The 72,089-nt window shown below is 41.1% G+C and overlaps 4 protein-coding genes across 4 annotated transcripts in view; 2 read left to right on the forward strand and 2 right to left on the reverse strand.

The window, feature by feature from the left end:
- Positions 1–18,605: 18,605 nt before the first annotated feature.
- On the forward strand, positions 18,606–24,499 carry LOC149290180 (D-amino-acid oxidase-like). Its single transcript, XM_089489639.1, has 10 exons — positions 18,606–18,799; positions 19,277–19,391; positions 19,756–19,832; positions 20,185–20,250; positions 20,404–20,458; positions 20,558–20,662; positions 21,874–21,956; positions 22,103–22,220; positions 23,741–23,839; positions 24,371–24,499. Exons 1-10 carry the CDS (start codon positions 18,606–18,608, stop codon positions 24,497–24,499), a joined length of 1,041 nt encoding a protein of 346 aa, XP_089345765.1.
- A 4,714-nt stretch (positions 24,500–29,213) lies between these two features.
- Positions 29,214–57,561, reverse strand: LOC149290181 (synaptic vesicle 2-related protein). Its single transcript, XM_089489564.1, has 16 exons — positions 57,527–57,561; positions 50,492–50,652; positions 49,613–49,698; positions 48,744–48,842; positions 47,778–47,849; positions 47,153–47,277; positions 38,286–38,349; positions 37,716–37,841; positions 37,148–37,276; positions 35,680–35,753; positions 34,320–34,396; positions 33,804–33,911; positions 33,420–33,531; positions 32,511–32,592; positions 32,122–32,211; positions 29,214–29,420 (listed from the first exon to the last, which is right to left on the reverse strand). Exons 1-16 carry the CDS (start codon positions 57,559–57,561, stop codon positions 29,214–29,216), a joined length of 1,647 nt encoding a protein of 548 aa, XP_089345690.1.
- Positions 57,562–62,010: 4,449 nt separating this feature from the next.
- Positions 62,011–69,757, forward strand: LOC149290182 (ubiquitin carboxyl-terminal hydrolase 30-like). Its single transcript, XM_089489432.1, has 12 exons — positions 62,011–62,113; positions 62,926–63,105; positions 63,679–63,782; positions 64,522–64,620; positions 64,926–64,968; positions 65,068–65,162; positions 65,471–65,530; positions 66,260–66,346; positions 67,253–67,333; positions 67,501–67,719; positions 68,315–68,400; positions 69,502–69,757. The coding sequence occupies exons 1-12, from the start codon at positions 62,014–62,016 to the stop codon at positions 69,755–69,757; spliced, it is 1,410 nt and encodes a 469-aa protein (XP_089345558.1). The 5' UTR covers positions 62,011–62,013.
- Positions 69,758–71,519: 1,762 nt separating this feature from the next.
- Positions 71,520–72,089, reverse strand: part of LOC149290183 (DNA oxidative demethylase ALKBH2-like) — a 2,986-nt gene continuing 2,416 nt past the window's right edge. Inside the window, exon 4 of the mRNA XM_089489433.1 lies at positions 71,520–71,829. Within this exon, the coding sequence (XP_089345559.1) occupies positions 71,520–71,829 (310 nt within the window). The remainder of the gene's footprint in view (positions 71,830–72,089) is intronic.

Genomic DNA, 72,089 nt, shown 5'->3' on the forward strand with positions numbered 1-72,089 from the left:
CCCATCTACTCTGCTGAATTTAACATCATCCAGAGGACTGTAGAGTGTCCTTCCCAGAAATTCATTTATCAAGTAATACTTGGCCTCATTGATCATATCTCCTGGAAACACTGGGCACATGACACACAATCAGGCAATACGTTGTTATTATAGAAACTCTATAAAAAAAATCTTCTTTAACAGTTCAGTGCTTTTTTTTTTAAAGTCATTTAACCTCACAAGGAATAAAATGACAGATCTTTTAAGCTTTATTTGTTTCGTATACTAGTGCAATTAATGTTCTTTGTGCACCTTTACATTGTGATTTATAGGGCCCCATAAAACCTAGAGCCACTACAGGAGCCACTTGGGTTGCTTAGCTATAGAAGAATTATGGCAATAACAGTAAAAACCCATGACTTTTTTATTTTATTTCCACATATCTAATGGTTTTATTCCGCACTAAAGTACAAACAATCTCATAATGCCGTAACTCTATAAAGTTGCAGCCTAAGCAAGTTAATTTAATACATAAGCCTTGCAACACCCAATATAGCTGACAAAGTAAGATCCATCTAGTCAAGTACCACTGTAATGTATAAATATTAGACACAGTCACGTGAGCAGGAAAACCTTTGCCCATTGTGATACTTCAACCTTTGATAAAGGGAGCCGGGTTGTAGCTGCACACAACCTTCTGCAGCTGCCCTTCTATTACCACTTCCAGTTTCACTGTGTACAGGTGAGCTCTTATCCTCCTTTTTGTGTATCACATAAAAAATGAGTAATGACTACATATATTCTGTGGGCTTTTAGTAAAAAAAAATCAGCAAAAAAAAATTATTATATTTGTCATAGCCTTAATGACTGAGACATACAATAGATGTTTCCTACTGTAGAGGAAGGCAGCTGAGCCTTCTGTATGTAGGTTGTAGTTAGAGTATGTATTTTTTGTCTCAGTCATTAAGGCTGTGACAAATATAAAATTCTATAATATATAATATGTAGTGATCGGCCCTCTGACCTTGTTAAGTCATGTTGCACGTATTTTTTAAACATGAGAAAAGAGAGCAGAGAACACATACCATGCTCATTCCATTGTACAAAATTCAGCTAAATGTATGTTTTATGTAAACTGATGGTGAACGTGTTGGTAGCTGTAATGTTTTCAACTAAAACAATTTAAAGGTCAGAATTCCGATGATTGTGATATGTTTCCAGCAAGTTTTTTTTCTTTTTCATACATTGTACAGCGCTGCAGAATATGATGGTGCTATGTAAATCAATTAATAAAAACTCCCAAAAGAAGTACCTGTTAATGTTTTCAATTATACCGCTACTGGTTCCCCCTGGATAGATCCTTCCTCCTCCATAATTCATTTACAATCGGTGATATCAAAGGTTGTGAAAATTGCAATTTTTTTATTTTTTTTTAAATTTAATGACATTTGAAACTAAGTTTGAATACAGTTTGTATTGTAGTCAGTGCCTGGCCATAAATTACAGAGATAAAAGTAAATGAAAAACACTCCTTTCAGCTCTGAAATGCAGATTCCCTAGAAAAAAAAAAGAAAACGTTTTTGTATTTTGGCTTAAAAACGTAAAATTCTTCCAAAGCGGATAAGTCACTGAAGACACCGATTCCCCGAGATGAGTCCCACTGTGGACACAGCAAACCACTACGTGTGTGGCAAACCAATTGCATAAATGCTAGCCGATCGCTGACTTCAGTGTGAGCAAAGAACACGTGTGAAGCATGCTTAAGAAGCAGGGAGGAAATGAGCCGGAAGTTTTTCCAACCCCAATAACAGAAGAACACATGCGGCAAATTCCATGCAGCATAATGAATTAGATTCTATGCAAAATTAACTTGCATGTTAAATTTAGTATAAGGCTAGGGTGTTCCTTTCAGTTATCTCTAATATTACGTGGCTATTAATATTTGGTGTTTGTGGTATGATCATTTTGCCAGAAAATATTTCACCATCTGATCCGTTCCATGATTTGGTATGAGCTCAGGCCAAAATGGGTGGCTAGGGTTGACTGGACAGATCAGTTCCTAAAACATATAATTATTAGTAGTAGTATTTATTGTTTTATAGAGCCCCATCAGAGACTGTAAGATCATTTGGGCAGGGCCTTCCTCACCTGTTGTCTCTGTTAGTCAAATTGTTATGTTACATACTACTTGTTTTGTCCTGTCCACCCATTGTACAGCGCTACGGAATTTGATGGCGCTATATAAAACAATAAATAATAATAATAGGACATACCAATTAGTATATAACATAACAAGATGACATCCAACAGCAGTTGAGGAGGGCCCTGCTCCAATAAGCTTACAATCTATAACATAGAAACAATATACATCAACAGAAAATGAAAGACTAAAGTAAATCTAGAGTTGCGTAAAACCAATTTAACATTTTAGAATTTATGGCAATGCAATTAGCACCAATTTATAGCAGCTGTGGCACCCATTCAAGTGGAACGAGTAAATAACGTGCAATCTGGATTGCTTAATATCATTGCTGTAAAAAACCTTTATGACATGTAGCCTTTGATTGCTCTTTCACTTTGATTCTGCCCTCTGTTTGCACCTGACCTTGGTATTCTTTTTTTAATAATGTCCTTTTGATTTTTACTGTTCCTATCCTACCTTTGTTAAATGCGTTTGCACTGTGCTACCTACGTATATCAAGTGTCTCTCAGTGAGCGGTCAGACTATGATTACATTCACAGAAAACCTTAACAATCCAAATCGTATTAGAAAACAGACAGATAAATACGAGCTTCGTGCATATTTATAATAAACAGTGCAGTGTTATCCAGGAACTGTAGGAGCAATGTTTACAGACTGGAGGAGTGCAGACATCCACATCATGCTTTCTAAACAAAGGCATTTGTTAGCTTTTGCTTTTCCACTCACATGGGCAAAGTTGGGAAGTCTGGTTTTTCAACTTTGTCCATCATAAAAAGAGGGAGAAAGTAATTTCACATTTTTATAGCAAAATTTAATACACAAAAACAGGATGACTGAACGATAGTACAAAGTCAATGTAAAGGAAATGGGCAAAAAAATATGTTAAGAAAAATTATGGGTGGTAAAAAGAACTATAGAGAAGAATTTAAGTTATCTACTACCTTCTTAATGAAGTAAAACTTCCTCGCATTATATCTCTGCCTCTTGTTCTAACATTTCTCCTCCTTTTAAAGTAAACTTCATTCATTTACTTTGTTAAATCCCTTTATTTAACCCCTCTCTTTCTCTCTCTCTCTCTCTCTCTCTCTCCTTCCCTCTTTACTCTACTGGGATACCATAACTTCCATCATTGTATACTGAGCCAGACATTGACAGTGATACACCACTCCCATCACTATATACTGAGCCAGACTCAGATGGTGGTACAATATAACTCCTATCTGCATGTTTCAGATACAGTTGCACTGAGCTGCGGAGGCTAAGTAAAGCTTATCAGCCCTCCCACAAGCTGTACTGAGTCTTCGCAGCTCAGTGAAGAGAGAGACACATATACCGGTACACCTGCCGGGACAGTGCCTCCAAGTATCACACACTGGGTAAGCAGGTTTGCGAGGCGCCTCGGTGCAGGGATAGTGTTGTCTGTTTGTACACTGCGATTTATGGTGCAAGGTAGACAGGCACACAGCAGAAAGAAGAGCAGGGCTAGGACTGGCAAGGATGATGCTGAAATAGAAGCCCACAGGAAGGGCACACGACTGGAAGCCCACAGGCAGGGCACACGACTGGACACGCTACTGTAAGCCCACTGGCAGGGCACACGACTGTAAGCCCACTGGCAGGGCACACTGCAGGGAGCCCACTGGCAGGGCACACCGCAGGAAGCCCACTGGCAGGACACAAGGCAGGGAGCCCACTGGCAGGGCAGACGTAATCAGGCAGGCTGGGTCAGAATCAGAAGGACGGTATCAAAGCCAAATCGGTAAACAGGAGGAGAGTCAGAAGCAAGCCAGTTCATAACGGATAATCCAAAACAGAATGCTGCTAGCATGAGAACAAGAACCAAAGCCAAACAATGCAAAGGCCCAGTTTGCAGGAAGCTACAGGCCTTTATACTGCGGGGCTGCAGGTAACAAGGCCAGGTGGCAACAATAGGAGGAGAGCAGAAACAGAGGCAAGGCGGCCACTAGAGGCTGAACTAGGAACAGCCCAAAAACCTGAATGCACAATACAGGTGCCAGGAATCCAGGGCAGAATGTCACAGCAAGTTTACTGGCAGGCTTGTGTTTATTGACAAGCGTGTGTAAGGGCAGTGTATATGTGTACCAAGACTGGGCATCTGAATATATACATAAAAGAGATCTGTGCTGACTGAGACACAGACCTCCCATCCACTGCACATCTGCCAGTCAGCGCAGCATTGGACATGACATCATATCACGGACCTGCAGGCAGACTGACAGGCTCAGAGGCCGGGGACAGGGAGGTAAGTGGATTAACACACATACAAAAATATGAATCGGGGTATGCTGGTGGAGGGTAAGAAGGGAAAATAATGCTGGGTAAAAAGGTGAAGGGAAGTTATTTTGGTGCATTATAGGGTGATAGGGGTGGAAATCATCGTGGTGAGAAATATTACGATGATGATGGTGGGAGATATAAATATGGTGGTTAGGGACATAACGTGCATAACATATTTTATTATTAAAATAGTAAATCTTGTTGGGATATTTATTAAAAATGCTATAGGCATTGCTTTTAATATGTGTGTTCAGTTGACCTCTGCTTCCATGTGGTTCTCATTTGATCTATACACACAATGCAGGGTTTGCATGTGATATTCAGTTGATCTCTGTTTCTATGTGGTTCTCATTTGATCTATACCTGCAGAGTTTGTGTGTAATATTCAGTTGATCTCTATAATTCCATGTGGTTATTATTTGATCTATACCTGCAATGCTGGGTTCACATGTGTTACTCAGTTGACTGGTTTGTTTATGGGTCATTCCAACTTTATGTCCCAGCATGGTCCAGGTCAGAAGGGCCCTTTCTGAGCAATTTTGAAGCAATAGAGAAAGAGAGACAGGAACAAGTGGTTGCAGGCTGCAGCTACGCCACTGGAATTATTTCTACAACTCCAGCCAAGAGCTGAGGCAATAGACTTGGGACTAAAGATAGAAAGAAAATTTGACTCATTTATTACTTAACCATTGGGAAGGAGAGGGAATAGAGTTTAATTAGCATTTGCCTTTTTAGAACTGGCATGTATTTAGCATTAAGACCAATCTGTCACTTCTCCTGTATCCTACATTATACACTAAATAAATCAATGTAATGCGTAATAAGCAACCTATGTGTAATATAATAAGCTAGTGAAAAGAGATGTGTTCAGCCAATCACAACTTTTGCACGGGAAACAATGGGGGGGGGCATTCTCCCCATGCATTTGCATGGTGGATATTATGTAAATTTGAAGGGAGCACTGAGCTATCATATACTTTAAAGTGCATATGATGGATGGCATGTCACTTTAAATTAGCTTATTCTCTAGGTCCAGGTTTCTCAGGATACATATGTTATTTATTGGGGGAATATTTTAAGGCCAACATGGGATTTTGTTACTATGCCTTTGTCCCATTTGGTGTGCTTTATTACCATGACTGCATAGCTTTGTCAAACTCACTTCCTCCCACCATCTCCCATCCCCAGGTGTTATTCCTGCTGCAAAGACCCTATTTATGCGCCCCTGGAATTGTTGTTGTTGGAAATGTGTAATTGTTTGTGTGTGTGAGCATGGATGTATGTGTGTGAGCATAGATCTGTGTGTGTGTTTGTGAGCATGGATGTGTAATTGTGTGTGTGTGAGTGAGCATGGATGTGTAATTGTGTGTGTGTGTGAGTGAGCACGGATGTGTAATTGTGTGTGAGTGAGCATGGATGTGTAATTGTGTGTGTGTGTGAGTGAGCACGGATGTGTAATTGTGTGTGTGAGCATGGATGTGTAATTGTGTGTGTGAGTGAGCATGGATGTGTAATTGTGTGTGTGAGTGAGCATGGATGTGTAATTGTGTGTGTGAGCATGGATGTGTAAGTGAGGTGAGATGGAGTGTATGTTAGAATGAATGTATATGTGTGTGTTAGTGAGTATGAGTAAGTGTGTGTAACTTGTGTAAGGGTGTTTACATATGTGTATGATGTGATTATTGTCGCTTCTGTGTATTTACCATGACTTTTTCTTTCAGGTATACTGTTGGTTTTTGACAGTATACAGATGCTATCGCTGTATGTCCTTGCTTAAGCTGCAGATGTTTGAGTTCTGTGCTGCATCACAGTTTACCTTGTATATAATGTATGCTCAGTTCTTGAATAAACTCGATCAATATCTGCACTAAGAATCTGTATTTCACCCTCTGTGTCATCAAAGACACTGCTTATGTAAAACAATTAGTTTTATTCAAGTCTAGACAGAACTTGGGATTTTACATGAGCAAAAGGAAACAGAGTGCCTTGGAAAAACCAGCCTCATACCTTGTAGTCTTGGTCAACCAGGCTTGCCCATACATATTCCACGACTTGCCCATACATATTCCACGACTACTTGCACACCTTCCTAATGAATAAATAAAAAAGCTTTTTATATAAATAGGCAAAGAGCCTCTGTAATGAAGCAATATCACATTGAGATATCTTTGTGTGAGAATATGAATTACGGTATCAAGGTGATTTAAACAATAAACAGATAATGCAATTTAATAGAAAATAATTTAATGGCAGATAAAAAACATTTGGACTGTCTAGTTTCCCAATTTTTCCAGCTATAAAGACTCAGTCCTTGGTCTCGTCTTAGATTCATGATAGCTTTATACCTATCTAATGCATGTTTAAATTTCCACACTGTATTAGCCTCTACCACTTCTGATTGGAGGCTGTTCCATTTATCCACCACCTTCTTAGTAAAGTAAAACTTCCTTACATTACATGTAAGCCTCTAGTTTTAGACTATGACCTCTTATAACATTTCTCCTTCTTTGAAACAAACGTTCCTCCCGTACTTTGTTAAAACATGTTAAGTATTTCAAAGTTTCTATCACATGTCCCCTCTTTTCTCTCCTCCAAGCTGTACACATTGAGCTCAAATAGGCTTTTTTGATAGTTTTTATCCTGCAAACCATTCCCCATTTTAATAGCCCTCCTCTGAACTCTCTCGGACATGATTTTATATTATTATAATGTATTTATAAGGCAGATATGTGCCATGACATGGTATATCAGATTGCAGCATGAACAGGGAGGAGTTGAATAACTTCCAGATGCATTTTGTAAGGACTCGCTCACGGCGTGGCAGGCCACACTTTGATCGAAAATAAATTGAGTGATTTGCTTTAGTATTTATTTAATAAACTGTTTTTTTTTTTACATTTTGGTGAGCTAAAATACTCTTAACATATTCTATATTACGAAGGGCCACCACAGACAGCTTCAACTGGAATAAGTGGTGAGTTGTTAATGTATACTTTATTATAAGTATAATGCCAGTGAGTAAAGGAAAAACTCCCCTGCGAATTAAAGAAAGTCATGGTTAACTTGTGGTTGAAAAATATTTTGCTAGTTTTATATTATAAAATATGTTTGCTGCTTCATGACTTATTATCTTTTTAATCTAGCCATGCTATTAGCGGGAATGATTTACCCTTAGTGTAAATTCTTTGCTTATTGTTTATTGCCCATGTAACGGGTTCACCAAGAGAGCTGTAGTAAGTCCCAGAGATCACGCACATGTATCCTCCTGTTGTCCCCGAAATCACTTCCAGCACCAGTCAGCATGCGCACCTTGGAACCCTGCTATGTGTACACAATAAGTAGACACAACTACCTTGAACTGAGTACAGCAGGAATGAACAGTTTATTGATGTAAAACATAGACTGATATAGCCACAGAACTTCATTAACATAAATTAACATTGATAAACATGTAGACAACCCAACCTTTAATCCCCTGGTAGCAGTGGCGTCGCTACAGGGGGCAATTGCCCCCCCTAGGTTAATCAGTGCCCCCCCTGTTGCCCCCCTGCCGAATTTGGAAAAAAGTCGCAATGCGACTTTAAATCCCGTCTTTTTTTTTTTTAATGCGGAGGAGAGAGAGGGGCGCCTAGCAACGCCCCCCATTCTCCTCCACGAGGCCTCTACCTCCGTCGCGGTGCCGGCATTTCATCCTGACCGCCGAAATATGACGTCATATGAAGCAGCGGCCACCGCAGCAGAGAACGAAGACAGAAGCCTCGTGCTTCCGTCGCTGGACCTAAAGTCCAGGTAAGTGATAAGGGAGGGAGAGAGAGGGAGTTAGAAAGTGATAAGGGAGGGAGAGGGGGTTAGAAAGTAATAAGGAAGGGGCGTCCAACATGCGCCAGCCAGTGCAACCGATCTTACGCGGGCCACACTTCGAGCATGTACTGGCTGACTTGGCATGATAGGAGTGTGATTGCTAACAGCAATCAAAGTCCCATCATGCCTAGGTTCCAGCACTTACACATCCGACCAGTAAATGCTGGAACCTAGGCATGATGGGACTGTGATTGCTGTTAGCAATCACACTCCTATCATGCCAAGTCAGCAGTGGCGTCGCTACAGGGGGGCAAGGGGGGGCAATTGCCCCCCCTAGGTTAATCCTTGCCCCCCCTGTTGCCCCCCTGCTAAATTTGGATCCCGTCTTTCTTTCTTTTTTTTAATTTATTTTTTTAACGCGGAGGAGAGAGAGGTGCGGCCCGAGTAAGATCGGCAGCCAAGGCAACCGATCTTACGCGGGCCGCACCTCGAACCCTGCTACTTACCTGTGGGAGGGTCTTCTGTACTGCAAAGAGGAAGCGGAACCTAGCAGAGTTCACGTGACATCACATGACTCTGCTCCAGTCCCGCTTCCTCTGTGCTTTACCAGAGAACGCAGAGGGAGGCCGCGCCCTCTGCTGAAGTCTGTGAGCGGCATCAAGGAGCTGCAGTGCAGGTAAGGGGGTGGGGAGGGAGTTTAAATGAGAATGTATGATTGAGGGAATGAATCTGTGAATGAATGATTATATGAATAAATGAGTGTGTGTGTGATAGCATGGATGTGTAAGTGCTGGAACCTAGGCATGATGGGACTGTGATTGCTGTTAGCAATCACACTCCTATCATGCCAAGTCAGCCAGTACATGCTGAAACCTGGCTAGCTGCCCCCCTTGTCTATGGATGCTGCCAGCAGTATGGGGTCTGCACATCACTTACAGCCATCCTGTACCAGCATGTACTGGCTGACTTGGCATGATAGGAGTGTGATTGCTAACAGCAATCACAGCAAGCACAGTCCCATCATGCCTAGGTACCAGCATTTACTGGTTGCCTGGGTATGATAGGAGTGTGATTGCTGTGTGGACGGCAGGGCCGGCTTTGTGGTGCACAACCTGTGATCTATGCATGTAATTTAGGGGGTTTTAAATATACCTTTTAATGCTGTGTTTTTATGTGAATTCCAATTGATCTTTACTTGCAAAGCTGGGTTTTTGCGTTATTCTGTAGATCCATATCTATATATTTCCATACATTATTTATGTATACCTGCAAATACAGTGTTTGTATGTCTTATTCAGTTGATTAATACCTGCAATGCTGTTTCCATGTATTTATTTGATCTATACCTGCAATGCTACGTTTCATATACTACTGTATACCTGCAAATACAGGATTTGTATGTCTGATTCTGTTTATTTGATATATATCTTCAGTGCTGAGATCACAGGTGAATTTCAGTTGATCTATCCATGCAAAGCTTGGTTTGTGTGTTAATGTGTTGATCTATACCTGCTATCGGCAACTGGGGCTAATATTAATATATATGGGCAGCAGGGGCAAAAACACTAAGGGGGTATAAACGACAATGCAGTGTGAAAAATCCATCCTGATGCAGACGTCTGTGACGTGGATTGTGTCCTGCTGTTTGTGTGTTTTTGGTTATCAGTGTGGCAGAGCCTGTCCTCGGGTGTGTGTATAGGTGTTGGTGTGGCAGAGCCTGTCCTGGTGTGTGTTCAGTTGTCAGTGGGCAGAGCCTGTCCTAGGGTGTGTGTTTGGGTGTCAGTGTGTCAGAGCCTGTCTGTGTGTGTGTGTGTTTGGATGTGGGTGTGGAAGAGCCTGTCCTGGTGTGTGTGTGTGTGTGTTTGGATGTGGCAAAGCCTGTCCTGGTGTGTGTGGGTGTCTGTGTGGCAGAGCCTGTCCTGGTGTGTGTGTGTTTGGATGTGGGTGTGGCAGAGCCTGTCCTGATGTGTGTGGGTGTCTGTGTGGCAGAGCCTGTCCTGGTGTGTTTGTGTGTATGTATGGTTATCGGTGTCGCAGAGCCTGTCCTGGTGTGTGTGTCTGAGTGTTGGTGTGACAGAGCCTGTGTTGGTGTGTGTGTCTGAGTGTTGGTGTGACAGAGCCTGTGTTGGTGTGTGTGTCTGGGTGTCAGTGTGTCAGAGCCTGTCCTGGTGTGTGTGTGTTTGGATGTGGCAGAGCCTGTCCTGATGTGTGTGTGTGTGTTTTTGGTTGTCGGTGTGGCAGAGCCTGTCCTGGTGTGTGTGTCTGAGTGTTGGTGTGACAGAGCCTGTGTTGGTGTGTGTGTCTGGGTGTCTGTGTGGCAGAGCCTGTCCTGGTGTGTTTGTGTGTATGTTTGGTTGTCGGTGTCGCAGAGCCTGTCCTGGTGTGTGTGTCTGGGTGTTGGTGTGACAGAGCCTGTGTTGGTGTGTGTGTCTTGGTGTTGGTGTGACAGAGCCTGTGTTGGTGTGTGTGTTTGGTCATCTGTTCCTGGCACTTAACTTACAGTAGGAATTATTTAATTTATATTTATCCAGAGATAAAACGCCCTCCTGAAGTTGTAGTGACTTCAGGGGACAAAACGTTCAAGGCCCTGAAATAATTTACTGGAAAAGTTATTTATTGTGTTATAATATTTATTTCAAGGATTAGTCGCACTCAGTTGTGGCTTCAGGCTTCCCATGTTGAATGATCAAGTATTATTTTAGCCCAATAACAAAAGTATAATTCCATAGCACATTACTTTTGGAAATTATGAATGCCCCCCCAGTTTGACTGTGATATCTTGTGTGCCCCCCCTATATATTGTTTCTAGAGTCGCCACTGCAAGTCAGCCAGTACATGCTGAAACCTAGCTAGCTGCCCCCCTTGTGTATTGATGCTGCCAGCAGTATGGGGTCTGCACATCACTTACAGCCACCCTGTACCAGCATGTACTGGCTGACATGGCATGATAGGAGTGTGATTGCTAACAGCAATCACAGTCCCATCATGCCTAGGTTCTAGCATTTACTGGTTGGATGTGTAAGTGCTGGAACCTAGGCATGATGGGACTGTGCTTGCTGTGGTTGCTGTTAGCAATCACACGCCTATCATGCCAAGTCAGCCAGTACATACTGAAACCTAGCTAGCTGCCCCCTTGTGTATTGATGCTGCCAGCAGGATGGGGTCTACACATCACTTACAGCCACCTTGTACCAGCATGTACTGGCTGACTTGGCATGATAGGAGTGTGATTGCTAACAGCAACCACATCAAGCACAGTCCCATCATGCCTAGGTACCAGCATTTACTGGTTGCCTGGGTATGATAGGAGTGTGATTGCAGTGTGGACGCCAGGGCTGGCTTTGGGGTATGCAACCTGTGATCTATGCGTGTAATTTTGGGGGTTTTAAATATACCTTTTAATGACGTGTTTTTTTGTGAATTCCAATTGATCTGTACCTGCAAAGCTGGGGTTGTGTGTTATTCTGTAGATCCATATCTGCTATGCTATGTTTCCATACATTATTTATGTATACCTGCAAATACAGGGTTAATATGTCTTATTCAGTTGATTAATACCTGCAATGCTGTTTCCATGTATTTATTTGATCTATACCTGCAATGCTACGTTTCATATACTATTGTATACCTGCAAATACAGGATTTGTATGTCTGATTCTGTTTATTTGAGATCACAAGTGAATTTCAGTTGACCTATACATGCAAAGCTTGGTTTGTGTGTTAATGTGTTGATCTATACCTGCTATCGGCAACTGGGGCTAATGTTAATATATATGGGCAGCAGGGACATCAATACACAAGGGGCAAAAACACTAAGGGGGGTATAAACGACAATGCAGTGTGAAAAATCCATCCTGATGTAGACGTCTGTGACGTAGATTGTGTCCTGCTGTTTGTGTGTTTTTGGTTATCAGTGTAGCAGAGCCTGTCCTCGGTGTGTGTGTATAGGTGTTGGTGTGGCAGAGCCTGTCCTGGTGTGTGTTTGGGTGTTGGTGTGGCAGAGCCTGTCCTGGTGTGTGTTTGGGTGTTGGTGTGGCAGAGCCTGTCCTGGTGTGTGTGTCTGGGTGTCGGTGTGACAGAGCCTGTCCTGTTGTGTGTGTGTGTGCTTGGATGTGGGTGTGGCAGAGCCTGTCCTGGTGTGTGTGTCTGGGTGTCGGTGTGACAGAGCCTGTCCTGTTGTGTGTGTGTGTGTCTGTGTGGCAGAGCCTGTCCTGGTGTGTGTGTGTGTGTGTGTGTGTGTGTGTTTGGTTGTCTGTGTGGCAGAGCCTGTCCTGGTGTGTGTGTGTTTGGTTGTCGGTGTGACAGAGCCTGTCCTGGTGTGTGTGTCTGTGTCACAGAGCCTGTCCTGGTGTGTGTGTCTGGGTGTCGGTGTGACAGAGCCTGTATTGGTGTGTGTGTTTTGTCATCTGTTTCCTGGCACTTAACTTACAGTAGGAATTATTTAATTTATATTTATCCAGAGATAAAATGCCCTCCTGAAGTTCTAGTGACTTCAGGGGACAAAACGTTCAAGGCCCTGAAATAATTTAGTGGAAAAGTTATTTATTGTGTTATAATATTTGTTTCAAGGATTAGTCGCACTCAATTGTGGCTTCAGGCTTCCCATGTTGAATGATTAAGTATTATTTTAGCCCAATAACAAAAGTATAATTCCATAGCACATTACTTTTGGAAATTATTAATGCCCCCCCAGTTTGACTGTGGTATCTTGTGTGCCCCCCCTATATATTGTTTCTAGAGTCGCCACTGCCTGGTAGCCATCCTGTTAATGGGATTAGTTTAACAATGGAGTTCCTGCCTGTTTGGCAGCCAGGCTGGAGCCAACTCTCAGTACCTTGGGCCCCTGTATGACAGGTCATTCTGTCACAGCCCCTGTTCCAGACATGTCTTGTGGGTGTTATGCCTACAGAAGTGCATTATATATACATGATTGCTTTCAAATGAACACTTTGGGAAGTGGCAAATCCAAATATCAATATCCATAGATCTTCCATTTATTAAACAGTCCTTCTTCTAGTTTAATTACATGTTAATTATTTGAAGCCCTTCCAGCCGAGATTACTCACATTCAGCCATTTTTCCAGGGCATGTGTACGTGTCACATGTTGGCGACCAGCTTATGTAAAGTGGTGCCATGCAGTATGTGGGAAATATAACAGTAATTGATGCCTTTTTTTGTGAGTTTACAATCCTCACATACTGTAGGGCAGCACTTTAAATGTTTTTACATTTTAGTAATCTTTAGTTTCAATAGGGCTGGTTAAGTTGACATTTTAAAAGTTGTTTTAGTTAGTATTAGGATTGGTTAGTGGTTTTGGATGGGTGGTTAGTCAGGGGCAGGGGAAGGCACCAACATTGCTTATGGTGGACATTTACTGGGATCTGTGGTAGACAATTTAATGATGTTCTATGGGCTTCACAAACCTTGCCACTGACACTTTGCCTAGCCCTGATCAGTGGGGAATTCCAAACAAGGTATTTAGTGTTAGAATGTATTAATTTTAACCAAAAATTAAAATAGCGTGTGTACTCTGGAGGAGGCATAAGGCATCATTGTCACCGGTGAACTCCAGTCAGTGGTATACTTAATTTGGATGCTACACTAGGCCTGACTCAGGACAGCTACTTCAGGTGGGGCCATACTCTTCACTGCTGAGCATCAGAACATGACATCATATCCAAGCACTCTGTCTCTTAAAGTTGCATGGTGCCAGGTACTGCATACTATATAGTGGATGGCTGACTTGGCACATTCCCTCATAGTATAAACTGGTAGACTAGGTAGTTCTTATCTGTTGTCAGATGTTTTTATGGCCAGTTGGGAGATCAGAGATCTTACACGTATATATATGTATTCAAAACCGGAGAAATATCCCATAGACTTACTAGTCAAGGCAAAAAAATCACTTGCTACTCCTTAGTGATGTATCATTCAAGCAAAGCATTCCGGAGCACACTACATCAAGCTATTTCAAGCACCATAACTCTGCTGCCACACTCACTACTACAACCACATCCACTCAAAATCCTCACCGTTTCAGCCAAACTGATGCACAAACCCATAGACCACTGTCAACCAAAATGATGCACATACACTCCATTTCTAAGTTAACTGATTATTAGTTGAATTTATACGTTGATTATCGTTACTATGGTATTTATAATGTATGTTATTTTTGCATTTATATTTATTAAAGTTACCCTACCAGTCACTTGCTATTGATCCCTTCCCCCCAAGATCGTAAACAATGCCATTATTAATATATAATTAAAACAGTAGAGTTCTGTATTACCCTAATAAAGGATTTCTGTATATATGAATCCACATAGGAGTTCTTTGTTATTGTCAACGGCAGCAGGTACTAATAACTCTAAAATGCAACATTTACCATAAAATAACAGTTTAATTACAAACGATCAGCTCCCCAGGTGCTCAGCCTTCTTGTCTTGAAATCTGCAACAGTAACAATTACTTGCTAGGCAAAGCTGCTACTTTACAAATGATTAAAAAGCTCAGGGAGGGATTTTTTCCCTGTATGTACTTGGAATGTTATAAAGAATCTGCAGAATACATACCAAAACAAATTCAATAAACCTTTGACATATACCAATTTATTTTGTAAGCCACTTTGGTACATCGGATCTAATTTACTTTTGTGGGACTAATTCTGGATTCTGAGTTAAAATACATTACCGTGACTTTGGGGTATTTGGGGCAAATTGGGGTATGCCTGGATTACTACGTGACTAACGGTCTCACCAAAACGTGCTAATGTGTATAATATTGCAATGCTCAATGTATATAATGTTGCTTAACACAAGTCAGCCATTTATCCTGCGGTTAAATCTCAAGTGAGAATTCAGGGCAACATTGCAACATGAGAAAATGCATGTTTTGTTTTTTTTCTTAAAAACCACCAACCTTGGAAAACGTTGGCGTGCAAACGGTTGTATGACACATGCCACTGTGCCTACTAAAATACCCTGGGTTGCCCAATTTTCAAAAATCTATAGTTTTGTAGAGTTAAAACTAAATAAAGGTCCACCAATGCATGTGAGACTTGAGGGATGTTGAATACAAATCAGGGATTTCCCAGTACTTCACATCCAGTCAGGAATTGCAAAATATTTATGAAAAGTACATTCTTTTTCTAAACCACATGTTGGTGCAGAGACGGTTGCATGAAATATGCCACAGTGCCCCTAGGTAAATACACTGGGTTAGTGTGTGTTACTAGGGGGTGTCTGTGGCTGGGGGCCACTGCTGGACAGGAAAGTACCAGCCTCTCCAGTAGCTGCCTCACTGCCTACATCTTCCAAGACCAAGCCGGGGAGGTGAAAAAACAATGAAGGTCTGCCCGGACCACTCCTGGGTCTATCTCACCCACTACCTCTCGTCACACTACCCATCGCAGGTGTCCTGATTAGGACAGCTGAATGCTGGAGGGTATGACATAGTCACAGCCGAAAATAACCAATTGTTCTTAATAATCTGCCCCTTTTGAATAGCTTGAAGTTTATTCCAGGTATCTACTACCCTTTCTGTAAAATAGACTTCTTTTCATGTTAGTGTTCAATGAGTTAAACTCAGATGGATCAGCAATCCATAAAACAGGAAATCTCCGAAACGCTGGCAGGCGTCCATCCCAGCAGCTTCCCAGCACACACACGTTTACCATAGAGTATTAGAAACAGAAAATGAAACTGCGTGCGCTCACTTCCTAGTGTGATGCCTTCTTAAGTGTGCGTTCTGAGAGAAATGCTTACTTCCTCGAACCCATGTTCTTCAGAAGAGCCCAGTCATGTGTGACTTACACTAAAAGGTAAAGATTTTTGCATTTTAATTCCCTCTCACCCGCCAGATCCTTCTGTTCCCTTTCCTGGATATGAATATTTCTCTTTCATGCCTGAAACTGTTTATGATGGATTCCGTAATGACATGTACAGGTGAAAGAGCTGTTGCATTATCATCGATTACACCTAAGAATGGAAGTCCTTACATTCTCAAAACATATACTGGCAAATGTGTTCTATGGAAATAAAATACCGCTTGAGTAATAGAGCGCAGAAACCAGATGAACCCATTTTTCACATCAGGCACCATATGGAGGTTTTTTTTCCGGTACAATAATGTTTTTAAGTAACCGTCGCTTAACTATACAGTTGACTGTCTGAAAATGTGTCCTTCTACAGCATATCGTCATTTGAAATCAGGGGATAGCCTGACTCTGTTGGTAGTGCAGTCACCCTTTTTACCACACTGAGCTAGAATTACTCTTATTGTGTTATCCCAGATGTGCTTCACTACAAATGTAACACCCATTCACATTTGCAGCAGGTCCACGCAGCAGACACTGTGTAATGGGCACCATAGGCCACTTTCTCATATGCCACCCTAGGCTCTGTGTAAGCAAACTCACTTGCCAGCAGCTATAAAAATGATCAGGAAAGACCAAGCGGTCATAATATGTATAGATTGGAGGAAGGAAGAGGAAAATAAATTAAGTTGCAACTACATGTCTTTCCAATTTAAATGAAAAAAATGAATCGGTAATTCTCTAATTCGTTCTATAAGGAAACGTGAGATGAGTGCAACGTGGCAAACTGTCAGTACAGGTTTTTGAGTGTTACATGACTTGTAATGTAATTCACACCCTTTCACCAAGTGCTGCTTTATACAACTGCATGAAAACAGATTACAGTAAATATAAAACACAGAATAATGTAATTTGTGTTGAAAAAAGACAAAAGTCTGCTGTTGATCCAGAAGAAGGCAAAAAGAAATACCCCTCAAGATTTGTGCCTCAAAAAGGAGAAAAATTCCTGATTTCTCACTGGATCAACAAGCATTACCTGATCCTGTCCTTAAAACAAATTACATCCTGCAAACATACATACATTACTTTATGTATGTTTGCAGATATATACATTTTATCACCTTTAAAGGTGCTACTTTTATAACAGGGGAGGGTTAGCACTTTCTGGCCCTGGGGGCAGGTAAACTAAAGAGACCCTACTGGCCCCTTGCCCCCCCCCCTCAGTTACTCACATACACACTGGTACTAATATTTACACACACTCTTACACTTATACGATTTTACACACTCTAACACTAATACACATACACACTTACACTAACACACAATTTCTAATACACACTCATGGTAACACACTGCCTCCTTCACAGAATTATGCATACACACTCATGCTAACACACTCCCTTAAATATATATGTTAATGCCAACACACAAACACATCCACATTTATGCTAACATATAAACATATACAATGTATTTCATCTTATGAAATTTTGTCTGGGAACACTTAATTTCCATGTGACAGAAAATTAGGTGCTGATAGGTTGTTGCTTCTTAAATGCCTCTTAAACATTTCTGTGTTGTTTTTATGTGATCAAGCTTTCAAATGGACAAATTAAATGAAAGATGGATTCAAGTTTATTAACGTTCTGAAGAGTGCCTTTACTGTTTTGTCTATGTGGAACTATACGGTTAGCCATTAAAATGTTATTGAAATGCACCATGCAAGACAGAGAATGTTAGTGAAGTCCTGTGATATAAATGTTTCATGAGCATTCCTGATTTAAGGGGCAATCTGGTCATGGTACTATCCTATGGATATCATATCATATAGGACCAAGAATGAATGGAGCAAGGGTGTGTTGAGGTTTGGGAAAGAGCAAACTGTTGTCCCCTAGTATTTTACTTAAGCCATACGAGCCACTCCGCTGACTTTAAGTCAATGCTGCTATTGTCGTCGGTACCTTTGATGGGCCCATTCTTGGTGCTTAGGGCCAGTTGTAAAATGTGTACGAGCAGCCCAAATCTGTTCATGGACTTATGCGTGTGATTTCACTTTTACTCAAACTTGCATGTCTGGGGTGATTCAGATCCATGAAGCCCTCAACTCAAGCCTTGATATCTTTATTGAACATTTAGGGAGCTCTTGTAATTTTTTTTCCCAAGGAGCTATGCAGATTATAGACTGAAGTTGAAGTCGGCAACACTATGAGTTTTTTTATTGAATTTTATAAAGATATTACTATGTTGTATATCATGATGAGCAGCTTCCCTTATATTTTATTGTTATGTTATTGTTATTAACATTATTAGATTTTGCAAGCGTCTGCATTAAAGGGGACAGTTCCTCACTGTCCTTATATGACTTCAGTTTAGGAAGGTTTATCCCTGAAATAAGTCAAACAGATTCTTACTAGGGGTATAATTCCTTAAATACTGCCAAAAGATGAATTATTTTGGTTATGGTGCAGATTTCTTTCTCCTACAGGTACATATCCTTCAGGAAAATGCATGTTGCAGTGATAGGAGCTGGAGTCATCGGACTGTCCACAGCACTCTGTATCCATGAGCGGTACCACCGTACCGTGTCACCGCTAAAAATCGAGATATATGCAGATAAATTCACCCCGCTCACTACTAGCGATGGAGCAGCAGGATTGTGGCAACCATACCTCTATGATGAGGGAAATACGCAAGAGACGTAAGCTCTATTTACTTAGTTTCTTTAATATAGGGTATGTATAGGATATATAATGATGTGCAAAAGCTGGTGTGGGCTCAGTAGGATCTGCGATGTAGATAAGTGATTTGCGATATAGTCAGCACAATGAAAAGGAAGTTTTTATATGAGTCTTTCCATGGAAAAGCATTGCTTATATAGTTTTAAATTCCTACTTTAATGTTTAATGTTTTTTAAAATGGGGGGTACAGAATCTAAAGTATATCACTATGGCAGACATACATGTACTCAGAGTAAGACAGCATAGAAAGAACATACGAGAGATGGTATAACAACTACGTATATATATATATATATATATATAAGTATATGAAATACAACAATACAGCAAGTTAATTGCATTTGTGTATATATATATATATATATATATATATATATGTTTTTGCATTTCTTATTGCTTAGTGATTACTGTAAGTTTTTACTGTGATATTTCTGCAGAAAATGGAACAAAGAGACATTTGATTACCTGCTACAATATGTCAACTCAGAGGCGGCACAGGACATGGGAATTTTCCTGCAGTCTGGCTACAATATACTGAAAGACCCAGCCCCTGTAAGCAACTGTTCTGTTCTTTTACAATTAAATATTTTCAGATTTCACTGGCCAGATATTAATATAATACTATGCCAGAAAATAGGATTTATTTGTACGTCATTCTAAGAGTAATCATACATAAACTAGGAAGCACAATATGTATCGCATTTAGTTTACATGAGTTGTAAAACAACAAAATGCTGAAATTGAGGGTCAATATGTGCTGCATTATTTAAACATTTTTAGTTTTTTGTTCACCTTATGAAAGTATGATGACTTGTATAGTTTTAATGTCATTCTTTTTTAAGTTTTCAGTGTTTAAGCCTAACTGGTGGAACCTCACTAATCCTCAGATTAAAACAAGTGTTTTTCACTTTTGCAGGAGCCCTCATGGAAAGACGTTGTGCTTGGATTTCGCCATCTAACCCCTGAAGAGCTTAAGCTATTTCCTGGATACAGGTTTGTATCTGTAGGGTACAAGGGCTAGCCTTTACATGAGAGGTTCAGATCCAATGCCTACAAAGCGTATACCATGCCCCATATGGGAAGACCAGCCAGAGACTCCACCATTAACGTTTAATTCTCATTATGACAATTTCTCATCCTGTTGTTCAAGTTTCCATAAACCTTGCTCCTCATGAGTGGGCCAGACTATCAAAGATCTTGCTAGACTGAGCGACCTTGTCACACTTTAAGCCAAAATGGATCAAGTCACAATTTAACTGTTGCATTTTGTCCTTGAAACCACTGTCAGCAACCATTAAAATTTGTCTGGCCAAACACTTGTCCTTGTTCATGTTTTCCTTTCTAGTTATGGTTGGTTTAACACTGCACTGATGATCGAGGGGAAAAGTTATCTACCATGGCTGTCCAAGAGGTGAGTGTTCACCTTTGGTGGCGTTAGAGTCAATAAGTGCACACATTGATTCATGTCTAATACAGTTATATATATATATATATATATATATATATATACTGTATATTGTCAAATTCAGCCTTACATTCCTGTGGTTCTCATTTATTCTTGCAGTCTTTTAAAACGAGGAGTCACATTTATTCAAAGGAAGATTGAAAATTTTGGAGAAGTAAGTTAGTCGGCGTGTCGATTGACACAGTGAATAAATGACGCCAACCCTGCACTAAACAAAGATTTACAAATATTGCTTTGTGTAACTACTCCACAGTTGGCTGCACTAGGAGCAGACATTATCATTAACTGCACAGGGGTGCGTTCAGGAGAACTACAGCCAGATCCTGAGTTAAAGCCAGGCCGAGGACAAATCCTAAAGGTAACAGTGATACTATCATCATTTTTCCATGGTAAAATGTAGAACCTGCGTGAAGTCACATTACCTTAAAGGTGCTGCTCCGCTTAAATAAAAAAGGTAATTGCGCTCTCTAGTACGTTAAGCAAATAAACCTTAGCAAATCTTATTCTTTCTTCTGGAGGTTAGACCACATGCAAATAACACAAAAACAGTGCCTGCTTTTGTGTCACATTACAATTAGGTATTCCCAGAAAGAGTTACATACAAAACTAAATTGACAACACTGCACCATGACGAAACACCTTTAAGACATGGTCCATGTCTGATGCTAACACTATTTGGTGGATCTCGTCCAAACTAGTCTAGTCCAAGTGGGTGTGATGCGTGTTTATAAGCTTTTTATAGCTTCTGTTCTATAGTAAGAGCTAAACACTAAATCTATGATGTTGGAAAGGAGCACGTTTATTTGTATTGATGCATAATCTGTCTCAAGGTGATTGCTATGAGGTGCTCATTATCTGCGATCGCTCTTTTGAAGTTAGCATGGTTTCTTAGTACTTAGTGAATTTAATACAAGGGAATTGAAGGCCAATGATCCAGACGTTACAAACAGCTACTTTCTGATGTTTGCCTTGCCTAAAAAGTAATTATTTTGACCTCAGAATTCCCAGACATTCACATCCTGATTGGGATTGCCCAGATAGCAGTAATGAACTCTATTACATTATATGCAGACTGCTCATGCACATACATATTTCTGTAACTGGGTTTGGCATAGAAGCCGATGTTAGCATTGGCACGGATACTCCTATCTCAGTGTGACTCCTGGTGGACATTGTGTTAACATTTCCAGATGCGGTTGTTTCTGCTGCAAACAAATACAGTCACACACATCTGCATCATGGCAGCCACATTGTACTATACATTAAGGTCTTATATATCAAGCTTCTTCTGAAAGAATTGACAGTTTGCGCTTACGTAATGTGGATCCCTTTATTACAGATGAAACTCACATGTGTTGGTTCTTCACAATGCATAAAGTCATTGAGATCAAATAGTGTATAGCGTTATCGAATATGATGTCTCTGTGTTGGCAAATAAATATTTGTCTGGCATCTTAGTGTGTAGAGTGAGTCAGTAGATGAACATTTTTTAACATGTATTGTATAGGAGAAGTAATCTACCTCGTTTACATGATGTGAAAACTGATCCTGATAATGTATCTTTTCCAGGTGCATGCCCCATGGGTAAAACATTTCATTTTAACTCATGATCTGAAGACAGGCGTTTACACTACACCATACATCATTCCAGGGTAAGTGTCTATGGAGGTGTCTCACTTATTACTAGTGTTTTATATTAAAAGAACAGTTATATAAAACGGTTGTGTGTATAGTAAACAAGCAGTGTTTACCCCCAGTGTGGTTTATTCTTGCTTCCCCCTCCTGCCCCTGTGTACAGGTCTCAGAGTGTCACCTTGGGAGGGATTTACCAGCTGGGGAACTGGAATGAAGAAAGCACCTCTGAAGATAATGGATGGATCTGGGAACAATGTTGTGAGCTTCTACCTAGTCTAAAGGTGAGGTGTAATTTTCTATAAGGTAAATTCCCGTATTTCCTGTTAAAATGTCCAAAAAATAAAAAAAATATTTCTATTACAATGCTGAAAGAGGTGCTGCTATTGGTAAGTACACTATATGGACAAAAGTATTGCGACACCTGACCATTACATATCTTAGTATGTCCCCTTCACACATTTTGGACAATGCTATGTTTCCAACTCTGGGAGCAGTTTGGGAAAGGCCCTTCTCTATTCCAGCACCACTGCGCCCCAGTGCACAAAGCAAGGTCCATAAAGACATGGTGGATAAGTTTGGCGTTGAAGAACTTGACTGGCCCCCACAGAGCCCTGACCTTAACTCCATTGAAAACATTTGGGATGATTTAAAATGGAGATTGCAAGCCAGGCATCCAACATCAGTGCCTGGCCTCACAAATGCTCTACTGAATGAAAATTCCTACAGAAACTCTCCATCTTGTGGCAAACCTTCCCAGAAGAGTGGAAAGGGGGGACCAACTACATATTAATGTCTATGTATTTAGAATGGGATGTAATAACACCATGATGTTTTTGTAATGGTCAGGTGTCCCAATACTTTTGTCTATATAGTGTATTACTAGGATTAAACCTTTTACAGTTTAAGTGATCATTCTTTTGCTAGTTGCTCTTTTGTCTTTGTATTGACTTAGTTTTGAATTGAATTGTTGCTGTAATTGAATTTCAGTTTGGCAAGTCAGTTTTAATTAATGTTTTCAAGCGAGAGGCCCATGAGACCTAGGATGCTGTGGCATATAATCTCTGAAAAAAATAACAGCTAAACCAGGGGTTCTCAAACTGCGGCCCTCCAGCTGCTGCAGGACTACATCTCCCATAATGCTCCTTCAGCTAAGGGGCTGGCTGAGGAGTATGGGAGATGTAGTCCTGCAGCAGCTGGAGGGCCGCAGTTTGAGAACCCCTGAGCTAAACTTTTTTGAGTCATTAATTTACCCCTTTAAATATCGGTGTATTTTATTGTTAAACAGTACTTTAAAAAGCAGCTCAGAGTTCCATATTGTGGAGGAACATTCTGTTTTTTTTAAGCCCCGAAGTCAGTGGCTCCGCAGTGAAAAAAAGTGCCAAGGTGCCTTTAAGGCCGTGGTGGACACCCAGCCCCCTTCTTCGTTTTCCTCTGGGGTCGCACTCCACGAGGGATATGCGGTCCCTTCCCTCCCCGGTCATAAGGCCTGCAGGAGGGCTGGATCTTCTTGCCCCCCACAAGGGTTGGGACCACTGAAACAATCAACAATCGTTTCCTCATCAGAAAACACTGACCTTTTAGGGGACCTGGCTCCACCTTGGCTTTTCAGTGTCGTTACATAATCTGTGTACTGTGTCATCCGATATTGTTTATATCAATAAAAATTCTACAGTTTTTTTTAATGTGAAGAGGATTTGCTCTTTATTAATCTGGCCCTCCCTTTCCTTATTTACTGCTAACTGAAAATCAGTCCTGCATTAAGATGGTGTGTGTATTCTATTGCCCCTTTTTTCTGGCATAGAACGCAAAGATTATCCATGACTGGACTGGACTGAGGCCTGTAAGAAGCAAAGTGAGGCTGGAGAGAGAACGTTTTGTGTCTGGAACTTTGAAGAGCGAGGTTTGCACATTTTAGATATAACTCACGTGAAGATATTTTAATCTACTCAGTGGCTTAACTACAACCTTGTTCCTGTCTCCTCATACCCATTCAAAATTGTTTAGAACGGCCCCCTCCGACCTGGACCCCATTTTGCACTGTTTTGGGCAAAAGTGGCCCTGTGGGACATGTTGATTGGTAAAGTTGGGGGGCCCTGTGGCAATTTTAGCACCAGGGTACCAGTAGAAACAGTATAGTGAATAATTATATAAATGTGATATTTGGTAAACAATCCTCTACCCCAAAAATGTAATAAATCACAATACTGCCCTTATTTCACAGCCGCTACCCTAGAACAGCATTCTCCGGATGCTGATATCACGCAATTGCAGTATGTAAAAGTTACGTGTACCCTCTAATATTTGCCAGTAAATGCCGAGGATAGATGTTTTCCTAATGCAATTTATTTTCTAAAGGTATTAGGATATTTACTAGCAACAATGATGGTGGTGATAATAATACCTATTAATACTCAAACATTTTTCTCTGCAGCTCATACACAATTATGGCCATGGTGGTTTTGGTCTCACCATTCATTGGGGTTGTGCAATGGAAGCAGCAAAGATTTTTGGGCAGATTGTGGAGGAAAAGAAATTAAGGACTCCCAAGTCTTCTCTGTAATATGGACCCAAGAAGCATTGCGCAGTATGGCTGGAGTATAGGTTCTTGCTGTATTGGGCCTCATTAAGGCTCACATTACCTGTAAAATAACCGATACATCTTCATAGTACTGTGACTCTCTAGAGACAAAAGCTAATAGACACTAATCTTCTTACTGGGATACAGCCTTGAAGCAAAATAAAGCTTTACAACTTGCCTTAAGGTTGTAAAATGGGGTCTTTCTGTTGGTTAACAATTGGCTTATTATCACATGCATATTCAGATGCAATAATTAGGTTTTTTAGAATAAATGCAATATATCATTTTTGATTTTGAACTGTTGTCTTTTAATGAGGAGCCAAACGTGCTTAAATGAGGATGAGACAATATAAGTATATATAGGTATATAATATATGTATATGTATAGGCATTTTATAGTTCATCAGTCTATTTACGTGTAATAGTAATGTTACAGTAATGTACAGTTGTAGTAATGTTACAACTAGACTTGGGCGCCGGCCAACTCTTCGTGTTCGTCTTCGTGGGGGAAAAAATCTTCGTATTCCAGGAATATTTGCCTGTTCCCGTGTTCGGTTCGGGCGAATATTAGTGTACATTCTTTGTGCGCGGTACGCACTACGCAGCAGCTTTGGCAGCAGGATTTTAAATGTCTGTACGAGCCTGCAGGGGCCTCCTCTGCCATCAACCAATGAAGTGCACCTGTACTTCATTGGTTGATGGCAAACGAGCCCCTTGCTGGCGACCAATAGAGTCGCTCGTACAGACTTTTAAAATCCTGGTGCTGCAACTTGGCTGGGACAGACCACTGGTCTCCCCGCTCCAAGAATTAAAGGTCCTTACAAACGACCAATAGAGTTGCTTGTACAGACCGTTAACTTTTGGAGCAGGCCCAGGCCAAGTTACGCCGTCAGGAGTTAAGGGGCCATGCGAGTGAGTCTATTGGCTGCCTGCCTATGTGTACAATGTATTGCTCAGCCATATGCATAAGGTTTTCCATAGACTTTGGCGCTGGCCAACTGTGTTCGGTTCGGGAGAGTATTCACTATGCAGCACCTTTGGCACCAGGATTTTAAATGTCTGTACGAGCAACTCTATTGGTCGCCTGCAGGGGCCTTCTATGCCATCAACCAATGAAGTGCACCTGTACTTAATTGGTGGATGGCAGATGAGCCATTGTTTGATGCAAGAGGAGGCCCCTGCAGGCGACCAATAGAGTCACTTGCACGGCCCTTTAACTCCTGACGGGGAACACGGCCTGTCTCCCCTCTGCAAGAGTTAAAGCTCTTTAACTCCTGACGGCGAACCTACAGATTTCCGCTCCCATTATCTTCACGGCATTGCAGGGGTTAACTGGAGTGGAAATCCGTAGGTTCGCCATCTGGAGTTAAAGGGCCATAAGAACGACTCTATTGGTCGTTGACAGGGCCCCTGCAGGCGACTAATAGAGTCGGTCGCACGGCCTTTTAACTCCTGGCACGGAACTTGGCTTGGGGAGACCATTGGTCTCCCCGCTCCACTAGTTAAAGGTCTGTACGAGCGACTCTATTGGTCGCCGGCAGGGAGCTCCTCTGCCATTGGTTGATGGCAGACAAGCCCCCTGCCAACGACCAATAGAGTCGCTTGTACAGACTATTAAAATCCTGGCTCCAAGAGTTAAAGGTCTGTACGAATGACCAATAGAGTCACTCATACGGACCTTTAATTCTAGGAGCAGGGAAACCTATCTCCCTGGCCCCTTTCCCATCTAGCCTACCTTATCTACGCAGCATCGCAGGAGTTAACGGGAGCGGAAATCCGTAAGTTCGCCGTCAGGAGTTAAAGGGCCGTGCGAGTGCTTCCTTATGACCATACCTGAGAACCTCTGGGCTCCAGCTACCCGGAGCCTTCCCTTGCAGGACGCGGCCAGGAATGCACACTGACGTCAGCGCGTGGTCCTGTGACGTTGGTGGGAGGTCCTGTTGACGTCGGTGGGCGTTCCCGCTGACATCGGTGGAGTTCCCACAGTTTATCACGGCAGTGATAAACACCCCCATTTGAAGGAAAAATGGGTAGGGAGCAGGGCATGTCAAGAACCCGCTCCCGCGACCCGGAGGATTAAGGTCTTGACACTTGGTATGCTTATGGCTACTTGCCATAAGAACAATATATGAGCACCTATGACATTGTGCCGTGTGACCCTGTTGTGCCTCCTTCTCCATGAGTGGGGAATTTTGGACCTCTGCGTCAGCCTATCTTACGTGCCGCAAAAGAGCACATGGCAGGCCTCTTCCTATAAATCCTAGCGTACGTCTATTTGCTAGCGCTTTGGTTGAACATGCTCACTGACCACAACATCTCTACAATTCCTTTCCACCATCCCTATTATACCTATGATGTTATCATATGCAATGCTGTAACCACAGCTGTTGTTTCAAAGGGCAAACTAGAGATTAGTTAGTTTTATGTAAAAAAATTTATTCCACATAAATTATTCCATGTACAGTAAAATCTAAGTCAACAAGGCATTGTGGACAGAAGAGGAGATCATACAACAAGCTTCTTACACGTAGACGTTCAAACATTGAGATGCATTCAGTGAGAAGTCTGTACATTCAGACACAAAGACATTTTGCTTTGTTGCAGCTGCTGCTTAGTACTTGTAGTACTTGCCACTCAGTGAAAAATATATATAGGAATGATCCTAGTCCAACTCTTGTCTCATCTTGGCTCGACTATACAACTGGACTGCAGATGAGATGGTCAATTGTGTCTTTCTCATGACCAATAAAAAAATCATGTATTGTTAACCCAGTAGAGATTACATTCTGCAGACTCTTAGTTGGTGTGTTACTTTGACATTACTGGAATTAAACTATCTGCAGAGTATTGAGATAATTGTGGAGTGGTATTTTTGCACTTAACAATAAGGTCAGTAGGGTATACAAATTGTAATAGCATCTGCTTCTTGTTCATGATAAATGACTAGTTTAAGTTACATAATGTACAAATGTCTATCAAAACAGGATTCCTAATCAATACATTCACATAGCTTCCTATTCACCCTGAAACAGGATAAAATTACATATATATATATATATATCAGGGATACCTGATCATTACACAAACAGGGTTTCACATTCTAAATACATAGACATTATTATGTAGCTGTCCCTCCTTTGCAGCTATAACAGCTTCCACTCTTTTGGGAAGACTTTCCACAATATTTTGGAGTGTTTCTATGGGAATTTTCGCCCATTCATCCAGTAGAGCATTTCATTGGCAGAGAAGGACTGGCTCGCAATCTCCATTAAAGTTTATCCCGAAGGTGTTCAGTGGGATTGGGAGCCTGTCAAGTTCTTCCACATCAAATTTATCCAACTATGTCTTTATGGACCTGGCTTTGTTCACTGGGGATCAGTCATGCTGGAATAGTAAATGGCCTTCCTCAAACTGTTCCCACAAAGTTGGAAGCATTGCATTGTCCTAGATGTCTTGTTATGTCCCCTCAGCATACAGAAGCACTCCAAAGTATTGTGGATAGCCTAATGTCTATGTATTTAGAATGATATGTCATAAAAGTCATTGTTAATGTAATGGTCAAGTGTCCCAATACTTTTGTCCATATACTGTTTAGAAAAAGATATTATAGGTACAAAATTGATATTTCTGATCACAGCAAAACATTTGAGAACCTAGGCTTTTTGGTTGGGAGCAGGGCTAGCTGCACCATACTGATAGCCACGTCGGCTGGTGAGAACACCATCAACATGATCTCCACTATGTTAGAAAGAAGAGGGTGACACTGAAGGCATTGTTTGCCAATGGCACTCAAAACAATAGGGCTGTCTTTTGTTGGGAGGGGACACTGGTACAAGTTATATGGAATATCAGTTTAGAAAGCCAGCCCCTGTGGTATATCATTCAAAACGATTAAATGTTGTAGTCAGAAGATATATCCCACTTGTTCTTCTGTTTACTGCCCCGAACCTTTCCTTTATGACACAATGTCTATAGCCTTCAAGTTCTGTACTGTGAGCTGAAAACACACCTGGGAATCTAAGTGTCACAGGTTTTATAATATACACTTTAAATGTTTACGGTACTTTGTATTATAAGGCTATTGTCGCGTAGGAGAATAGAACTATGTGTCAAATGGCAGAGGTTTATGATATAAATCATTTCAAATGTGTTCAGTATATGTAAACTTTTGTTAGGATCACATGACTATTAGTTAGCCTATTAGTTAGAATCATCTGCCTTACTTGCACTTGAAAGGGTATAATGATTCTCCACTTATTCTCCAATTCTGTCCACTGTGAACATTCTGGATCTTACTCAAGGTACTAAGAAGCACTGATGCATACAAACTGACCATCAGTGGGGACATGGTTAAATATAAGGGACCTTTTTTGTTAGTGCTAAAATAGATCTCAGTATTACGTTTTTTTTATTTACCAAATAAAAAATATGCTGTGCTCGCTATCAGAATATTGCATTTCTATCCTGATAGCATAGCGCTATAGACATTATTCCTTATCTCTGTTGAGATTGTTATTATATGAAGTAATAAAATACAACCCTACTTAGTCACCATAATAATTTTTGTATCCTGCACTCGGAAGCAGTACCACTGCTCTCTTTCTCTGTGAAGTGCTTTGGCCTCGGCTGTCATCCTGCTTATTCCTGCATGTAAATGGTGTATGTGTGTATGTGCAGTGTGCAAATGAAATGCTGATCACTCTTGAGAGCCAGAGTTGGAATGGGTGACTCCAGAGTTGTGTTGTCCTCTTCCCACCATCTCCTGGCCCCATTCCCTATGGCTGGACTCCTGTAGGCCACGGCCTTTGGTTTCAATGGGTAGGAAGCAGGCGGCCACAGCTGCCAAAATGCAACAGCCGCTATATACCAAGACTGTAAGATATATAGATGACTCCAACATCACCTGAAAAAGTCAAAGATTCCTAAATCAACAGTAATCCCGCAAGACATTAAAATTGCTTTAACCCCTTCGTGACAAAGGCTGATTTTACTTTTCTGCGCTGCTCGTGTTTAGTTGTAATTTTCTTCTTTCCCGTTTACTGAACCCACACACATTAGATATTGTTTTTTTCAGGACAAGAAGGGCTTTCTTTAGATGACATTGTTTTGATTGTATCATATTATTTACTATTAAAAAAAGTATAAAATATGGTGAAAAATTTAGAAAAAAATGACTGTTTCTAACTTTTAGTTGAAAAATCTTTTACTCATCTATAAAAGGTAATGAAAAAACCTGCTAAATAGATTCTACTATTTGTCCTGAGTTTAGAAATACCCAATGTTTTTATGTTTTTTTGCTTTTTTCTACAAATTATGGGGCAAAGCCTTTTTTTCCAAATCTGGTAATTCTTCCCCCCATGTGCCATTTCGGGTATCTTTGAAGCCGGCCAATGCACTTTACCCCATCAAGTCATATATTTTTGAAAACTAGACAGCCCAGGGTATTTTAAGTGCTAGTATTTTAACCCTTTCCATGCACCATATCTACCACCAGTCTTTGTCAAACTTTGTGGTAGTCATTTTTTTGCATTGGTTTTGTCACACACATTTTACTTCAGGTATGAATTAAAAAGTTCTCGTATATGTCACTATCACAAAACACCCCAATATGTGTTCAGCAACATCTCCTGAGCGCAGTGATACCCCACATGAATGATTTTGCCTGGCTGTTTGGGGGCAAAAGGGCCACATTTGGAGCGTGCACATTTTTCAATGTGGAACTTTGGCATTTGGGGATCCACTGCCCATGCCCTATTTGGTACATCTTTGAGCCGGGCCATTTCAGTGTGCCCAATAAAGCCATATATTTTTGAAAACTAGACACCCCAGGGTATTTTAAATGCTGGTATTTTAACTCTTTGCATGCACACATTTTACCACCAGCATTTTTTCAAAGTTTGCAGTAGTATTTTTGTGTGTGTATTTTTCCCACACACACCTACTTTATGTATGCCGCTGTCACACGACACCCCAATATGTGTTCAGCAACATCTCCTGAGTACAGTGATACCCCACATGCATGGGTTTGTCATTTTTTGGGGGAACTAAAAGGCCACATTTGGTACATGTGCATTTTTCTAATTGGAAATTAGATGTGTGGCCATCCTTCCCCCCGTGTTATTTGGGACATTGTTGAATCCGGCCAATTCAATTTACCCCATCAAATCATAAATTTTTTAAAAGTAGACACCCCATGGGCATTTAATATGCCAGTATTTTAACTCTTTCCATGCGAGAATTGTTTTAAGCTAATGTGCTAATTTTAGGACTTGCTCACAAAAATATATTTTTTATATATATATTTTAATTTTTTTTTGCCTTTTTTAAAACATTTTTAAGATTTTTTTTCAACTTGCAGGTTCCCCTGATAGTGACATCAGAGGGAAATTATTTTTACATTTTACTGGTTTTTTACTATTTTTTTTCTAATGATTATTAATTTTATTTTATTTTTAATTTATTTTTTTCTAATCACACTGTGATTAGAAAGCTGAGCTCCATTGACTTGCATGGTTGAATGCAGTACCTGTATTCAACCTGCAAGTGGAGCCAGAGTTCTCTAGAGGGTCAGGAGACCTTCTAGCGAACTTTTTCGTCTTTATTATTTTTTTTCCTGGGATCACCGGCAGCTGCGGCTGTGACCGCTCTCCGGAGCGGTCACAGTCCATCCTAAGGTAAGTGTTTGGTGTCGCTGGATGCCTCCTGATCGAGGCATTCCAGCGACACCATTTAAGTTTAGGAGGTGATCGTTGATCGCCTCCTAAACGCTTTTAAAACGGGCGTCCGCCGCCATACATTGTATGGCGGATGTTGACGCCCCGGGGAGGGGCCAGACATGGCCCCTGATTCCGATCATGGCGTTGCTGAATGCCTCGAGGTCGAGGCATTACAGCAACGCCGTTTGGGTAAAAAAATCGATCACGGATCAATTTTTTTTTTACCCGTTTTAACAAATGACGGTCCTGGCACGTCATTTGTCGTTAACGACATGATTTCCCGTGACGTGCCCGGACCGGCAATTGTCATCAAGGGGTTAAAGAATAATGAATTCCACTGTCACATACACATAAAATACATTTCATATTACAGAAATAATTAGGAGGCCTTGGGGACCATACTTATTTTAGATTTAATAATATATTTGTATTATAATATACATACAGTCATATTTATATTATAATATACATACGGTCATTACCAGACAAGAGCAGTCTCAGACAATTAACCCCCTCCATTACCAGCCACGAGCAGTCTCAGACAGTAATCCCCCTCCATTACCAAACATTACAAACACACAGCAACACAAACAGACACAGTCACATACACACATATCACACCCACTGCGCATGAGCAGTATGCATTCTTCGGTGTCCCTGACACCGGTGAATGAAATCGCTTCCCAATTCAAAATGATCACATGGTTAGACTGGATAACAATGCAACAGAACGCCTGAACAGCACATAAACAGACTACAAGTTTAACCATAGTTGTAGATCACAGTGTAATGTTTTAGGACATGCCACTTCTTTGCACAAAAGCAAATGCAGCAGAGATGCCTCAGCAGCTAAAAGCTACATCACGGATCTTATTCCTTCAGTCTTACCTGTGCAATGAAGGGTGTAATTAATGCCCCGACGCGAGCCATACCGCTGCATGTTCCCAGACCCAGGGCTCGTGTTGCTGTGGGATAAACCTGGAACAGTAAAACAAACAAGGCTCTTGGTGTGTACTAAAGTACAATAAGGCACAAAGGTTACACTCTGGCAACAAGAGGGGAGCTATTGTTAAAAATGGGACCCTGTACTCTTTCTTTATTCTCTCCTTCTCTGCTGCCCTTGATGCTGTAAATGATCTGATTCTTGCTTACTTTTCTTCTATAAAGTATATGCAACTTAAAAGAGAGTAATAATTTGCTTCTAGGTTTTAAACATTTTGATAAATTGTTTTTCTAGGATAGAATCATGACCAAAGTGCAAGCTCTTACAGTTTTACCTCTGGAGTGTAAACATAGGCTGCTTGAAATCCACCCGATATGAAGGCTCTTGCAATGAAGAGTAAGACTGTGAGGACATTCCTGTAGGTGACAGGGAACGGGTATCACTCAACATTGTTGGTGGAAATACGAGTGTCCAAGGAAGAAGTAACATACAGTGGGTTCATAAATTGGAGAATTTTATTTATAAGGGGACAGCTGACTGGCAGTAGTCATATCATGTACATGGAGAGGTGACCAGCTGAACACAAGGGGGTCTGCAAAAATTTTTCCAGGGGAGGACATTATTTAAGAGTCACCATGTTCCACCCCTATTCAACAGTGTCCTCCGGAAGGTGAGGGACATAATCACATAAAGCACATGCATCCAAAGGTTTGAGAAACCTGATGCAAAAGCCAAATAGAAGGATCAAGCTGTCATTGTCTGATGGAGGAATATAAGACAACCTCATGTTCCTCCATGCCTGCCATTTCTTTTCCTCATTGTGTATTTTCCTCCTCCATCTGTTTCTGTTACATTATAGAACCATTATAAACCATTATAGAACCATTTTCTTACTTCTCCTGGCTGCTCAATCTGAGCACTAACTGTACATGAATCCACCTGACTAATCAGTAGAAAAATAACCTGACAAAAAAATAACGTTTACATTTTCTAATAATCTGCTATTATTATTATCTTTTGTTTATATAGCGCCAACAATTTACGCAGCGCTTAATGCAATACATAAATTCAAGGGGTACGACAAGACGAGAATAGACAGACTAAGACAAACCGAGACATTAGGTGGAGAGAGCTACGAATTTTTGTACTTGTTGAAGACATCAGGTTTGTCATAGCCCTGTTAAAATCGTTAAAATGATCATAGCTACTGCCAAGTGGCGGTTGTCGGAAGTTTAGAACTTACCGTCCAATGCAAAGGAGTAAGAGAAGGGAACACAAAGAGAAAATAAAGAAGCAAATGGCCATAGTCTTCTTTCGACCCACTCTATCAATGATCCATAAGGTGACCAACACCCCTGACATCAACAAGACACAAAACAAAACATGAATCATTACATCTGAGTAAGATTACTTCAAACATGGATGTGTATGTATCTCACTAATGGCTTTGTTTCTCGTAGACTGAATTTATGTATAACGGACAGTTTATTATCACTTAAGATACCTGTCTTTACAACCCCTTGTTTTCGAACTTGCATTCAAGAAATGTGGGTAAAATGTCACCACATTAAAGAATCACAGATTAGCCATATTCTTGTGATCATATGTACCTTATATCTCAACTGACCTGGGAATTCAGACAGAGTGGTCCATAGTAAATCTGTATAATCTTCACCAGTTAAAAATTCACAGGCAAGACTGCATTTTGGCTTCACTGTTTTCCTCCGGTCAGAAACTTTAAATGTGAACAAAAGCATTATGGCACGTAATATCTTTGCACAAAATCCGTGGAATTAGATCTGCTATAATGTGATCATTTGGAGACCTTATGTTCCACAGGAAGAACTTTCACTGGTTCCTATTTTATTATCCGCAACATAAGTCATTTTAAGTTTTTTCATGTTATTATATATGCATCATGGAAAACTAAGAAAATGTTTTTTTTTATAAATATATTATAAGATAATGTAATGTAACATTGCACTCATGGCCAAAAAAAAGACCTTATCAATAATACAATCTGATATCTCCCATTGAACTGGAAAGACCACAATATAATATATACACTCAGTGTAATAAAGCAGTAACAGCATATAAAGCGTAAATACTATGGCAGGGCGTAATGTAACGTTTTATTACTTACTGCTGCATACATCTCCGGCTTGGAACAGTTCTGTTGTTAGCAGGACCAGTCCATAGTAAGAGAAAGCATTTGAAAACCTGGATGGGATTAAAGGGAGTTAAACTTTACTAAAAGTCCATGTAGGAGATCAAAACGTTAGAACAGAAATTATTCAAGCTTTTCCACATCGATCACATTCTCATAAAGCGGTATTTAGAGGTTCCCTTTCATTGTTTCCAAACGGGAGATAAAGAACAATAGACAAACATGACTTGTTGGCTTCCGTAGCACTATAACAATAGACAAGAATGCTAAATCACCAATAACATTAAAACAGCCTTAAGAAATATGTGTATAAAAAGAGAAGAGGGCCCTGGTCTCGTGAGCTTACATTCTATTAGGAGCTTGAGAGGCAAAGACAGAAGGTGAGGGAATTTTTGGGTGAACATTTTGTAGTGCTGGTTTTACGGCAACATTAGTGAACTGGGCACCTCTAACGGTGGGCAGAAATGATGTTTTTTTGTCAGAATGAAAACTGGGTATTTATAGTACAGATTGCGTGCTCTCTGAAGAGGTGGACTTTTGGTGAGCATTTTAAAATCAAACTAAGTAAGGCAGACTCGGACAAATGATTCCAGAAAACATGTACAGGCCTAGCAAAATCCTAAAGATGTATATGGAATGAAGTAATAATGGTTGAGGCGAGAAGCAGAAAAAAGTCGGTTAGGAGGGTATTTGGTGTTGCAGTGTTACAATGACACGGATCTAGTTTTATTCTACAGCTATGGGAAGCAATGGATGATTTGGCAGAGTGGGGCAGCAGAAGAAGGGTAATGGGATAAAGAGATTATTTTGAAAGAAGTATTGGGAGTGGATTTAAGGTGTCAAAAGCAGAAGAATGGGGGTTAACTACTAGACCCTGTGACATCAGTACCTAGAAACTGAATGCTTTTAAACATATTTTACAAACACTAACAGATAATTGATCTTTTTTTGGAGCTGTACCAGCTGTTTTCTTAAAACCTCAGAAGTGAGAAGATCATTATGAGAAACTCTTTGTCTCAAGTGTGCGAGAAAAGGACTTCCTATCTAAGCACCTGGTTTTGGTTTGTATATATATATATATATATATATATATATATATATTTCTATATAAATGCTTATATTAGAATGCTTTCTTAGCACACTCCTGCACTTCCCAAACATATTCACACAGGTTGTTTTTTTTGCCTAGAACCAAGTGTCAGATTATAAAACACCTTATTTTTTATACCGATTAGGCAACATTTTCTGGAGAATCTGTGAGAATCTACTAAATGCGTCGTATTAAAAGACACACCACAAACATAATATACAGTCATTATTCTATCTGATTACTTACCATATAAACCAAAGTAACAGAGTTGTACGTCGGAACTGAGGTGAGAAAAGATCACGTATTTTACCACGGTCTTCCTATACATGAAAAAAATGTAATTACTAAAATAAAAGTGTTTATTCTATGGTTTTTTTCTTTTGTATACTTAGAAAATAACTGGTAAATTAACTGTAAACAAAGAACCTGGATTTACTTAATGGCTGAAATAGTCCCACTTTGGGCCAAGACCCATCTGCTCCTCACGTAATGGCATGACGCTCTTATGTAAGAGCTCAGAATGTTTAGTGGGCATGAGTGTATAACCAGCTATACATTTCACAATTATGTATATATAATGGCATTGCATGAGGAAATGCAATTATATAATTATTTTTCTCCCTAAAGCCTTAATCAATTACATAAATTTAGTAGCTAGAAATAGGTCACATAATCCTAGAAAAAGTCCAGGTAAGCCTCTAAATGCATCCCTCGTTGTCCCTTCATGTCCATTTGAAATGTGGGGAGCCATATGCTGATATCTTTTCATAACAGTTCGTAAGAAGTTGGGAACTTCTCCAGTTCTCCGGGTCACGGGAGAGGGGTCTTGACAGGTCCCACTCCTCGCCCATTTCCCCTTTAAATGGGGGTGTTTCCTGTGATGTCAGCAGGAATGCCTCCTGACATAAGAGGGACTGCCTCTGATGTCAGCGAGACCACCAATACATTCATAAGACCATACACAATGTAAGATGTATAAGTAGACATCATATTGCAGCTTTTTTATGGACTGTGGGCCCGCAAAGGCAGATCTCTTCCTTGCAATGCGTGCTGGCTACTGATGCTGAGTGCTGGAATATGATGTCAAAGTAAATATATTTACGTTTACATTTTTTCAGATTCTGTATTTATGATTTATATGTATCTTAAGATTATGTGTGCAATATTTTAGTATTTTTACATCTCTGCCCATATTATTTAATATATATTTAATAAGAACTATATTTTTTTAAGGTCGAGTGAAAACCACAAATTACATTTTTTTCCACTGTTTAAAAGTTATCTTTTTTTATTACTACAAATACTGAAGAATTACATTTGTGGGGATGTAACCACAAAGGATTGGCTTAACCAGGAATAAGTGTGGTGAAACAGCGTGGTTAAGGGAGGGGCATCACCACAATGGACCTATGACTTTTTGCTGCCCGGGGCTCTGTGTGGTATTAGTCCACCCCTGTCTCACTCTACTGTATCGGGTACAAAGAGAATAACACAAACAGAATAACCTACCAAAAATGCAACATGTCATATTTTACATATCTACTGTGTGTGGAAGAAGGTATGTTGATGGGTTGAGCATTTTAGAAGCGTCATGTTTTATTTAATCTTATCTATTTTATGTCATATGAGAAATTGTATTTCAATGCCTTAATCATGCACAATCTTATGATTCACCCAGATTTCCCCCCCATGAAAACGTATTTAAGGTACAGACCTGCCTTGAAATGATGAGTTTTCCCAGAGGCATGGGAGCCCCGTTCTCAGTTGCAATGCGTTTTAATGTAGCAATGGCCTTCTCTTGGTTGCCAGACAAGACATCATATCTAGCACTCTCTGGTAACCACTAAAGAAGAACAAAACATAGCCTGAATGATAACAAATTTCATACTAGCACTGCTTTCATTAAAGGTACACCATTGGATATACACTATGGTACAATGTTGCTAGAAAGAATTGAAAAAAGGAAATGTTCCATCTAGATTGTCCTAGAAAAATATAATAATAATAATATAAAAATATAAAATACATAAATATATAAATAAAACAATATTATAAAAATATAATAAACGGAGCTGTATAACAAAGCATTACAGTATGTATATATGTATGTATGTATGTATGTTTGGGACACAACCCCTGTCCTATGACCCATCCTTTATATTTTAATAAATATTTTGGGGAAACTAGATTGGGCTACTGTAGGATTTCTGTACATATATACCATATATTTACACATGTGTAAGGTTAGTCAATGAGACTTAACTTTTTGTACAACCACTTACAAAACACAAGATAGCAAACAGCATAAGAGGCAAGGCTGAGAGGATGAGAAGCCAACGCCAGCCCAAAGTGGGCATCACAAAGATTGCCAAAAGCACTTCAAACACGGTGCCTATAGCCCAGAAGATCTGTCAAGGAAAACAAAAGTCAGGTTTTGTTATCTATACTGGCACAGAGGAGTCACTGGCTAGGATATGATATTTTATGGCAGTATTTCTGCGAGACTACCTAATTTACAATGGAAACATGGGATTGGCAGACATTCAGGGTTACAAACAGTCTCAGCTAAAATGATAGCCAAGGTCAACCCTGGAAAGCTTTCCTGTGCCAAATGGCTCTTACATAAAGCATAAGTAGATACTAGAAGGTCATTTTCCAGGGTTCTTCAGTGAACTCAGCCACAACTTGTGAATAAATTAAATAGGGGTTCAATCGGGGTTGTACAATGGTAGAAGGGACCCCATTCCATGTAATATTTGGCTACTCTTTTCCCCGCAGGCACTGGGGCGCTGTCTCTGGGCTTTAAGTTCCTTGTGGTCCAATGTGGAGCATTATATGCAGCATAGTCTTACCTCAATCAATAGTATGCACTTAGCTCTGGCTTTCATGGGTAGGAACTCTGCATATAAAGTCACTCTAAGGAGAGAAGATAACATGAATAAAATAAACTCATAGCATCAATATAAAGTTATATTGTGTAATGATCTGGTCCTAGACCAAGTGGCATTAGGTAAATTATATCATTATTGTAATAGCATCCACGTTACACTTTTATACACATTGCACCAACTGATTTGCAGCTAGAATAGTAGTTTCAGTAAGTTTGTGACCCTATCGGCCTACAGGGCATCTGCCAGTATTCTAAAATGTTATTTTTTCTTTAATAAAATCATTTATTGATAGGATCACAATGAGCATGTTAACACAGAGGTATAATATCGATTAACATAAGTGAACAAGGAACATATGCCACCCGTAATACACAAATAACATATAGCTAGTGTGAAGCAAATTACCAGTTACTAAGAATAACTACAGTTTAAAAACAACATTTTGTCTACTTTTAGGGTAAATCAAATTTTATTGCATTTTCAAACAGTAGAGGGAGGGATACAGAAAGGAAAAAAGGGAGGGGGGGGGGGACATAGGTAGCATCACAGTAGATTACAGGAGTGGTTCCCAGCATGCCGTCGCGTAACAAAAGACGGGCCATGATGAAATGCAAGAGCAATATCACACAGAATGACATATGCAAAACCAACGGAACAAGGGACCAGGCACATGTCCCTCAAAAAGAGGGTACAGCATGGATGAAACCAAAAGCACACAGGTGAACGTTAACACAGGTTCCAGAACAGCAGAGCAGGTGGACACCATGTAGTTGTGTAACGTGTGTGAGGCAAATTGGCGAAAGTAGGAAAATGAAGGCAGCATCCGCAGGGTCGCGGAAACAAAACAAGCGGACCACGAGGCAAGGTCCAGGACCAGTGGGTCAAGCGTGTGAGAAAGAAGGAGCCCAGTAGCACATAGTAAAGGACTCATAAGAGGAGAGCAACTGTCGTGGCACCGCGAGACCGGGAAACCTGATCACGGAGCAACAGTGACACAGAGGGGAGGGGTAGGAAGGATAAGGAGTGGGAAGGAGGGGGGAGAAGAAAAAAAAAAAAAGGGGGGGGTAAGAAAAGGGGAGAGAAAGAAAGAGGAAAGAAAAGGAGGGGGAATCCAGGAGAAGTGGCGAGACGGAATGTGATGAAGAAGAAAAAATTCAGGCGTAAATGGGATTTCTCTATCAGTAAAATGAGCTAGCTGGTGATGAATAGATTCCCAGAAAGGAACGATGCGGGGACAGTACCACCACAAGTGCAGAAGAGAGCCCGGGGCAGCATCACACCTCCAGCACTTGTTCGGAATGTCAGGATGATATCTGGACGTGACAGAGGGGGGCCAGTACCAACGGGCAAGCAATTTATATGCCATCTCTTGATCCCTGTTACTCCTGGAGCAGTGGCGGGTAAGGTCACAGATCTTCCCCCATTGCTCAGAAGAGAGAACAATCTGAAGCTCAGACTCCCACCGCCCCATAAACGGGGGGTGGTCAGGGTAGGAGGTCTCAAGGAGCAGGCCATAGAGACGCGAGATACCGTGAGCAGGGAGTGAGGGCGCTGCGCAAAGGTCCTCAAACCGCGTGAGGGCACGCAACACATTGTGCTGAGGAGTCAAGGAGCAGAAGAAGCTGTGCAGCTGTGCATAGTGGAAGACATCAGTGAAAGAGGGAGGCGAGCGGGTAGCAAGCAGACCCAACGGCTTAAGACCCCCTGTAGTCACAAAAAAGCGTATGTCAGACCTCCGCGCAGGAGGAGACGAGGGGAAGAGGGTGGCACCCACCCCAGGCGGAAAATCAGGATTATCCCGAACAGGAGTCAAAGGGGAGGGGATAGAAGACAACCGGGACTTCCATAGAATGGAAAGCCACTCTTTCCAGGTAGCATGAGTAAAAGGGTGGGGCAGCGCCGCACAACGAGCCGTCGGAACGGAAAGCCAGGGCAGAACCCTCGCAGGAAAACCCAGCAGGGTAGACTCAACCTCAACCCATTGCTTATGGCCCGGGAGGTGATACCACTCCAACACTCGGAGCAGGTGGCAGGCCCTATAATAAGAGCGTGGACAAGGCAAGGCCAGCCCACCCAGGGGCTTAGGCAAAATCAGAGTAGTGAAGCGGATCCAGGGGGTCCGCGAGTTCCACACAAAGCGCATGAAAGCCATTTGGAGGGAGGCGAAGAAGGAAGACGGGATAGCAATAGGGAGGAAAGAGATATAATACACGGGGCATGACATTCATTTTAATCGCATTTATCCTGCCAACCCAGGAGATTGTTAGCCGCTTCCACGATCGGAGATCAGCTTGAATGACAGTCAGCAGAGGCGCGAAGTTATACAAAAAGAGCTGGGTGAAGTCGGGAGACAGCCACACACCCAGGTATTTAAGCTTGGGGCAACACCAAGAGAAGGGAAACGAGGACTTCAAAGGAGAAACAACAGCAGGGGGCAAATTTATGTTGAGGATCTCTGATTTGGAGGCATTAATTTTGAAGTTGGTAAGCTTACCATAGACCGAAAATTCCCGGAGAAGATTGGGGAGGGTGATGGTGGGCCGGGTGACAACAAACAAAAGGTCGTCAGCGTAGCCAAGAACCTTATGATGAGTCCTCCCAACCTGAAGCCCGCTGATATCCGGGTTCATCCTAACGGCCTGAAGGAACGGTTCTAGAGCAAGCACGAAGAGAAGCGGGGAAAGCGGGCAGCCCTGTCGAGTCCCATTCCGGATATAGAGGGGATCGGAGAGGGAACCATTGACACGGACACGAGCCGAAGGAGTGGTATACAAAGATCCTATCCAGGAGAGCAGGCCAGGGCCAAAACCCATATGGGACAGGGTGGACAGCAAGAAGGACCAGTCCACCCTATCGAAGGCCTTTTCCGCGTCGGTGGATAACAGCAGAGTCGGAGTGGAGGTATGCTTTGCATAGTGCATAAGGTTCAAGGCCCTGATAGTGCTGTCCCGAGCTTCCCGGCCAGGTACGAAGCCAGTTTGATCAGGATGGACCAAAAAAGACATGAAAGGCTTCATCCGATTGGCCAGAATCTTCGCGAAGAGCTTCAGGTCCACATTCAGCAAAGAAATGGGACGATAGCTGCCACACAGCTCAGGATCCTTACCCTCCTTGGGCACCAGGGCTATCGAAGCCGCCAAAGTGTGATCGTGGATGCGACCACCATCCAAGATGGAGTTGAAAGCCTCTACAAAGTGGGGACCCAAAAGCTCACGGAACACCGAGTAGTATCTCAAGGAGAGCCCATCGGGGCCGGGACATTTCCCAGACTTAGAGGATTTAAGGGCCAGAACAACCTCCGGTAAAGAGATCGGAGCGTCAAGAAGGGCAGCCTCCTCAACTGTCAATTTCCTACCGATCGTCCTATCCAGGTATGAATGACGGTCTGTCGAGACCCCCGGTGGGGGCTGAGAGGGCGCAGCAGGGCGGAGGTTGTACAACCTCTCATAGTAATCCCGAAAGCAGTTGGTGATATCCGAGGGCAGAGAGCGGGACAGGCCATCAGGAGAGCGGAGTTTGGAGACATACGTGGATCTCCGACCCACACGAAGCGCACGGGCCAAGTATTTACCCGTCTTATTGGCATGTTCATAGAACAAGGCCCTGGATTTCAGAAAGGAGCGCTGCATTTTAGAGTGAAGAAGAGTGGCCAGTTCGCCGCGTAAGGATAAAAGGAGCTGAAGATCATCACTAGACAGAGAAGTTTTGTGTGCCTGTTCAGCCAGAGCTATTTGCTGGTAGAGTCCCTCTACCCTCTCCGCCTCGCGGCGCCTTCGCAGAGAGCAGGCACCAATGAAGTGTCCCCTGACCACACATTTGTGAGCCTCCCAGACAGTCAGCCTGGGGGTCTCGGGGGTCAGGTTGTCCTTAAAGAAATTCTCAAGGACCTGAGAAGTTTCAGCACAAAACGCCGCATCAGAGAGAATGGACTCGTTAAGGCGCCAGGAACGCATGGAGGGACAGGTCAGAGGAGAAGCTAAGGAGATGGAGAGGGGAGCGTGATCGGACCAAGTAGAGATCCCGATAGTGGACCGGCGCAAAAGTGGTGCGAAGTGACAGGGGAGGAAAAAGTAATCAATACGGGAGTAGGAGCGATGGGGCGTGGAGAAAAAGGTATAATCACGGGCAGCAGGGTGGAGAGCCCTCCAACAGTCAACCAGCTTGCGATCTGTGAGGAGAGAGGCAACTCTATTCGTGACATGACGAGGAGTCCTCGTACTGCCCGCGGAGGTGTCAAAGGCAGGGTGCAAAGCAACATTAAAGTCTCCCCCAAGGATCAGCAACCCCTCCTGAAAGCTATCAAGCTCACGAAGAACGGCACGCAGGGCGAGATGCTGCCCCCGATTAGGCAGATAAACGTTGGCAAAGGTGTAGACCTGTTGCAAAATCGTGCCTTTCACGAACAAGAACCGCCCCTCCGGATCCACCCGAGAATCCAGTTCCTGGAAAGGAACCCGACTGGAAAAAAGCACCGCCACCCCTTTAGTTTTAGCGAGAGGGTTGTTACTCAGATACACGGTAGGATAGAGCCGGTTGTGAAGCCTGGGAGCCTTAGGCCCAAAAAAGTGAGTTTCCTGCACAAACGCGATATCAGCTCGTTGCTTTTTGAGCTCCCGAAAAAGGGTGGAACGTTTCTCAGGAGTGTTCAGACCACGGGCGTTAATAGAGAGAAGATTCAGCTCGCCAGGCGCCGTCACTGTGTAGGGGAAGGGTCTACCACCACCGAGTGGGTAGAGCCGCAATCAAGGACAAACAAGAACCGTAAAAAGAAACAGTCAAGCGCGAGCCGCCGCTCGCAGCGCAGAAGAACACAGAGTGAGAAAAAATCAAAATAGGAGAGCAGCAACAGTGAAAGGGCGCTCCAACAAAAGGCGACCAAACATCATAAAAGTGATAAAGGCGAAAAGAAAAAAACAAAAGAAGAAAAAAAAAAAAAAAAAAAAGGGAGGGGGGGCATGTGAAGTTGTGTGGAATGGTGCACAAGCGTGTCCACGGTGTTACAAGTAGGAAGGCAAAACCCCATTTAGAGGAATAAACCATACGTCTGTAGTGATACACACATCGTTAGATAGTAGAAGCACAATATACCATAGAATACAAACGGATAGCGGCAAACAGACGGGTGTGAAGTAGTGTATAATGGTGCACAAGTGTGTCCATGCTGTTACAAGTAGGAAGGCAAAACCCCATATATAGGAATAAACCATGCGCCTGTTGTGATACACACATCGGTAGATAGCAGAAGCACAATATATTAGAGAATATAAACCGATATCGGCAAACAGACGGGTGTGAAGTAGTGTGTAATGGTTCACAAGTGTATCCACACTTTTACAAGTAGGAAGGCAAAACCCCCAGAGATAGAAATAAACCATGCGACCGCTGGGATACACACATCGGTAGATAGTAGAAGCACAATATACCAGAGAATACAAACGTATACCGGCAAACAGACGGGTGTGAAGTAGTGTGTAATGGCGCACAAGCGTGTCCACACTGTTACAAATAGGAAGGCAAAACCCCCCATAAATAGGAATAAACCACACGTCTGTTGTGATACACACACCGTTAGATAGTAGAAGCACAGTATACCAGAGAATACAAACGGATACCGGCAAACAGACGGGTGTGAAGTAGTGCGTAATGATGCACAAGCGTGTCCACGCCGGCACAAGTAGGAAGGCAAAACCCCATATACAGGAATGAACCATGCGTCTGTTGCGATACACACATCATTAGATAGTAGAAGCACAATATACCAGAGAATACAAACAGATACCGGCAAACAGACAGGTGTGAAGTAGTGTGTAATGGTGCACAAGCGTGTCCACACTGTTACAAACAGGAAGGCAAAACCCCCCAGAAATAGGAATAAACCATGCGTCTGTTGTGATACACACACCGGTAGATAGGAGGAGCACAGTATACCAGAGAATACAAACGGATACCGGCAAACAGACGGGTGTGAAGTAGTGTGTAATGATGCACAAGCGTGTCCACGCTGGTACAAGTAGGAAGGCAATACCCCATATACAGGAATAAACCATGCGTCTGTTGTGATACACACATCATTAGATAGTAGAAGCACAATATACCATAGAATACAAACGGATAGCGGCAAACAGACGGGTGTGAAGTAGTGTGTAAGGGTGCATAAGTGCGGCCATGCCGCTACCACCGATAAAACCAAACCCGTACGTAGGAAGAAACTATGCGTCCGCAGTATGAGACAGACGCGGAGAAGTATAACAGCCTATTGGTGAAATACAACCTAACAGGAGGTGTAATGTGGTGCTGAAGAGACCGCGCATAAGGAGAGCCACCAGGCAGGAACGGTGCGAGACATGGGTGGAGGCACGGAAGGGAAGCCCCAGAACCCCCAACAAGCCCGGCCCCAGACAGAGACTCAATTGGCACAGAGAGGGGAGAAAAGAGAAAAAAAAAAAAAAAAAAGGGGGGGGTTGGGTTTAGTTAACATGTGACAAATAGCAGCTCGGCCTACAGAGCCAATGCACAGAGGAGGAGCAGTGGCAAGAGTCTCAGAAACAGCAGAGCCGGGTGGGAGACCGCAGAGCCCCCAGTACCTCCAACCAGTACAGCATACACAAAACTAGGCATCACAAATAAAAATTAAAAGAAAAAAAAACAAACAAAAAAAAAACCCCAAGAACACAACAAAACAATAAGGCCATATAACGAACAGCGACACCTATATGTGTAGAAACATAGTAATGTGACAAATGCGTAAAAGTGTGGTGGTGTATCAGTGAATGTGGGTCGCCACAGAGGGCGCTGCAAACAGGCACACACAAACAAACAAAACAAAACACAAAAAACAAAAACAACAAAAAAAAAAACCCAAACCCATGTGTGCAAAAGTATAATGATGGGACAGATGTGTAGAAGTGTGATAGTGCAGAAGTGAGTGTGGTCCGCCACAGAGAGCAAGCGCCACAGAAGCGCTGCGAACAGACACCCGTGGACCGGAAGTGGAACGGTGCGCAAGAGAAACCATGCGCGGCAGCAGCCACTAGGTGGCAAGATGGAGACTCCGAAGCCACACAAAAAACAAAACAAAAAAACAAAAACAAAACAAAAACAAAAAAAACAAAAACAAACAAAAAAAAACAAAAAAAAACCCCTAAAGAGGTATACCAGGGAATCAACACAGAACGCATACCAGCGAAACATCATAGAACGCCAGGCCGTCACGAAACTCAGCAAAACAAAGCACATAATGGAGAGCGTACATATAACCAACATGCAAACTAGCAGCAACGGCCAGCAGCGAACGGCAGTCCAGTGAAGAGTAGTTACGCAGGTGAGAGAGTAACCATGATGACAGCCGCGGATCCGTCCGGAACACTTGTATATGCGATGCGAAGTATGCGGTGTGATGTATAAGGTCGCAGCGTCACAAATAAACAGAGTTACTCACGACCACCTATTCCTCTATGGCGCCCAGGCGGCGAGAGATGGGAATGGGAGCGGGAGCACCGCGAGGGGAATTCCGTCGTGTGGGATCAGGGCGAGGAGGCCGTTGAGGTCGCGGTCGGGGGAGCAAGGTCGCACCGAGGGCCGCATCCATGTCGACCCAGTCCGAGATCTGCAGGTCTGGCAAGCCAAGGTGTTGTAGAACAGTAGGGACGTCGTGATGGTGTCTGATGGTAAGGGGCCGGTTGTTAAACCTGATCACGAGGGCGAAGGGATGACCCCAACGGTACGGGATCTGGAGCCTCCGCAATTCAGACGTCAATGGTGCTAGGGCCCGCCGCGCCTGCAGGGTGAGGTCCAACAGGTCCTCAAAGAAGGATATCTGGTGACCTTGCAGCGGCCAGGTGCCAAGCTCCCGGGCCTTAGCCATTATGGCTTCCTTCAGGCGAAAGTCAGAAAGATGGCAAATGATATCCCTCGGCAGCGCTCCCGGTCCGCCTCTAGGACGAAGAGCACGGTGCGCTCTGTCTATCGGCACTGGGGTATCAGGCGACCGGTTCAGGAGACCGTTGAACAGCTCGGTAAGTATTGCCAGGACGTCCTCAGGGGTGTCCGACTCAGGCACCCAGCGGACACGGATATTCTGCCGGCGGCCCCGGTTGTCTAGGTCTTCTACGCGACGACGAAGCTCTCGCAGGTAAGCTGTGTGGCGGTCACTTGCCTGTTGAGCATTTGTCGTGGCACGGAGATGGCGGGAAGAAGAGTCCTCTAGGGCCAGGACCCTCTGTTCCAGCGAAGACAAGTCTGAGCGAAGAGCCGAAACCTCATCACGCACCACTTGTTTTAACTCCGTGATGAGCAAGGAGAAGTCTGACTTCCAGGGTGCGGAGGAGAAGAGCTGCAGAACCTCCGGAGGATGAGAGGAGGAGAGCGGTCGTGCCGCAGAGGCCGAGTCATCCACAGAGGAGGAACTGGCAGGCGATGCAGCCTCATGGTCGTCCGGGGCCTGCGAGGCCAAGTCCGCAGGAGTCCGGAAATATTCCCTCAAGGATGCCGAGGATGACCGGGAACGCTCACCCGGGGTGGAGGAGTCCGTGGCCACCTTCCGTGAGCGGCCCATGGCAGATTTGGAGCAAGGATGCAAGAAAAATGTGCGAGCGGCGGCGGAGCAGTCAAATCATGCGGCCATCTTCCTCGGCGGTCAGACACGCCCCCCTTGTCTACTTTTAAAGAGCTATATGTGACCGTTCGTTGTCTGTTATCCATTTAACTTTTATTCGCCACTGAGATATGGTGAGTTTCAATTTAAAATACTACTTCATTGTATTATCACGCTATACAATATGCTATGGCAAAAAAATAGCACATAAAAATAATGGCGTGCAAAAACTTACGACTGAGGTACACCTCCAATTCCAAAGCCAACCAGCCCCCGGAGGACTAGAATCCAACTATAGACTGGGGCAAAGGCGCTGAGAATCCCATAATAAAGGGTCCAGAACACACTGATCTTCAGGCCCTACATGCGGAAAAAATGAGTTATTTCAAGGTGTGTATATAAGGCCACTACACATTAAATTAAAGTAAATTACTTGTCATACTTATACAGCTTATGCTCCAAACAGTTAAGACATACTGATCTCATGGCACATAAAACAGCAACTACAGAGTACACACGCATTTGACAGCCGTAAAGTGCCCTGGTGTCTTATACTCTTATCAAAAATGATAAACTTATATCACTACAGGTCATGTCTGCTAGCACACAGATCCTCAAAAACTTCTAATCAAGTGAATATTTCCTTTAGATTATAATACAGGACATAAAGACGAATCAATATCTGTGCACTAAAATTAATTATCTCAATGATTAACCTTAGATTGGAATGGAATTAACCCGTTTATATTGACATCAACTAAAACCGCACCAAAAACAGATATAAAATTATGAGTCTTCAGTCCAGGGATGCGTCAAAATACCAGCATGCCCAATCACTTAAATAATGATTTTAAACTCACAGTCTTCCTTCCATACTGGTCAGAAACATTCCCCCAGAGAGTTGAGCTGGACATCATTCCAATAAACACAACCTGTGAAGAAGACAAGAGAAAAGGTTTGAATATTCTTCCAGCTGCTTCATAATGCTACACTTTTACCGTCAACAGCATCAAAATATTATTTTCCATAAGGTCCTAGAAAAGCAGTTTATGACTGCTGGTTAAGATTAAGAAATATAGAAATAGTGGATTAAATGTGTTTTTAATCAAATAAATGAGTAGTCTGGATCTGAGCCAGATTGGAGTTATTCTTAATTCAGTAGATGCTTTCTGTGAAATTAAATATAGCCAACATCCGTCACATATCAAACTAAATAAAGCAAACTGCGACAAGCAAAATAGATTGTATGGAGTCTGTTTGTTAAATTGAAACCTTATGAATACTGTCCAGAACTATTCTAATTATTATAGTTTACACAATAATGTACATACCTCATTCATCTGCAATACAGATCCTGTTTTTTTCTGTTTATTGTGATGCAAACAATACTGTAAAGTTTTTATTTCATTTTGTTTGGTGCATTGAGTATTTTGTACCGTTATATTAAATCATTGCTGTTTTTCTGTTTTCGTCATGTTGGGCAGACTGAATGGGCTGAATGGTTCTTATTTTTCACAATGGGTCCAATTTCCACATGTGTTTTCCTTCTAGCTTTACTTAAAACCCATTAAGTCGTCTGGGACGCTTACAGACACATATAGCAGTCCCACACATCTGGCTCTATGTCAAACAATACAATGCTGACCCTAAATTATTAAATTACTCATAGGTATTCTTTATACATTCACAGCCATGCTGCTTCACTTCTACTTTTACCTCTGCCCAAACTTGTGTTTACTCGGGATTAATACAATTGCTCGGACAGATAGCTATGTCAAAGTAACACCTGGAAGCTTTGGGTGGATGGGGGCGATTGTTCTTCTTACCGATGTGAGCAGTGCCACCTGCCAGCTGGGTAACCGCCACTCGCAGTGGAGTTGTGGGGCCAGAATACTAAGTATCATCATTTCCATGGCATCTGCCATCTGCAAGGTCACCAGGAGAAAAGAAAGAGAGATTATGAGTGAGCAGTGTATAAAAGAAGGGGTGTTGAAATTGTCAGCGAGGGCAGATAGGAGTGAAGAATATGGTAGGATAGTACAAATAAACAGTAGTAGATGGCATTAGAAGGTTGTCTTTTGTGGAAAACAGGAACATAAGCTCCAGTGAAAGATTTGTAAAGTTTGCATGTATAAATGGTTCCTAAAATGTTACATGGCAAGACATAAGATCGGGATTTTTTCAGCTGAAACGTTAAGGCAGGGGAGGGGGTTAGCAAGCGGAACCCCCCGGCTGCTCAGTGCAGCTACTGCTATGTGGCTGGTGGGAAAGCAATGGCAAATTATCCACTAGCACACCAAGACCGGCCAGAGTTCATGTGTCTAATGGATAATCCTCTATGGTTTAGCAAGTGAAAGATAGGGATAATGTAGCACACTATACACTGCAGCCAAAGCTAGGCTGCAAGATGTGAATACAAATAGGGCAATGCAAGACCAAGGAAGGTAATGCATACAACAGAAGAGAAATAGGGAAAACTTGATTTCTACTATATAACGAAAATAGGCTGCTCTCTAGGGTTCTGGGTGATTAAAGGAAGCCCCCTCAAGGTTCATTAGCAAGCAGATGAGCACAGGAGGTGTGAGTGTGAGGAATATAGTTTACCTAGGAAGCTAGAAACCCCATTGCTAGCCCTGTGTAAGGTCCATAATATTCACACACTGCAAGTAAACATGTGAAGAACAGAATTACTTGCCCAAGCCAAGCCAGTGAGGACAGAAAGTTTCCACTGGAATTTCCCAAAACCAATGGCTTCCACAGCATCTTCCACCATAAATGTATCTGCAAGGTGATGTAAGAAAAAAAATCAGTCCTCTATATCTGGATTCTGCATAGTATCACTACACTATTATTTATTGGGCTCCTCACACATATCATCATCTCAACCACATAGCCCGTCATTGTCAGTCATTACAATATGTAAATGTGGAGTTAAGTGTTCATTTTAGGATTTATTTTGAATTAAGTATCGATGACTTGTAGAATATGGACTTTATGGTTATTGCAAGTTATGACTCTTCAAGCTATGTTGATTCTCAATGCAAATGACTGCTTTCATGTGGCTCTACTGTGCATTGCTGGCTCACTGGTTAAGGAGGTACCCAGAGAACTAAGCTGCATGTACTTATTGTTCTATCTCTATGTGTCATGAGCTCTGTGTGTAATCACTGTTATTAGCAGCATGCAATTAAAGCATCTCCAGCAGGCTCTGTAATGCTAGTCCTAACTCTAATATACACACAAGCGCACATTGTAGTTAAAAATAAAAGCAGATCCCATTAAGCTATAAAATCAAGCATGGAAATGTAGAATTACATAAAAATTGTTTGACTAACATCTACTTATTTGAGAATGCTCATCCTTGTGTCCGGACCTCTATTACCTCTTCCTATGCTGCCTGACCACACAATATGCTACTCCAGCTGTGGTAGACTACATGAGGAGACATGTATAATTGGCACTGCAGTCCACACCAGAAGGAGTGTGAAGCTACCAACTCTGGCTTCCATTATAGTCTCTACCACATATGGGTTAACCTTCAGCTACAGTTCTAACGTCAAGTGGTATTTCGTACCATCTGTTGGGTTGGCGAATTCCTTCGGCACCGTGGTTCCATCTTCCAACTCCACTGCTTCCAAATCAGTTTGCACCGGTCCGATCTGAATCTCATGTTCTCCTGAAATGTTATCATCTTCTGATCTAGAACTCTCCCCTGTCCGTCGAAATTTTACAACGCTGAAAAAAATCAGATATATGACACCTTGAGACCTAAGCATCTCTTCACAAGAAAAACAAACATTACATATAAGGGAAAATTATAAAAGAAAGGAATGAATGTGTCTTAGTTCTCTGCATTTCTTGGCCTGCATATGGTTAGGTACCAGGCTTGTTCATTGATGGTAAGGTAAGGTGACTGGTAGCATCAGTTGAGTAACTGGATCCAGATTCATGACCTACAGAAGGATGGAAATCCTGAACGAGAGGAGGAATTTAAGACTTAGCGCTGGCTCACACTCCTCAACACTTGTCAAGCCAGAGCAAGCGGCTACACCGATGTCAGTAAAGCCTGATGGTTCTTGAGTACCACACATAAGTCTCTAGCTGGGTTGCAGTAAAAGAAAATTACATGATTCATATTTGGACGTGGAAAGGTTGTGTTCAAAAGCAACTAGTTTGCCAATCTTCTAAATGCCAGCTCTACGGTCAGCATCTTCTTCAACAGTCTAGCAATAGAGCAGAAACAGCGAAGCCAATACTACAGAATGCTTTCAATGACGCAACTCCTCGGAATCAGCTTTTGTTTTTGCAATATCTTAAATAATATTTCATTTCAGCGGACAGAAATTGGGTACTCAGTATAGGCAAAATTACAGGATTAAGAAAGAACATAGACCTTTTTTTATTAAGTGCAATTAGTCTAAATGTGAAGCAACCACCATAGCAACCAATAAAAATGGTTTGCTGTTTCCTCTACATTTAGCACTTTGCTCCAGACCTTATCTTTATATATGAGTTGATTTTTTTTTAAATAATACATTTCATTTTTCAAGTGTAATTTTCCTATTATTCAGTCATCTAATCTAAGATTAATTAACTGTTCCTTAATAACAGGTGTTTGATAAAAAAATGGAAGTGCAATAAGCAATTGCTTTTTATAATGTGTGCTTAGTGAACGTACTACAGTCAGTGCTTATTAAGCGCATTAACTTGTTCATTTTGGAAATTTTGTGAGATTATTCTGAAGACAAAAAACCCATTTTTATAGCACTTTGTTATAGCTGCAAAGTGGGGACACCTCGATTTTAATGGCTATGGTTTTGGAATGGGATGTCCAACAAACTCATTTAAATTAGATGGTCAGGTATCCACATACATTTCATCATACACTGAGTATATATATATATATATATATATATATATATATAATCAAATTATCAATGGGACTAGTAATGTTTGAGTCATGAAGAAGTAAGAGCATTTTTTGTTGGATTAAGTGGACTGAGGCCATTGAAAATACAAATAAGCTTACAGTGTGCATCCTTACAAGAAATGGGAGTTCTAATTCTTCTTGTTCCTGTTTTGTGGCTTTGTTTATCCTTTTTCTCATGGTATTTATGTTTCTATGATCCGTGTCTTGATTGAATTCCTCTATGGCAGCCCAGGACATTAATAAGAAACTGTACTTCAAGAAGAGGCTGTAGCTGGACATTGATCGGCTAGCGTTTAAATGCATCGAGCTTAGGGCGTTCTTGTAACTATTTTGATATCTGTGACTTTGATATTATGGAGGATGCACATAAATCGTGCTGAATTAATAAGACCCAGAGCCTTTGGCATTATTGGACTTCTGCTAGATGAGACAACATTTGCTCTCAAGGAACTTAAAGGGATTTGTGTAGATGTTTAAATAAGGAATCCATGCTTTTCCCAAATGGAACTGATCACAGGTTTTGATCAAACCCTTGCCGCTGCTCAGAAGCATTTGTTGAATATTACGCATTAGCTTGCGCTAAAGTCTTGTCCTGCAGGTTACTTGAAGATAAATCAATGCAGCTGATCCTCATATCTATGCCAGCTATATGGAAAAATAGTAATTTTCTACATCAGTGCTTTCCTCAATAGTCAAATGAATTTGGTAGAAGTGGATTGATTTAGGCAGCGACACTTTGGACAACTAGCTCCAGAAAAAAGACAGGATGCTGCAATGTACTAAAGTGTAAATATAGTGGGGGTTTTTTTTAAATACTTTGTAGTTTTAAGTACTTTATCAGAGTAAACTAATATATAAAACAAACAGGACAAATTAAAGGAATACTCCAGTCTCGTAGACAACCTCCTGAAATAAGAATGCATTAAAAGTACCGTGCATATGCATTAAAGTGCATATGGAGTGTTCCTTCTTGAGAATACACAGGCAGCCCATGTTTTCTCTCATTTTTTCCTAGTTTTATTATTAAATTATTTAATGAAAGAAATAAAGCTAAAACAGAGGATACGTATAGCACTTGCATTCTACTGGATATGCTGATTAGGCAACAAAAGCATATAGATGGAAAGTGGTACCTTATGCAGCATACATGTAACTGTCTTACAAGCTTTCAAGACAACTGTCAGTATCAGCTGAAAGCTGGGTCATTGGGGATTGGAGTCTAGGTTTCCTTTGTAGAATACAGGTGTTCTCAACTTTGAGACCTAGGACTCCTGTTATTGTCACCTTCTCTGGGCTCATTTTTGGCACCCGTGTCTAATGTTCCCTATCAGATGCCTATAAATAAATATCATGTGGCTTCCAACTTTCAGTGGTGGAGCATTATAACCTGTATTTGTATTTGTGATCATGTAGTTGATTGGCTACTAATCTGGCTTTAGATGCTGGCTTCAGGCTTTTTTTTAGTGTACTCACTGATACCCTTGATTGGCTTATTGTTCCCATGTTTCCCCTGGTATCGTGTGCTCATAATATCCTTTGGTTCCTGAGTTTTGGCTTCCTTATCATGTGTTTGAACATGGCCTGGATTGAGACTATAGCCCCTATTTTCTGGTTCCTCGCCTGTGCCATTGCATTGTCTACCAAAGACTCCTGTGATACACTCTTGCTCTGTGGCCTGGCTTATCATACTCCTGCCCAGATGCCTGCTTTACCCACTGACTCCTGCTTACCAGGCTCCTGCTTACTCAATCTAACCTGAAGATGGCACCCAAGGAAACGTCCAAGGCACATGCAGACAAGGACCAACACTCAGATTCAGTTGTTAAGGGGGATTGATTGTCCCGTGCAGGGCCCTGTGTATCTTACCAGCCCTGCACTGTGAAGCCAGCCTAACCTGGGACCGCTGGCTGTGACAAAAACTTAGCCCTCTTCTTTTGGGATGTAGAAGACGCCTTGACAGCTTGCCCTCTAATTCTTCTCAGTACATAAATAAAGCCTTTATCTTGACTTGCATTGTTTCCTGGATTTGCATAAATAGACAGGCTAGACTCCTATGAGACTGGTACACTGATTAGTCAACACCTATATGGATTTGCACACAAATATACACAATAAAAACAACTTTTTAACTTGATCTCAAGTGAATCTATCATGGATGTGTGTAGGGCTGACCTAAAAAGAGACAAAGAACCTAGACAATTAGGATTGGCTTGCAGTTGAGATCAATGCGCATGCTGTAATCCATGACAATTACAGTATATAATCTTGCCGAATTGAAGCACTTCTGCTTTACATAGGTTAGGTATTTCACTACTGTGCTCCCTAGAAAACATGTAATCTTTGTGGCTAATTACTTTTTTTCATAATGATTAAATAAAAAAAATTAAAAATAAATAAATAAAAAAAATAAATATATATATATATATATATATATATATATATATATGTCACACCTAGATTCTTGTTCTCAAAAATATCATGGTTCCTCGAACATTTATGATTTTTTTTTTTTTTTTATAAACAGCCTACACCATGGTGCATTATAGTGATTGTTACTGTTTTGGATCTCTATTACTGCAAGTGATGTCTTGCATTCCCCTTTTAATTGTTTTAGCCTATTTAATGTATGCACTTTAAAACATCATGCATAGTTACATAGTTACATAGTTATATAGGCTGAAAAAAGACATGCGTCCATCAAGTTCAGCCTTTCCTATATCTGTTAATTTGTTGCTGTTGATCCAAATATAATGCAAGACACTGGCTACAGAAATGTCAAGTAGGGCAATAGGTAATGTTGGTATATAACTATTATTGCTTGGGTTAGAATTAGGCTATATATATATATATATATTTATATTTATTACAATTATTTTCTATTTATTTATATATTTATTGATATGTGTAAGAAGAATAATTATGTTTATGTAATTAATATTTATTGTGGTGATTAACACTGATGCTGCACCAATATCAATTTTGGTATTAAGTACATTTATCAATTAATTTACCTATATTTAAGTTTCTGTGAGTATCTAATTGCGATCTACTTCCAGGAGAAGTTCCAGGCCCCCTTCATCTTCGTACCGAATCTCAAACCTTGTTTGTGCAATGCTACTAAGTGAATGTAGTGGTGTACAAATCACTCCTTAAAGGAGAGCTCCCACCACTGATTTTCTTTAATGAAAAAAAGTTTTAAAAAGTAAGATTTTAAATTTTAAAGCAATGCCAGAGCTTACATAATGTGTTTTTTATATATTTTTGCCAAATATGTATGAATATTTTGTTAGTTATTTAGAATTAACAGGCATACTTGGCACTTTACAGTATAATAGGGAGGTATAGTAAGTGCCATTGTGTAATAGGTACAGTAGTCATGAATGAGATTGGAAAAGAAGAAGGTACCTCAACGGCCCAGTCTGTCTTCTAGCTAAAGACACCAAGTCCGTATCATACTGCACCAAGACAAACAATACAATATCTGAGATTGCTTGTTTATTAAAACCTATAGAGGAAGCAACTTCATTAGATAAGTAGGGCTTATCACATGACTGCCTACAATGGCTGCTTACAGGTCTTTGGGTGAAAGAAGTTTATTGAAATAATAATTATTATTAATAATAATGTATCCAACATTATTGCCCCTGGAGAAATTTGGAATGAATGGTATGAGAGTTATATTTCTAAAAAAAAAAAACACACAAGGGCTGTATACGGGCTAAGCTCTGTGAAAAAACGTTTTCTCCCCAAAAGCTTTTAGCTTTTTCATGTAGCTACCATCCAATTTAAAATGCAAACTTTTTCTAGCTCCGGTTGCAGAGGTTTGGCCACCCTTACAACAGATCTGCTACTACACAATAAAGATGTTTTTTTTACATTATTTATTCATTTTTCGAGGCTTATTAAAGGTTCATGGGAAAATACATAGCTAGGTGCTAGTACCTATGACTGAGGGCATTACTAAATATTATGTGGCTTTGCCATAAAATTAATTAATTAAGCCTTTGTTTTAACATTAAAAGGTAGATGGATAAATGGAATGGCCTCCCAGCAGAAGTGGTAGAGGCTAATACAGAGAGGGGGATTTAAACATGAATGTAGCAGTTGAAAGCTATCCTGCATCTAAGACGAGACCAAGGGCTGATTAAGGTTTGAGTCTTTACATCAGGAACAACGGGCAGACTAGATGGGCCAAATAGTTCTTCTCTGAGTCAATATCTATGTTTCTATCTGCTTTGACATATAGATACAAATAAACATCTTGCAATCTTTAAGCAAAATCTAAAACCAATCTTTTTCTTAAATGGTTTGATCTTGTTGGTGTGCTTGCTTTCCTTATAAAGTTAGGGCTGTTAATATCATGTATTTGGATGTAAAGATTATAATATCCTTCTTTTCTTAACTGAGTCACATGACAAATCTGCTTTATGATTCTGATCAATTAAATAAATACATAATGAGTTGCATCTTAATTTATTAAGAAGCCAACTAGAGTGCCAAAGTAATAAGCTTCAATTACAAGCTACAGGGAGATTGCAGAACGATAAAAAGAAAACACTCTAATCGACAACTTGTTTTTATTTGCAAAATACACAATGTGTGGACTTGTTACAATGGGCTGTTTTAAGGAGATTGTAGTAAAATCATTGATTAATGCGTATCAGCATATCACTAGCTTTCATATCCATTTGTATAATGATAGCTGTCACCATGCAGCATGGAGAAGAGAAGTTATCGGCGCATTCATAAGGTAGACATAACACAGTACATTTAATAACTTTAACAGCCATTCTGTTCCATGCAACATTGATTGTGGATGACTTTCAGTATATTTATGGACTCGCCAGGCGTTGCATTCTTTATAAATGTGTTCCTCACATTGTTTACGCAGACCATTTAGCTTTAAACTACCCTGTTAATGGAAAGTACTTTATACACTACATGGGCACCCATTAGCTCCATGTGGGTTATGAATGGCCTGTGTGCTGCTACCGCTTCCTTTCCCCCAGAATGCATATTATTTTACCATAAAAATGAATATTCTATAACTTAGTGCCCTAAGCGTTAATGTTACACCGTAAACCGCAAACTCTGATTTCGATTAACATTTTTAATATGTATTTTACAGTACACAGCTTTCTTGATCTCTTCTTAATTATATTGCAGCTGTCATCACTATGTGGTTTTTGAGGTTATTCCTTGTAAATTAATGAACCATAAAGCCCCAGATGCTTAGACACAATCAAAATGTGGATATTATGCCATCGCTGCTCACTACTATAATCAGGAGAGCTGGCTATGAAAACACTAGACATTTCACACAATAGAGAGAACAGGCTCTATCCCAAATGATCTATTTACTCCAATTACATCTAAACAGGTTTTTATTGTCATGACAACTGGTGGCTGATAGATACAGACTTAAAAACTCATTCTCTGGGGAGCCTCGAAAGGGTTAAGGCAATGATGCCATTTTTTTCTAAATTCTGCTTCAGTGGTGAATAATTCATTGCAGGCAGGCTCTAGAATTATTCATTAATAAATGAGATACACATATGATTAGAATGGTAAATCCAGGCAGGCTCCCTACAGAAGATGCAGGATCTGGGAGGAAGGGAGGCTCCATGCATTGATGGTGAACAATCAGGCTAGACTAGGGGTTCTTTGCATTCTACTCACGGTAGATGTCTCAGCTGGAACAAATCATCCTCCATCTCTGTGTTGTGTATGATAGAGATGCTCTCAGGGCTCTCATAGACCGTCACATTGTGCTGAGGGTTCAGGAGGTCTCTTAGTTGGACAGCTCCCGGGTGCTCCCAGCACCAGCAGATGCGACAGACTTCAGGAATGGTTCCTCGCCAGACTAGCTGGCCACAGAGCCCCTCCTTTGTGTTCACATCTAAACCACCCCTCCATTGGCTTCTCACACCTCCCCAGATTGGTTGCTGCAGGCAATGTCCTCATTGGCTTTTCATTGTACCCCCCTACCTATGGCAGCTTAGCAGTGTCATGCAGGCAGGGCTGGTCAGAGCTGATTGATAAAACTCACCAGAGCTGTAGAGCAGCCAGAGGTCCCACCTGCTTAAAATAGATTCTATAAGTAGTATCACTGTATAAATCACCAAGCTGACTCATGTAGGAAGTAATAGCAGCAGCAAGGACTGTGTCTCTCTAAGATGGAATCTAATACCTAATATATCTAGTTTTGCCATACCCCATGAATAAACATATTGTAAGAAGCGCTATATAAATAAATATAATAAAAATAATAATATATAATATAAAATACCATTAACCCAGTGGTGTAAAGCAGTGCAGGGAGGGCTGGTCTTTATTTCTATAAGGTATGAAATGATGGTGGACTAGAATAATTGTTAATATGTATATACGAGCATGGATGTGTAATTGTGTGTGTCAGAATGGATGTGTAATTTTGTGTGTGTGTGTGAGCACAGATGTGTATGTGCAAGTGGGTGAAATGGAGTATGTGTTAGTGAGTATGGGTAAGTGTGTTTACATATGTGTGCCAGAGTGTATGTTGGAAGGGGGGGCAACAAAGGCACAGACACGTGAATTTGGGGGCCTGGGCAATTTTCACACTAGGGCCCTGTGGTTATTAGTTACGCTCCTGTACAAAAGCTAAAAAAAACCCATTCTAAATAGATTAGAAATACCCAATGTTTTGTTTTTTGTTGTTGCTTTTTTTTCAACTTAAAGGGCAATAAGTACAACTGGCGTATTGCTATTTCAAATATGCACCCATGTCCTATTTGGGACATCTTTTGTACCCAGCCAATGTGCCTGGCCCGCCACTGGCGTTAAGGGGGACAAACACTGGTCCGGGGGTCTTTTCCTTGCCCAAACAATTAAGAATGCATATTAAAGTACATTGTACCTCCTCCACAGTCGAATATTTTATGTCAGTCTTGGTTAATTAAAGCACCAATCAGTGACAAGAAAGTTCTCTAATTATATCAAATAGTGATGGGAAGTTCGGATCATTAAAGTGAATCGGATCATTTCGATTCGTTCACTGAAATGATCCGATTCATGATCCGGATCTTCGGATCACTCAGTGTGTCTGCACGGAGTTACTGTTTTCCAGTAACTCCGTGCAGGCACACTAACGATTGGCCCCGCCCCTTTCATTATGAATCCTCCCCCCTGCCTCCAGTGATGTCAATGAAGGCAGAGAGTCGTTCAAAGATTCGGATCTTACAGGGATCCGAATCTTACAGTGATCCGGATCACTGTAAGATCCGGATCACTGTAAGATCCGGATCATTGTAAGATCCGGATCATTGTAAGATCCGGATCTTTGAACGACTCTCTGCCTTCATTGGCATTCTAATCATTCAGAGAATGTCACCATACTGTTATAAATAATACATTAATAATCACTGCCCCCAGGATTTACATTCCCCTTTACCTGCAACTGCACCTTAAGTTAACTTTATTAAATTAATTAAATTAACCCTCACCATTAAATTAACCCTAAACACCCCATCAACCATGTCTGCCCCTAAAATTAACCCTTAACACCCCATCAACCATGACTGCCCCTAAAATTAACCCTTAACACCCCATTAACCATAACTGCCCCCAAATTAACCCTAAACACCTCATTAAGCATAAATGCCCCTAAATTAACACTAAAGACCCCATTAAGCATAACTGCCCCCAAATTAACCCTAAACACCTCATTAAGCATAACTGCCCCTAAATTAACACTAAAGACCCCATTAAGCATAACTACCCCCAAATTAACCCTAAACACCTCATTAAGCATAACTGCCCCTAAATTAACACTAAAGACCCATTAAGCATAACTGCCCCCAAATTAACCCTAAACACCTCATTAAGCATAACTGCCCCTAAATTAACACTAAAGACCCCATTAAGCATAACTGCCCCTAAATTATCCCTAAACACCCCATTAAGCATAACTGCCCCCAAATTAACACTAAAGACCCCATCAACCATACCAATTTATTAGGTAATTTATCTGGAGTACATGCAATTAATTTAGGGGCAGTTATGGTTAATGGAGTATTTAGGGTTAATTTCTGGGGCCGTTATGGTTAATGGGGTCTTTAGGGTTAATTTCAGGGGCCGTTATGGTTAATGGGATCTTTACGGTTAATTTCAGGGGCAGTTATGGTTGATGGGGTATAAGGGTTAATTTTATGCTGATGACTGAGGGTTAATTTAATTAATTTAATAAAGTTAACTGTAGGTGAAGTTATAGGTAAAGGGGGGGCAAACTCAGGGGAATCTAAATCCTGGGGGCAGTGTGAACATTATTAATGTATTTATTTATAAAAGTATGGTATCAGTGATATTCTCTGAATGATTCGAATCTCTGTAAGATTCGGATCCTTGTAAGATCCGGATCCCTGTAAGATTCGGATCATTCGACTCTTCGGATCATTCGACTCTTTGAACGACTCTCTGACTCTAAGAGTCATCGTTCCTGTGTGAATTAATGAGCTGTAACCTGACCCCAGAGTCTGTGTCTGAGTGCTCTGCAGATGACTCACAGCTCTAGGATCAGGTTACAGCTGCATGATTCACAGACTGAACCGTTACAAACGAATCGTTCAGTCTAGTGAACCGACTCATCCGGATCACTAAAAAGAACCGGATCAAATGAACGATTCGTTCATGATCCGGACATCACTAATATCAAATAGGAGTAGTCTCTGCTCATGCACACAATGTGTGTGTAAAGGCAGTGTATGTGTGTGTTTATGGGCAGGTGTGTGTAAAGGCAGTGTGTAAGGGTCCTGGGAGGGAGGCTAACATTGAGGCTTTACTGTTGCTGCACTTCCCATGACGCTCAGTCAGCATCATGGAAGTAGTATGTCTGGCTGAGCCTCATGGGAATTCAATTCAATGTGTTGGTTATTTTTAATATGCATGACTGTGCTGACAAAAACAAAGCATGTTTTAGACAATGGGCGGTCCCTAACACCATTGAAAACAATGCATTTTGAGCCCGTACATGTACGGGCTTTGTCATTAAGGGGTTAAGTGGCAATGCGAGTGCAGCATTGTTAAGTGCAATTGCTTGTATCGGTGAGTTCCTCTTTCAGATTTTGAAATGTTGGGAGGTATGCATACTTTGCTACTAGACTGATACTTTGCTTATAATTTGGTGAAACCAGATCAATTAAGCATTAAAAATGTCCCCAATTTCATTTTAAAAACCTGCTCATTTTACCTTTCTGAGAAAAAAAACCATTTAATCGCCTTTGTTAAAAGAAACTGATTTATATCATATGGGAAAGATAAAATATATTATTTCCCTTCTCCAGTATAACTACCATCAATTCACAATGCATTCTCATGCCTTTGCTACACATAAAGTATATGACTTTAATAACGCAAACGCTAGCGTTAGTGCGCTCTGAATTCCTTCCGCTTGTGTTCCGGTTTTTAGTTTCCGGCGCGCTGTCTCAGTTGGCCACCGCTAGGTGCAGTAACTTGGTTCCGTTTGTTGGTGATTATTCTGAGCGCGATGCTTAGCGGCGCAACCCGGGCCGGAGACAGGAGCGTGGGAGTTTTCTTGAGGAGAGGTCCCGGTGTCAGGTCAAGAGTAGGCCCAGGCAATAGTAACTATATGTAGGAGTTGAAGGGGGGGGATAGTCTCTGAAAGGCTCAGCTTTGTTGGCAGCAGGAAGGTTATGCAGGCCTCACCTGGAGTATGTCGAGGCAGCCTGCTCAAGATATTTAATCCAAATCTAAGACGTGGATTTAAGGCAGATCGAACCAAAGGTTGATTGTGATGCTCAGATCAGCAGTCAGTGTCATAGCATATAATATAAGATATCCCCTATGAACCCAGCTTTACTGCCAGCTGAGTCCTAACCTCATTCATTTAGTGCATTTCTGTGTTTTCTAAATGCATGCAATCAGTTGCAGTTGTCATTTATGTTATACTTTATAACACAATAAGAGTGTAACACTTTGTAATTTACATGAGCCTTTTCTGCTGACAATGGTATTGAGAGACGGGGTAAAATACTTTACAGCTGAAGGTACTGGAACTGGGTGAATTAAAAGAGCAGCATCCAACTCATTTAGATGTTTTCTCTGCAAGCGAAACCAGCACAAAAACCATTTCTTAATTATTTGTGTTTTCAATAATGTTTAGGTATAAAGTGATGAAGAACTGGGGTGTGATTGGTGGCATTGCTGCAGCTTTGGCAGCTGGAATATATGTTTTATGGGGTCCTATAATTGACAGAAAGCAAAGAAAAAAAGGTAGGAAAAGGAGATGCCACCCTGTTATTGCAGGATCAATATATAATATGTTTTATATTGCATATATATTAAATGCAGTAAGCAAACACTGATACGCTAGGATTTCCCTATTTACTAAATTCATAAAGATTTTTTTGACTGCTCTAACCCACAACCTGTAAGTAGAAAGAGTAAGTTGTGGCCACTCTATATAAATTAGTAGTCAATATAAAAAGGCACTTGTCATGTTTATCAGATGTTAAACATCATTCATCAAACAGTAAGTACTGGGGCAAATGACGTGCCAACAAAATATTGTAGACATGGCATTTCTGCCAGCAGATGTGTATGGGATCTGTTTGGTCACAACTATTGTAGGTTGTCCCAGGGTTTGTCCTTATACGTTTTCATACGAGGGTTTAGAATGCCAGTTTACCATTGGATATATGTAAATGTACATTAATACTTATGTATATGTGCTCAAGGTTTCATATAACGTGTCCCCCCTCTATAGCCTTATTTTTTTTTTTTTTGGCATCCTAAATTTAAAAAACATACATCAGTCCAAATGGCTACACAACGTAGAGCTGCACAAAGTGCTGTTGGGGATATATGGTTTGCAAATTGTGTCCAAACTCCCAACACTAATCTGGTAGGGTTTCTTGCATTATTCATTATAGATGAATATTATTATAGAAACGATGGGAAGACTAGTTGGGTCAAATGGTTCAAACACTGGGATCGACTTTGTATCCTACTGTCAATGCTTTCCCTTGTGTAATTATTAAAGCAATCTTAAACATTTCTATGTTTTTCTCTATTGTGTTTATTAGGGCTTGTACCAGGCCTTCTAAATTTGGGAAACACATGCTTTATGAATTCTCTGCTCCAAGGCTTGTCTGCTTGTCCGTCATTCATTAAGTGGCTGGAGGAATTCATATCACAATATACGACAGAACAGAACTCAACAGAAAATCAGTATCTTTCTGTTACACTGCTGAAGCTCTTAAAAGGTATGGTACAGATATATTACAAAGACTAACTGCAGCGGAGGTATACTGTTGGCTTCCTTCATTCTATATAAACTTAGTAATGTAACTGACCATGTTGCTGAACTTCAGCTCCCAGTTGATTGGGAACAAGCTGGTTAAGGATCATGGTAATTGTAGTTGAACAACTATCCTGTGTGAAGTAAGAAAATAAGCTTCTCATTTGAAAAACCCAAACTGCTGAATTATGTGTTCCTTATTAAAGCAATTCACTAAAAAAAAAATAAAAAAATTATCTGCCGCCTTCTTACGGGATACCACTTATGTATTATATTAGGGTTGCCTGAGCACCCACAGTACATTCGGTGCAAAAGGTGGTGGAATGATATGTGGATGCAGTTACTGGGTGTAGACAGAATGATTCCTGTACAGCATTCATTTATCTAAACAGCCTCTAGAGCAAAGAATGGTACCAATGCAGCAATTAATATCTTTGAACAAACAGCATGTGCCTTTCTGTTTCTTGTAAAGTACAATTATTTCATAGGATTATTGCCTCGGCATAGTCTGTGTACAATATTATGTTTGTTCCTTTAGCGTTATCCAACCAGGAGACCACAGAGGATGAGGTGTTAGATGCCAGCCCCCTTCTGGAAGTGCTACGCATGTACCGGTGGCAGATTTCGTCTTTTGAAGAACAGGTTAGTGAATATTTGTGCTGCGATCCCATACAAGTGTTAAAATAAGGTACAGAGTCATTTGTCTGATCTCTACCACCTCCTTGAAACTAAAAATATATACATCAGACCTGTCAGCCTGGTCAGTTTCACTTGTTTTATTCCCACATATGAATTAATTGTTTCCCATTTTATTCTGTTTGTGTAGGTAAATAAATTGGCTTGTCTTTACTGGATTACAGTAAAACAACGGTGTGTCTTATATATATTAATAATAGGCAATCCAAATAAATAAGGCGCACTTAGTTGGCTTTGCACATTGACAAAGGGGTCATGTGTGCCTCTGCTCTATATTTTTAATAAATGTAGTGCTTTTTGTATTTACACCAAAAGCTAAGTGCGGCTGACTTTTTTTTTTGGATTGCCTTTATAATTTTCCACCAAAAGGGGGCGCCGGTGGACTTTATCTTTAGCAACTCTAGCATAAAATATTTACCCTCACTTTGGACTCCTACCTACATAATTTTTTTTGTATAGAATAATGCTTATCTGCACTAAACTTCTTCACTTCTATAATATGTAATGCATTTGAAGCAGAGTTGCTGTTTCACTTAGTTTGTTTTAGTATAGATCCCAATTACCTTTTACATTAATCCCAATTACATTTGGGCTACTAACATGTATGTGTGTGTGCGGGAAGTAGTTTTTTTTAGTTAAATTTTATTTTGAAATCATACTGAACGTTTTTTATGAATACCAACAGGATGCCCATGAACTCTTCCATGTGTTGACATCATCACTGGAAGATGAGAAAGATCGTCAGTCTCATGTGACGCACCTCTTTGATGTGCAGTCTTTAGAGGTTAGTGTATTATGTGTTATATATGAATGAATATATCTTTGTTATGAGCAGTGTTTGTGCAGTGTGTATATGATGTAATTGTTAATATTACCAACATTTTATTATATAGCACCGAGATGCATGATGTAATGGATTACACTGGCCAGATTACATCTGGCATTTACATACTGTTGCTTCATATATACATAAATACTGCCTTTTGTGTTACCATATCTTCAAGGAGATGTTATCAGTTACCACTTTACCTTCTAACTCAAGAGCCTGTATGTACAATAACACCTATCTGTGTTTATTCTTCCAAGCAGCTCCCACAGAATCCTGAAAGCCAGATCCATTGCAGAACAAGAGGTAGGCATTTATTATTGGTGACAATTCCAATGTGATAAGTAGAATTTTGCAAAGGCCAAATTATCACCATTAAGATATGTGTTGGTATTTCCTGCTTAGGAGTAATTCACCCCATTCCAAATCACTGGAAAACTCAACACCCTTTCCATGGGAGACTTACCAGTAACATGGTTTGCAAGCACTGCCAGCACCAGGTAAGATTAGGTTGTCACTGTGTTGGGGGTCATTAAGATCAGGGGGACTGGACTCATTACTTTTTTTTGTGGTCAGTGATACGCACGATCTATCTTTACTATCTTGAACCTGTATCGTCAGTTCAGTTGAGCAGTTGAATGACAAGTCGATGAAGCTGGCAAAAATTATAGAAAATTGTGTATTTATTGGATTATGTTGAGTTTAACAATAAGGGGAGAGCCATTTGTGTTGTATACATTCTAGGTGCAGGATAGATGGGGAAGTGATATACTAGTAATAATATAATTGACACATTTATTTCTTCCAGAGTCCTATGAGATATGACACTTTTGACAGCCTTTCGTTAAGCATTCCTGCTGCTACCTGGGTAAGTTTTAACATCATGATACCGATCGCAATGTGAACCCATTGGTTAGATGGAATATTTATGGAGGAGCACATTAAACTAGGTGGTATTCAGGAACATTAAGTGAAATGCTAATTTTGCTTTGCTGTACAGGCGCTTAGCAGGTTTACGGAATCACCCGAGTTGTTATATAACCTTTCTGACTTCTCCAATGTGTGGACACTTGCCCTGTCAACCTGGCATTGGAACCAGGTTATTTTCCTCTCCGTAGTTCTATGCTGCGTTACTTAATCATCTTCAACCATATTATTTCCCTTTGAAGGCATATGTTGTCATTTATTTAATGTTTTAATTAAATTACTCTCACACCTAATTCTTACATGTATCTACGACATATTTTCTGGAAACGATCATTCTCTTTTGTAATGTTTGTGGCTCTTATCCTTTAAAAAAAAATAAAAAATAAAGTGAAAGCATATCAAAGGAAATTCCAGCTTTAAGTATTGTTCCCAACCTAACCTCTAAGCCTGGAATTACCATGGAGCAGAAGGGTAAGGGTTAATACACTGCCGCTCACCAGAATCTAGCATGTATGTATCATACGTAAGGCTGTGTTTTGGAGAAGGCAGATGTGGTGCCAGCGCTCTGATTTTTTTAATTTCGGTGTATCCAACATTTGGCAGGTAGACCCGTCTAGTTTCCCTGTTGTGTCTAATGCTTTCCAGTAAATTTTTTTCCTCTTGTTTCTAGGGTCGCGCTGTGACGCTGGATCGCTGCTTGCAGCATTTCATTTCCACTGAATCGGTGAAGGATGTTGTCTGTGAAAATTGCACCAAAGTAAGTTGCAGACTGAACAACGGGATCGATCGGGTGATGTCGCTGCCATGATCTTTTCATCACTAGCAGTTTTGCAATGCATGTGCTTGTGTTCCTATCTTATGAAGAAGCATAGACACAAAGGTTACACTTAAAGCAACTGTGTCAAATATCATTCTTTTTAAAGTCCCGATTCTGCATAATAAGTCTAAGAAACACAATTTCATTGAAAAAATACCAATACTACACAAAGCGAAATAAAACACTGGCCACATGCATTCGTAACGTAACACAATCAATCAGCGCCGCTTAATGTCACGGAGAGGAGGGAGGGAAATGAATCCCTAGGAGAAGCTTCTATGCTGACCTCATGGAGCTTGGATTAAGAGGTGTTGGATGGTTTCTTTTTTAAACTGTAATATCTTATAAACTCCGCAATTTTGGGTCATTGTGCCGTGTGAACTGTAACGCTCAAGTAAGGTTCAATTTGTCAGGCAATGTGAACAGATATCTGTAGCTAGCAGGGAATTTATTATTTTCGGAATAGTTTCGATTGTTTTTTTCTTTTGTTTTGGGATGTTTAGGCAAATGTGTTTAGGGGTTATAGATTAAGGTTCATATTGATGTTGCAAACAAAATGAGCCAGGCTGTGTTTACCACAGTGCAAAAGGGGCAGCTTGTCCAGGGTCCAATAGCCTTCAGGGGCCCCTACAAAATTGCCCCTTTCCCCACTTATAGTTCCAGTGACCACAGGCAGAGATTGCATAACCGTTACATAATCACCCCGTGGCCTGTTTCGAAACTGTTCACTGCTGACCAAACGGTTGGACAATATTGCAACTAAATGTCACAAGCCAGTCCGAGTGTACACAACGGTGAGAAGCTACCGACTCAGACGCTACAATACCTTCTTCTGATTGTTTCTAGATTCAAGCTGGGGAGAGGCCGAACGGGCAAGTAACAGAAAACCGGAAAACAACGTTTGTCAAGCAGCTTCAGCTGGGGAAGGTGGGATATTATTTACCGACGAACCTCGGGCACTAGATTTTAGACTTTATGAAAATCTAATTATTTGCTTTGAGTGTGTGTTAAATCTATTATGAGTCAGAGAGGTATGTACGGTATGGGCTAGTAGGTGGGTGATCTGAGGTAATTGTGGTGTTTGTTTCCCGCAGCTCCCTCAGTGCTTGTGCATCCACTTGCAGCGTCTTAGCTGGTCTAATCAGGGTAGCCCCTTGAAACGCAACGAGCATGTCCAGTTTGGAGAGTTCCTGGCCTTAGACAAATACAAGTACCGGCTTAACAAAAATGCCCAGCGGCATTTACCTAGTCACCAAGATAACGTGGCACATGGAACAGCAGACGTGCAAGCAGGTAAGTTCACACAAACGAATGTAGAAAAATGGCCAGACCACAGACTCCGTTTCTTGCAGGGAAGAAGCCAGTGTGAATTCTTCCATTGTTTAGAAGTTGAGGACCGAATCACAGGACATTGACAAGCCGAGCCAGGTGTTGAACTTGTTTCAAGGTTCACTCAGCTATAATGATGAAGCAGATGTCTGTGGTAGACCTCTAGCATGACCTTGTAAATTCGGTTACCTTGTACTGAAGAAAGTGGATTTGTTTTCTAACTATGTCTGCCTTTGTCCATCTTTAGACAACAATGAAATCCAAATTAAATGTATATGTGTTTTCATTTTGACCTTAACAGACTGGTGCATACACCTAGAAAATAATGTCTTATCCTTAAAGGGACAGTCTAAGTCTTTGACAGCTCCACTAAGAGAATGCATATTAAGCAAGTACTTTTGCATTCTTCACACCACATAAATTTAAAGGGAGCTCAGATGATTATATGCATCAAAGTGCATGCGATGGTTGGAGTGTCCCTTCACCTTTTATATGTACGTTGAATATAAACTTCATTGGCGCCATCCATTTTCACTGACTCCACTTTCCGCAGCTCCTGTTGACTTTCATAATCCCAAGGCACAATTCCTGAATGGAACCTGCTCCTCGACATCATCATTCTCACATCCGTTCACAAATCAACTGACCTCATACTCTGAATGCTCGTAAGTATTTTTTGTTTAGTGCCTAACAAAATTTAAATGTGGCTGTGATTGCAAAACATTTTAGTTAGCGTCAGTGCTGGATTCATTTATACCGTTATATCAGATGCAACAGTTCATTAATCATTAATTGAAATTATTTTTTAATTATTGCATCCTAAAAGTCAAGATGGTGCCTTGGCTAGATTTTGACCTGGCTTTAATTTATGTCAACTCACTTGCCGCAAGAGCCGGCCTTAGGCGTTGTGGCGCCCTGTACGGACTACTCCTCTGGCGCCCCTTCAAACTAACCCCCCTGCCCCTTCAAACTAACCCCCCTGCCCCTTCAAACTACACCCCCCCCTGCCCCTTCAAACTACACCCCCCCCCTCTGCCCCTTCAAACTACCCCCCCCCCCCCCACTTACCTTGTTGCTGGAGTCCTGCGGTGAGAGCGGGAGGCATCCGTCTTCTCGCTCTGCTGCAGTGCCGGCATTTCATGTTGAGCGCCGGAATAGTCCGGCGCTCAACATGAGATGCTGGCACCGCGACGGAGTCACGGAGAGTAAGGGGCACCGAGTGGTTGCTGAGAACTTCACGAGCAACCGCTCGGCGCCCCTGACCGGGACTTAGATTAAAGCAATCGGGGTTTTTTTAAAACTTTATTTAACATTAATGATGTTAAATAAAGTTAAAACAAAAAAAACCCGATGTTTTAAGTTAAGTCCAGGGCAGGCGCCCCTGCTACCATGGCGCCCTGTGCGGTCGCACAGGACGCACACCCCTAAGGCCGGCCCTGCTTGCCACTTATTAGCCAACTCCCTGACATCAGTATGCAGTATGACCACCCCAGGTAATTTTCCCCTCCATACTGCATAGTTCCATCAGGGGAGTGACCTTCAAAAAATCCCTCTGATTTAACTATACATCAGTCTCAACAAAAAGCCAGTGGGTTAAAAATTCATGATGAATAGTGGCCTTGGAGAAAGTGCAGTGAATATACCCCCAAATTTAACTAGTCATCTGTGCTGTAATTGTAAAAAAAATAAAAAAAAAGCTAGATTACTAGCACTAACCCCATCTAAATTTATTTTGAATGAATTTGTAATACCTCTCCCTTCTCCAGGCGCCCTGCATACCTTTTCCGTCTTACAGCGGTCATCGTTCATCATGGCGATATGCACTCTGGACATTTTGTGACCTACCGACGCTCCCCTTCCCCTGTGAAAACTTCTAGCCAGCAGTGGCTGTGGGTTTCAGATGACATTGTGCGCAGGGCCAGTCTACAGGAGGTCCTTTCTTCAAGTGCTTACCTACTTTTTTATGAGCGTGTCCAATCAAAGCCCCACAGTCCAGATCAAGTAGTCCGTTCAGAAGAGTAAAGCCACCGAGAGAGTAAGTGGGGCCATTAAAGAAAACTTTAAAGCAGGAAACATTCACACGCATTTGATCAGTGTCTATCTAAAAAGGACAAGATTATCAGGAAATTCTTTTAGCAGTCTAAGGGCTTGTTTAAAAGCTGCGCTCATTCGTGTGATTTGTCTACTTTTCTATGTTATCGGAATATTGCACATGCTAATCAACTTTATTATATCCACCAGAGATCTCGTACATGTTTTAACAGTGATTTAAATCAGGAATAATAATGTAAGGTTACGCTCATTCATTTTGTTTTTGTGTGCATGTGTAAAAGAACGTACCAAAGATGTTGATTGTGCCGCTGCTTCTCTTTCTACGTATCCTGCCGGAGATTAACTATTTTAAAGCTGAGGGCAGTGAGCATGAGAGACCTATTATCACATTCAGTGATTTCTAAATCTAAGCAAAATGAAAATAAAATGATCGATCTGAAAATAAACGACAAATAATTTAAGGACTGTGAGGATAAAGCACCAATGCGATTCATATAATGATCATTACACTTTAAGATCACCCACATTTGCTGAGCACTGCCAAGTTATCTAACTCAAGTGATTACAGGATGCCCCTTTGCATTAGTTACAAAGTGTGGTTTATTCACTAAAATGAGCTTGCCTGAGGGTTGCAGTCAACCACTTATTTCTCAATGCAATATAAAGGTGTGTTTCTCCTGCAATAAAGCTTGATCTTTCACTGCATAATGCATAGTTTAATTTGTGAGGCGACTAAAGAAACGTTGCTGATATAATTATGCCTGATACAGGGCTGACCAGTTGCTTTTAACAGTAGAATCTTAGGTCGGTCCTTCCTTCAGCAGAGACTGCAACTCTCCCCAACGCCAGCTTTAATGAATAGAACCCAGTATTTTCATACTCAGTTTAGAACCTCAGATGTAATGTGCCATGGAGTGGGTTTTGGAAGGATTTTTTTGTGTAAATAAATGTACATAAGAGATATTTATTCTTATCTGGAAAAATTGTACTAAATTATATGTAATTTGTTTTAATATGATGTACACCAATGGTAATAAAGATGTTTTGTTGAAAGCCTTGTGAAGGGGGGTACTTTTTCTATTGATGAAATGTCTAGCTGCATTAAGGGTAACAACCAAAGCAAATTGTAAAGGGACATGGTAAGCCCTGTGATGCTTTTTGTGGTGTCTTTCTAACATGAAAAACCAGCTTCTGTTGGCGTTTACGGTCGCGTGTTGCTAACCGTTCAGACCAATACAAACTAGAAGACGTGGATCTACCATCTTCTAGAACATGGATATCCACAAGTTAACTCAGGGCCCACAAATATGTTCACAGAGGGTATAAATGGCACAGAAATGGTAGAAATCTGGGAACCATGGCTACCTGGGTACTGGCCCTTCTACAAGCCCAATCACCTGTATTCACAGTAACATTCTGAATAACAGTCCTGTGTCAGCATGAGGATCGGTGTGTGTTATATGCATATGTTTTTTTTCCCCTATGATTTGCAGGGCAAGACACAAGCTTAGCCGTTCATTAACATGCCAGGTTTACACAAGGAAGTGCCTAGTGTTTAAGTTTGGGGTAATACTGACACAAAACCATTTTACAAACTGGATTTTTAAAGTACCCAAGATAGGCTTCACATGCTTCCCTATGCTTTAATAAGTAGTGATGGTGGTTCAATTATAACATGACCATTTTGTATTATATCAGAATGCTGTTATAATCCAGATGTTTTCAAGCTGTATTATCTCTTGACACGTGGAACAATATTTCGAAAGGTTAGGTTTATCCGGGGAGCTAGTACTTTCTTTCGCACTGGAAGGCTGTGATACCAGTAGACATTGGTGGGGAAGTTCATCATCAGCAAGCTGCCGTGTGAAAGTTCCACCTTCACTGGTTCAATCTGACGTACAGCGTTCTTGCAGCGAGCATCCCTGTGACGGAAAAGGAAATCTCTGCATGCCCCGAAAGAGACTGAAGCGATAGGACTTTGGGGTACCAATTCTTTTTCATCGTCTCTGTGTTCACCTATGTGATCGCTCCCATCTTTGTACCTTTCAAGAGGAGGCAGAAAAAAAATAGCTACAGATTTAAATATAAAAAGTACATCAAGAGCTTAATCAGAGGATGATCACATCAGTAGAATAAAATAAGGTTTTACAATGCAACATAATTCTACATTTTCAATAGTCTAATCCAGTTCGTAGACACCAGTCTTATTGTTAGTGGGTCATGTTACATAACAGGGATATTTAGGTCATAATACAAGAGGAGAGTTATACTGTGTTAGCCATGTAAATACAGGAAACAAGTA

This window comes from Sceloporus occidentalis, unplaced genomic scaffold, assembly GCF_023333645.1.
Source record: "Sceloporus occidentalis isolate IW3139 unplaced genomic scaffold, rSceOcc1.0.p SCAF_40, whole genome shotgun sequence".
NCBI classification, from domain to species: domain Eukaryota; kingdom Metazoa; phylum Chordata; class Lepidosauria; order Squamata; family Phrynosomatidae; genus Sceloporus; species Sceloporus occidentalis.

Coding starts and splice junctions, on each gene's coding strand:
- LOC149290180 (XM_089489639.1), top strand. CDS start 18,606: ATGCATGTTGCAGTGATAGGAGCTGGAGTCATCGGACTGTCCACAGCA. Junction 20,663..21,873: donor GCCGAGGACAAATCCTAAAG/GTAACAGTGATA, acceptor TATCTTTTCCAG/GTGCATGCCCCATGGGTAAA. Junction 23,840..24,370: donor CTGGAACTTTGAAGAGCGAG/GTTTGCACATTT, acceptor TTTTCTCTGCAG/CTCATACACAATTATGGCCA.
- LOC149290181 (XM_089489564.1), bottom strand. CDS start 57,561: ATGGAGGATGATTTGTTCCAGCTGAGACATCTACC. Junction 33,912..34,319: donor AGCCGGAGATGTATGCAGCA/GTAAGTAATAAA, acceptor TCACATTTAAAG/TTTCTGACCGGAGGAAAACA. Junction 32,593..33,419: donor TTACTCCTTTGCATTGGACG/GTAAGTTCTAAA, acceptor TGTCACCTACAG/GAATGTCCTCACAGTCTTAC.
- LOC149290182 (XM_089489432.1), top strand. CDS start 62,014: ATGAAGAACTGGGGTGTGATTGGTGGCATTGCTGCAGCTTTGGCAGCT. Junction 63,783..64,521: donor TTTCGTCTTTTGAAGAACAG/GTTAGTGAATAT, acceptor GAATACCAACAG/GATGCCCATGAACTCTTCCA. Junction 64,621..64,925: donor TTGATGTGCAGTCTTTAGAG/GTTAGTGTATTA, acceptor TCTTCCAAGCAG/CTCCCACAGAATCCTGAAAG.